The sequence below is a fragment of the Protomyctophum bolini genome (genome assembly GCF_963924005.1).
Source record: "Protomyctophum bolini genome assembly, chromosome: 11".
NCBI classification, from domain to species: domain Eukaryota; kingdom Metazoa; phylum Chordata; class Actinopteri; order Myctophiformes; family Myctophidae; genus Protomyctophum; species Protomyctophum bolini.
Genome location: NC_137872.1, coordinates 32,832,149 through 32,893,096, shown reverse-complemented (window position 1 = coordinate 32,893,096; position 60,948 = coordinate 32,832,149). Strand labels below are relative to the sequence as shown.

At 40.5% G+C, this 60,948-nt stretch overlaps 2 protein-coding genes across 3 annotated transcripts; one reads left to right on the top strand and one right to left on the bottom strand.

The window, feature by feature from the left end:
* The first annotated feature begins 685 nt into the window (after positions 1–685).
* On the top strand, positions 686–17,243 carry eif3d (eukaryotic translation initiation factor 3, subunit D). 2 transcript variants are annotated; one of them, XM_080775742.1, is made up of 16 exons: positions 686–790; positions 1,721–1,849; positions 2,373–2,418; positions 4,593–4,729; positions 4,851–4,936; positions 6,226–6,298; positions 6,560–6,675; positions 9,431–9,563; positions 11,817–11,964; positions 12,056–12,186; positions 12,614–12,699; positions 14,657–14,795; positions 14,882–15,024; positions 15,388–15,580; positions 16,304–16,397; positions 17,127–17,243. In XM_080775742.1, exons 2-16 carry the CDS (start codon positions 1,727–1,729, stop codon positions 17,156–17,158), a joined length of 1,680 nt encoding a protein of 559 aa, XP_080631868.1. In that variant the 5' UTR covers positions 686–790; positions 1,721–1,726; the 3' UTR covers positions 17,159–17,243. The 2 variants fall into 2 exon arrangements, with proteins under 2 accessions (XP_080631868.1, XP_080631867.1); XM_080775741.1 differs by having other exon boundaries at positions 4,839–4,936.
* Positions 17,244–17,489: 246 nt separating this feature from the next.
* On the bottom strand, positions 17,490–20,268 carry sult3st1 (sulfotransferase family 3, cytosolic sulfotransferase 1; the record flags this gene model as incomplete). The annotated part of the gene is made up of 6 exons (XM_080775149.1): positions 17,490–17,617; positions 18,152–18,323; positions 18,491–18,585; positions 19,146–19,272; positions 19,356–19,561; positions 20,127–20,268. 6 exons carry the CDS (start codon positions 20,266–20,268, stop codon positions 17,490–17,492), a joined length of 870 nt encoding a protein of 289 aa, XP_080631275.1.
* Positions 20,269–60,948: the final 40,680 nt, after the last annotated feature.

The window sequence follows — 60,948 nt, the reverse complement described above, 5'->3', positions numbered from 1 at the left end:
TATAGCTCTAGACTGCATAGCACTGGTAGTTAAATCTACTGCAGAAAGTTCAGAAGCCCAGGGCACAAAAAAATAAGAAGAAGACCAAAATACTAAATAAAAAAACCCAAAATACAGAAGGGATAAAGGGCAGTGTACAAAAAAAGTCAACCAAAGAACAATATTCCTTTACAGGATCTCCTCACTGGTCAACAAAAACCCCTTGAAGACCCTAACAGGAGCCCTCGTACAAGGTTTCTTCGACTATGCATGCACCTCTTGGTACCACAGCACCTCAAAGGCTCCTAAACAAGGCTCCAGACTTCCCAAAACCAACTGGTCAAGGCCTATTCATAGTCTGGACTTTCGGTGGTGAGGTGACCACCTTTTGTCCTTTTTATTTTATTTTTTATAAAATAATAATAAACTATTTATACTGATGCATTGTTGTTGTTCTTGTTGTGTTGTTTCCTTGTTTGTACTAATTTCCTTTAGGAATAACATAACCTCGTGTCACCAGGCTTTTATTTTAATACATATACATTTAATACATACAAATTAAATATAAAGTATCATCTAGGGCCTTCCGATCTCCCTATCTTTGTCTGTGTGACTGTGAAACCTACTACTTTGAAACCAGAGTTTATGCTCTCTGCTGTTTAGGGAAATCTCATTGTCGCAAAACAGAAGAAACATTCCGTTTTACGGCACTTAATTTGCACTTCCTTTCTCGTCGGCATCTGGAAGGAAAAACTGTACATCGGACGTGTGGTTGAAATAAACCACTCGGTACGGTGTCATATCTCCTAAGGTAAGAATCGATCGAAATATGTGAACGTGTATGACGAGAAATACTGTAAAGTGTTGTATGTCATAAGACGGAAATTAGTCTAGGTAAAAAAGTATTTGGCTTGCCATCCACGTTAGCTTAGCCTAGCTAACACGGCCACCTGGCAGCCTCATATGTGAGTGAGGCGTTAGCTTAGCTTACGTTTAGCTAATGCTAGCAGAATTAGCTAACGCCCTGGACGAGGGCTAAAGCTGATCCAGCTGGCAATTGTGTTGTCGAATCATTCCCATTCTATCACATAAACTACTGTAATTTCACATGTGTCTTCTATTTAATCTACAATTTGACTGGCAAATTGTCCCATGCTGTGGGTTGTTGTTGAAGCGGGTGAACGTTCAGGGCCGGACAGGTCTGTGATGACTAGCCCACTGCGCAAGCCGAACAGTCGGTGCCTGTTTGTTCAGTGCATTGATGATGAGGGACAACAGTGCTGCTAATAGTCTGAGACTGAGACCTCTCCCTGAATGAATGTCATGATCTAAAGTCACTACTGTTCCAAACTTCCATTGTCACTGGCTTACAGGTGCAAAGAAGTTGGTGAAATTAGTTTTTGCATAAACTACAAATTTCTGTTTTCCAGAAAGGGAGAATACGAAAATTGGTGACAGCAGGGAGAGTTTAAAATTGAACTGCAAGGGTCCTATGTTATTACTAGTTCTCAAAGTGAAGTGAGGAGAGTAGGAGTCATTGAAATGGTCCCACTTAAAGTATTGATAGTTCAAATGGGACAAGAAAGAGTTATGGATGTCCATGGCCTAATAATGCTTTCCTAGTCTGGGACTCCTTGAAATTACAAAAGTTTTCTGTGATTGTGTGTGTGACTGTGTGTTAGCGTCTGCTTTTAAATCAAATGATACTCATACAAGTCTGGTATTTTCTTCTTGACATAAGGTCATCATGGCAAAGTTCCATGCCCCTGTGATCCAGGACAATCCATCGGGATGGGGTCCTTGTGCAGTTCCAGAGAAGTTCAAAGACATGCCATACCAGCCTTTCAGCAAAGGAGACCGTCTGGGAAAGGTTCATAATATATGCCTTATGTTACATACCTTCAGATTACAGCCTGACCGATGCCACATTTTTGTGGTCTGATTTAGGAAAGTCTGGGATCACAGATCATTACCAATGTTTTTGACTGATATTGTATATTAATCCATTCAGACCTGACGTCGAAATAAATAAAAGGTCTTCTGAAAGAATATTATATTCAAAGAGTTGTGCCACATTTTCCAAGATTTTACAAAAACAGCAGTCGGTGGCACGCTATGAGCTTGTAGATCTGCTTTTTTTCAATAGCTAAAGTATAACATAATGCTTAGTTAAAACACAAACGGGTCCCCGTCCAGAATGGGTTAAAAGTTTCTATTTGAGAATATTTTACAAAAAAGTAAAACTAATGATTTTGAATAGATCAAATCTATACCACCGATATATCGGTGTGGCTCTACTCCAGTTTTCCCCACCTGAAATGTTGAGTGGTGTAAGCTTTTTTCCCAATTAGTATCTTTATAGGATGTACTTAACAAACATGGTTTAATTGCAGGTGGCTGATTGGACTGGGGCGACCTATCAAGATAAGAGATACACAAGTAAGTAAAACCATTTAGAAAAATTAGCATCAGAATGTTTTATTAAAATAATATAATATACGGCGTCGGTATGTGTATTGTGGATTATACACACATTCAAACTCATTTTCTACTTGTTTTTAGTTGTTGCCACACATTAACTTTACTCACATTTAGCTGCAGACATGTATTGCCAGTTGCCACCAAAGTCAGATTTTACCCTACACTCAAACTTAACAACATACATATGCGACCAATAATTGGTCACATATGTTAATTGGTTGCATAATGTGAGGTTTTAATTTGGAAGTATCGTTATTTGCTTACAGTCTTGAACCCTTATACACATACTGATAGATAGATAGATAGATAGATAGATAGATAGATACTTTATTTGTCCTTTCGGAAATTTGTTTTGTGCACAGCAGTCATCAGGATATACATAAAACATGCAAACAAACAGATCACAGACAGTACATAGACAATAAAGAAACAGTGCCAACAGAAGGCCACCAGTCATAGTTCCAAGAGGCATCACATCACACTCTATGCACGGAACTAAGATGGGGCCTGCTTGTTCATAAGTCCTATACTTATGGGAACAAACGATCTTGAGGCCCTAGCCTGCAGGGAAGGTACCATATACCGTCGCCCTGATGGTAAAAGATGGTATTGGCTGTGTAACGGGTGTGTGTTGTCCCTAGTAATGGCTTTCCCCTTCCTGAGTACCCGGGTCTCATACATTGAGGTCATACTCTCAAATCGCACCCCAGCTATTTTGCTGGACACGCTGATGATTTTATGGAGTTTGTTCTTATTAACCAATGATAATGAGCCATACCATGAAACAAAACAAAATGTCAATGCACTCTCCACAAAGGATCGATGAAAGAGTACCATGATATTTTTTTCAACGTTGTACTGTCTCAGTCTGCGCATAAAATGCAGCCTCTGCTGACCTTTCTTGTAGATGGAATGAGTGTTGGAATTCCATGTCAGCTTGGAATCAATCGTTGTACCCAAGTACTTATATTCGTCCACCATCACTACCCCATCCCCACCAATGACTATTTCCTGGTGTGCATGGGCACCAGTCCTAAGGTCCAATATGACCTCCTTAGTTTTTTACTGTACCAGTAAGACTCGCTGAGGCGATCTCGCCCTAAAGGGCCGGGCCTGAATTTTCGGCCTGTTGAGAACACTAGTTTTCGCCGGGTGCTGCTGCACTAATAACTTTAGGGCAGGCCCGTCTAGTAGTTTGTAGCCAGTATTGATGACATCAGGGTTCTCCATATATGGGCATACCCATATGACCATATATGGAGGCGTGGGTGATTATTGTGACCTGCAGTCTCAATAATTTACTTAAAGCGCAAATAACATGCATTTTAAAACTGCTTTTAATATTTAATATCATATTGTCGATGTCCCTCAAAGTTATTTCTAATGGTTTGAGCCTCAATCACCACTCTGATATAACCAGGCCTTGTCATTTCTTTCTGGACTTTGAAAGCAGTTTTAGCTGCAGTACCACAATGTCCTGAGGTGGTGGGGGTGCTGATATATGCAGATTATTTCATATTTGAGTCATTATAATACTGATGCTAGATAAAACCAGGCTTGTTTCCATGCCATGCCAGCTTGGAAAATCAACAATGGTGGACATTGTAAACAAAGTGGAAATGCAAATTTGGAACTGAAGACTGAAGAAGAGGAGGAATTATACAAAGTAGGGTGACATTGGTGACATCACGATGAGGCCAAAATCAGTCGAGCTGTTCCTGAGAGCAATTTCCATTAAAACACCCATATGACATGAAGGCCTGATTGTTCAAAATTGGTTATTTGTGGGGATAGAAAACACACATGGGAGCCCCAAAAACACAAAATAAATTGAAAAAGTTGAATTTTATGGTATAGGTCCTTTAATCGATTTCAAACAGCAGGCATTTAGACTAACTTGTCTCCTAAACCAATGGATAAAACATAATCCTTGTGCCTGTAAGGGCACCATAAAGATAGGACCAATGGAAACAAGTCCCCAGGACGTTTTGTTAGCCTTAATAGTCTTGACTGTACCACATGCCGTTTACATTTTTTACTAACAAAGTAATCAATCAATACTTAGATGATATTGTCCATATGCATGCATGCCAGACCTACCATGTAATAATCTTCCGACCTCTCCCTCTCAGATAAATATTCCTCTCAATTTGGGGGTGGTAGTCAGTATGCCTACTTCCATGAGGAGGATGAGACCAGCTTCCAGTTGGTGGACACTGCCAAGACGCAGAAGACTGCGTACCAGAGGAACCGCATGCGCTTTGCCCAGGTACTCAAAACAGATTAAAACATGACTCCAATGAATTCAAAATATTTGTCTTAAATTGTGTCCCACCCACCATGTAATGTAGCCTAACTGGCAGTCTAATTAAATTAAGTCTAATTATCAGAGAAATCTACGGCGCGACAAGGACCGTAGGAACCTGACCCAGTTCAACATGCAAACCCTGCCTAAGAGTGCCAAGCAGAAGGAGCGGTAAGTTGCTGTCAAAACTGTCAAGTACTGCCTCCAGGAAATGTCCCCTTTAGTTTTTCCCATTTATACTCCAGTCCATCTTCAGCTGGGTCAGTATGTACTAGTACGAGCTGTGACCACATTTCCTTTTTTTTTTTTTATATATTTTTTATCCCACGATTTTGTAACCCATTTTTCACCCCTGTGTCAATCATCTAATGTGATCCTGGGCTCTACACTAGGCATGCCACGGTATGAGATTTTACAGTACGGTACGGTGCCGGTATTGATAATCTATACCTCGGTATTCCACGGTATTAAAAAAAAAAAAAAAAAGCCCCCCCCCCCCCACCTATGTCTAGAGACTACCCCACCTCCTTATAAGCCCTTCTTTGTTCCTCAACCTACAGGCCTACATATCTTATTTTTTTATTTTTACCTTTTATTATCATTTGAATTTTAATATTTGTCATGATTATGAATTGATTGAAAGTCCTTGCTGTCTTGTTTCCATTCGGTCCTGGGCCAGGGCTGAATGGAACAAGACAGCAAGGACTTTTTTCAGTGATCCCTTTGTAATGTGTTTGGCTGTACCCTATACTGATTACATTTCTGCCAATAAAGTATTCAATCAATGAATCAATAGATATTCCCCACTGTATTTCACTGTACTATGGCTCCCCCTAATGGCCGTTTTAATGGCGTACCCTGTATGCTGTAGAAGAGGTAGTGCAATCTGCGCATGCTCACAACTGTCACTGTGTGCCGTTGACACTAGTTCACTCTTATAGTACATATTATGGAAATATGGAATATACAATTGGATCTGGGTGTCTTTCAGCAACACTAACTCAAAGGTAGGAAGCAACTTTTCAATCTACTGCAGCTGTGTGGTGAAAATAAATGTTTTGCCTTAGTGTGCGAGTGGAGTTGCTTTGCATATGCGCAGCATGCGCCGCCCACCGACGCTGTATTAAAATACCGTATGCTCGGAAATCTCACGGTATCAACACCGTGGCTGTTCCTGTCGCGGTATTACCGAAATTCGGTAAACCGCGGCATGCCTACTCTACACACCCTCCGCCAACCTGGGGAGAGCAACGGACTTAACTCATGCTTCCTTCATGCTTGAGTGTCCAAGTTGCTCCTTTACACCTGACAGGGGGGAGTTTCCCTGGTTGGACGTAGCGCGTGGAAGGAACACGTTATTCCAACCAGTTCCTTTCACCTCCATCAGCCCATTTAGGCCATTTAGAGACCAGGATTTCCACATTTCCATTAGACTTTTAATACGACATTTCTGTATCCAGGGATCGCATGCGTCTGCAGAAGAAGTTCCAGAAGCAATTCGGAGTCCGTCAGAAGTGGGACCAGAAATCTCAGGTATAGCATGAAAATATTTACAGACAATATTGTAGTTATTACGTAAACATGGATACTCTGCCTATTGTGTATATTATTGTGCTATATTCCTCACCCACTTTAAGCTTGTTTTTCTCATTGATAAGATTTTATATGGAATACACTTTATAATTGAAGTTTTATTATCATGATTGTTTTATTAATACAGAAGCGTTTCTGTCCCCTCCTTTTTCCTCTTTTTACCTCCTTTTTTCTCTATATCTCGCGTTCGTTGAGACCCAGCTGAAGCCCAGGGACTCATCTGTGGAGGTGAGGAGCGACTGGGAGGTGAAGGAAGAGATGGACTTCCCCAGGCTGATGAAGATGAGATACATGGAGGTAGCTGATCCTACTGACATGTAAGTTTGACGCGCGCACACACACACACACACACGCACACGCACACACATTTTAACAATTTATGTCCACACAGAGGAAATTGCATACATACCCCCCAGGACATAAATAGTTCAGGTGCAGCAACAAACAAGAACGTCATTCCATTCCATTCCATGGGCACAAGTAGTGTAGGCATGCATCCTAAGTTTGCGGGTATGTCTCAGGCTGGAGCACCAGAGGAATCAATTTCCCAGTCCACTCCTGCATTGCTTTTTATATATACTTTATTGAAAAATTATTCAGGGTTTACTCCTGCATTGCCACCGGTGTGTGGCTAATCCCATGGGCCCAAAATCCACCCACTGTTGTTTCCGACAGCGGACGGACACACCGCTAGAAGGCCCTTGTTGTATGCAAGCTTGCGATGGTGTTGTAGCACACAGTCCACAGAGGTTGCAAATGCATCTTAAATCTGTACCCACTACATTAACGATGGTAGTTACAACAGAGCAGTTTAACGTCATGCTCAGGACCACACACACACACACACACACACACACACACACACACTACTTCTGAGCCAGACCTGCACTCAGGGGCGTCATGTTTCAATAATGATTGTTAGTGCTCAAAGTCCCGCCCCCAGCCACGCCCCCTGCTCCAGCCGTGGAAATAAAACAAGTTTTTTTTCTTTCGGTTGGTACTTTATTTACAGTTTGCTGATGAACACAGTGTTTCAGTTCACAACGAACACATTAAATTGTTTCAGCATCTTGTTTCAACATTTCAGCATGATCAATGATAAACAGTAAAGCATTAAATTGTGGCGGTCGCTTATTGACGTACCATTTAACGTACGAGGAAAGTGTTTCTCCTTACAGCTGCACGGCTGATGAACTCGTTGGCTATAACATCCATGTCCAATGCCATCACCATATCGCTGTGACAGTTTATCAGAACAAGGTGATTGAGTCTTGCTTGTCCCATTGTGGCTCGCAAATATGTCTTTAGTCTGTTTAGCCCTGAAAATGACCTTTCTGCGCTGCATGATGTGACGGGGACAGTCAGCACTTGTTTCACCAGTCTTACTGCCTCTGGTAAAGTAGATCTGGCGGTCCCCCCGTTCTCACTTTTGAGGAACTCCACGACATCATGAAAGGTAGACAGTGGAACTCTATGCCGCTTTGCCATGGCAAGCAACATGTCACGATGCAGTGTCAGCAGCTCACTGTCAAAATCACTCCCATAGAACTGCACTATGCTTTTGCAGTCGCCCTTCCCGACAAGAAAGTCCTCTACATCTCCCAAATGGAAATAAAGCTGTACTGTACTGTATGCAACATTTATACTCTACCTGGCAGCAGAACAAAAGCCACCTTATTAGCATTTGAATGCCCAAGTTGGGCGTCCCAACACCTCTTGCCCAAGCGCCCCCCCACCCCCGTAAAGGTTTGTGACTACGTGACATTTTAAGCAGGGGGAGGGGAAAGGGAGGGGAAATTCAGTCTTCATAATACGTGGGTTCATATTGGCTTATTATTTTAACTGTGGGTGTTTCAGCTACCAGGCACCCCCGAAGTCTCCGCGCCTGCCTGCACTTAATAAGCCTCCAACCAGCTAACTCTTTGATGACTGTTGTTCAGCTGCTAATGGTGCTACAGAGCAGTGGTTTATAAACCACTGGATTTGATGGGTTTATTGCGAATGAAGTGAGAACTAACTATAGAAGATGGCCAAAACTGTCTGTGTGTACCACATGGGAGTTAATGCAATTCACGCCAGACATTTTCAAGGCAGTCGAGCGATAATCATGGAGGCATTGGTATTGAAAGAACAGCCTTGGACGTCAGATGCTCTGCAACACACTACAGTGCTACCGGGTGCATCAACAACAAGCGAGGATGCACGCGAATCAATGGCCGATCATGTGTGCGTATTGTGTAATCATAATTTGGTTAGAACTTAAGGGAAAATACCACCCCCCAAAAATGTCATTAATGTATGGAAAAACAAACATTGGAATAAATGACATTATGGGGGTTTCCCGCATCAGATATTGGGTCATGGTCTGAAAATCATTTTCCATCTTCCATCTTTTTCTTTGCTTTAATTCCTGTGAATCCGCAAAACGTGTGACGACATGGCTCACGTCGCTTATGTTTATTACATGGTGCACTGGAGCCGTCTAGGCGATATTTGAGTTCCTAGGATGAGCAAGCACTCCCTTGTCCCGGTCATCATAGGAATACACATTTAGCGTGCTACTGCATTGGTGAATGTAAAAAAAACACATGTGATATGAAGTAGAACGAAAGTGGTTCTATGCATGTGTGCCTGGTCTATCTGGCAGTTGAGTGTGTCACCGCCACCTGGCCTGCACACTGCTGGATATTCTGATCAGTGTTGCGCCTCCGTCAAATGCAGAATAACAAAATGAAAACGCAACGGGAATTTGCCGTTTTCTCTACAGAACGTTGCCGTGTAAAGGTGGCCATAGTCATGATCCTATAGCCCAACAGACAGGCCATGGTCATGCTGTAGTTATTAGGTTGTCAGCAAACTAAGCAGCAATGGCATCAGGCAACTGAATGCTAGAGCTTCCACACTTGTTATTTAAACGAGTGCAAAAGAATAGGGCCAACTCCAGTCCAGTATGTACTGAGTATAAAGGTTTCAATTGGTTAAGAAACGAGTAGCATTCAAAGATTGTGGAAGAGTTGAGAGGCTAGAATACAAATTAATGATGACTTATGTCTTGTATTATGTCATCTTCAGCGAATGCTGTGGCGCATTGGAGTACTATGACAAGGCTTTCGACCGCGTCACCACTCGCAATGAGAGGTCACTCAAGAGCATCAAGAGGATCTTCCACACGGTCACCACCACAGATGATCCTGTCATACGCAAGGTACAAGCACAAATATACCCACAAGTCATGTTGGAAACTATAGCACATTTTCAGCAGATTAATCACAGTTAATAAAGCAATAAGCCACAAGAGGTCTCAGGTTACCATGGATTTTACAATGGGTGAGAGGCGTGGTGAGACACGAGCACAGCGAGTTGCTTTTCTAAAATGGTTAGCAATATTAACCTAATAAAACTATTAAATTCACAAAAGTAGCTACGCTTTGCGCCCACCAGAGCGAGCCACATCACTTCCTTGGCCCAATCCCAAATGGCTCCCTTGCTGACTCAATGAGCCCTCACTGACTTAGCTGCGCGTTCACGTGAAGTCTGTGAGGGCTTGAGGGGTGTCCCATTTGAAATCGGTAAGTCAGTGAGGGCTCAGCCCCGCCCCTTTATGTGCCCTTTGCCAAAGTCAGCATCGATGCTGACTTTGGGCTGACTTTAGCAAAGAAATTACCCACAGTTCATAGCGTTACCAGGGGAATGAGGGGGATCCTCCAAACGTCAATCATTTAAATATGCAAATTAGTTATGTATCGCGATTAGAATGTCAACAAACACAATAGTGCTTTCTCACTGTTCTTAAAAGGAGACGGAATGGAAGGATATAGGCTATATATTTAATAACAATAATAATAATAAGGGAAACATGATGAGAAATTACTAATGAGCAAAGTTAAATAATATGGAAATGAAATGTATAATGAATATTATTATATATGAATATTACAACCCATATCACACAGGAAAGTGTATTTATGAAACTAATAATAATAAAACGATCAGCTTAAATACTAAAATAGACATGATAGACATGTATAAATAGGCCAAGCATGTAGGTAGGCACTGGCTGTGAATATGGAGATTTTTTATAAAGTGTCATGGACTCATGAATGGCGGACTCATCTTCAAAGTGCTGTCCCATTTCTTTCACAACAATGTGGAGCCCTTGCAGCCTCTCACCCTCAAGCCCTTACAGCTGACGTCACTAAAGTCAATGAGGGTCCAGGGCTCAGGGCTTGAGGGAGGCATTTGGGATTGGGCCCTTGTTTTGCTCGGCAAGTAGGCTGTGACGGGAGAATAGCACTTGATGTCTTTACGGGGCCGCCTGGAGCCTCACAGTCATATGAGCCCGGCGGTGCTTAGACGCCCGCACGGCATGGGCTTGTAAGGCAATCAAGTGCTCCCCTTCCCCAGTACAGCTACAAGGCTGCAGGATCAGCTGGGAATGTTATGAAGTGATTGAAGTTGTGGATTATCTGTGAAATTTACAACGGTCACGTGACGGTAACCAGCCAATCAGAGTATTGGGACTAACCGTTTTAGAAGCTGTGAATAATTATGATTAATCACCATTCATTAATTATTATTAATGACCAGTGCAGTGACCTTGTGGTTGGAGTGTCTGCCCTCAGACACTCAATCCGCAGCCGGGTCTTACCAACGACAATAAAAATGGTACCCAATGCCTCCATGTTTGGCCCCCCCGGATTAAGGGTTGGATTGGGGTAAATACCTGTGACAGCATCGTGTCCAATGTGTGTACTTCAAGCTAACTCAGGCTATGGAAACGGGAGACAAATATGACACGTGCAAGTGAAGGAAGGAGGGATAATAGTGAGGTTTATTAACTAGCTTACTTCCTTACAGTTTGTGCAGAAAGTGTTCTGTCTGCAATCAGTAACGGAGACATTCTATGATAAATTATCGCTGCTAGAAGAACCGTACCTGACATGACGGGTTGATTAAAATAAATTAGAAAGGTAAAGTTTTATTATAGTTTTGTCTGTATGTCTACATTATAAAATCCTGGCTGTTCATTTAACTCCGATAGTGTAGGAAAACTGGCAGAACTATATACTAAGGCTCTTAGACAGACTTAAAAATATATAATTTATTTTATTTTTAAATGCTCATCAAGTGCTCTGCTCAAATTTAGGTCAAAATGTGCAAACGTTTCGGTCTTGGGACCTTCGTCAGTGCTACAGTATGTGTGTAAATCACAGTCAAACCAGGTGCTCTTATAAGGCTCTATATCCACTCAGATGCTGACGATCACCACTCAAGGACATCACCATAGTTACACAATATGTTTCTGATAGTGTACAAATTGTCCAACCAAATCAATTTGTATTCCCTCAGTTACAAAAGGATAAATTAACAACATACATTTTTATTTTGTAACTTTATAACATAAAATGTATTGGCTATTCTCTGAAATTCTGTGTTTTTTTTTGTTTGTTTTTTTCAGCTTGCTAAAACCCAGGGGAATGTGTTTGCCACCGATGCCATCTTGGCCACGCTGATGTGCTGCACACGCTCTGTGAACAGTTGGGATATCATTGTGCAGAGAGTGGGCAACAAGCTCTTCTTTGACAAAAGAGACAACTCTGACTTTGGTAAGCCTTTTTGCCGTGTGACCGTGGAACATTAGAACCTTGGATGTGTGCCTTACTAGCTGTGGCCCTAACTTCAACCGCTCTGCCTCAGATCTGTTGACCGTGAGCGAGACTGCCAACGAGCCACCGCAGGATGAGGGCAACTCCTTCAACTCCCCCCGTAACCTGGCCATGGAGGCCACCTACATCAACCACAACTTCAGCCAGCAGTGTCTGCGCATGGTACGCCTCACTCACCCAGCCACGTCCACACTGTGCTGACAAAAGACCGTCCATTCCAAAGGATGCCGTCGCTCTTGCGTAGAAACCTTATATTTAACAATGTCCTTTTTTTATGTTCATCCAAAGTAATGCCCTTTCTTATACTTATTTGTGTGACAGTATCATGCAAATGTAGTGGAAATATCAGATCCGCAAGTACACGAGCTTGTAGATCTTTGACAAATATTGCCTACTATAATGAATTAACCAAAATGGTTGAAAGTGCTTAAGTCTGTGGTTTTAACAATAAATATGTAATCAAAAGTAAAGTATCAATTAGAGCTTGTAATTAAATAACTATGGGACCATTATGGTTTTGGACATGCAAGGTTTCTGCCCAGCAACAGTGATGGTATGACCTTGACATGAAACTATTGTCTTTCTACAGGGAGGAGAGCGGCACAAGTTTCCCAACCCCAATCCATTTGTGGAGGAAGACATGGATAAGAGCGAGGTGGCATCTGTTGCTTACAGGTGTGTACTGACCCCTGCTGGTTAGATTCAGTAATTTGTGTAGCTATGATCAGAGATCTCTGCCTACTGATTCGTCTGGTGGCATCTAAATTCATGGCAGTTTGTCCAAACGGCACGCACATCGGTACACATTATCTCTGTAGTCGTGCGATCAAGGCGGATCTGTCCGATTTTTCATATTCCCACAACAATTGCGATGGCCTATTCACAGCGCTCGGTTCACTAGGCAGGGTTCAGGGCATGTACTGTATATGTATGGCAGGGACATACAGAAAAAATATAATCAATAATAAATGCATTCATACAATTTCAACTTACTAGACGTATATATATTGCAAAGAGCAACAGTACTGAGTACTGTAAAAGGAACTCAAATGTGTTATAGTTCCAGCTGAATGAACAAATTTGACTAGGAATTTTCAAATGATTGTCCAGCACAGCCTATTTAGCTCTTATTACTGATGGATGGAGTATGTCCATTTAATGTATATTAGTACGTTTTTGTTCTCTTTCCCCCGAATAGGTCTACATAATATTGGTAGAATTATGGTAAATGCTTCTGACACGTCAACAAGTGCAACACTGTTAAAACATCCTTAGTTTTACAGGTTTCTTTTCTTCTTTTTTTAACCTTTATTCAGCCAGTAAAAACACATTGAGACTGCGTCAGTGGGAACTGGCCAAGCGGCAGAAATAAAATTACACAATACCACATCGTCAATGTTACATATGTTAATACACCTCAAAGTACCTATGAATAAATACAACACATCACCCAAGTCCTACTTTTTTATTAGCTTTTTTCCCCCTTTTTTTTCTTTATACGGTATAAAAGACATGGACAGCTTACCAAACTATAGTGTGACTAAGTCTTAAATGAAATGACATCTCTGTAGTTCCTCTTTGCATTAGCTCGTGTATTGAAACGATGACGCCCATTATATCAAAAACAAAGAGCATGACAAATGGGTGAGAAGGTTTAGGTTATTAGATACGGATTCTGAACTCGATGAGCAGCAAGGCACACAAAGAGTGGCCTTGCTTTTATTCAGTTATAATGATGTCTGGGATTTGTATAAGTAAGGGGAGAGAATATAGAAAATGACAATGACAACTTTAGAAAATAACTGAATAAGTTATAATAAAATAAATAAATAAAAGTTAGTTATATAACCCTTTCATTGTAAAGAGAGAGAGAGAAACTAATACTCCAGTCACCCATTTTTACGTCAGCACCTCCTACCTGAACAATACTGTCACTGCATGCATGTGTGTCAGTGTATACAGTATATAGAAAGATTGTGCCTGGGCCTTGCTGCTAAAAGTTTCCTTCTATTCAGTTATATAACCATTTTAAAGCGAGAGAGAGTATCTAATAACCTAAACCGTCTCACCCATTTGTCATGTGCTCTTTGTTTTTATGATCTGAGGGTCCATCTGATCTTTCAGAGAACATAATATACAGTATTTACTAAGTAAGTTAGTAGGTTGGAGAGGCTTATTGTTGGTATCAGCCAGAGCGCGGGAGTCTCCGAGTCTGACAGTCCATACATAGGCTGTCACGATGAAGACGTACTTTTTATTTAAAAAAATAAAGATTTAGAGATTAGGACAGTAGACTGACGGGGAAATAAGGAGAGAGGTGGAGTCGTGGAGAGTGACACGCAGCAAAGGTCGTCGGGATTCGAACCCGCAACATGCTGTCAGGCTGACATTGCAGCCTAGGGTGCCCGGACCACCACTCCGATGGCCCGGGCCAAGACATTTTACTTATTAATTGTCAAATTATTGTGATTAACGATTTAATTGTTTAATGTTTAAAAAAAGTTGGCATTGAACATATAAATAAAAATCGCATTTCTGATTCTGCTTCGTAAACAATAATTGGCCCTCAAGTACTCCGGGGGCCACTTTGGGAAACGCTAGTCTCATAATAAATCTACTTCATGCGTTTAAGGTACCGTCGCTGGAAGCTGGGAGAGGACATCGACTTGATTGTTCGCTGTGAGCATGATGGTGTGATGACCGGAGCCAATGGGGAGGTTTCTTTCATTAACGTCAAGACCCTGAACGAGTGGGACTCCAGGGTAAAAGAAGTAAGGTGGCGCACACAGTTAATTAAAACATGAAAATGTTTGAGAATGAGGACTGCTGCTGTTAATAGGCTAATCTTCCATTGCAGCACTGTAATGGAATAGACTGGCGACAGAAGTTGGACTCCCAGAGAGGAGCTGTCCTGGCCACAGAGCTGAAGAACAACAGCTACAAACTGGCCCGTTGGACATGCTGTGCCATGCTGGCTGGATCGGAGTACCTGAAGCTTGGGTGAGGAGGAACACGCATCTCCACCTCTTTGGAAGGTGTCTTTTAGAGCCCAAGCATTCGGGGAGTTTTAGACTGCTGTACTGATGTTTTTACCAATTTTTTAAAATGCTTTCCTATAATCATGCCCAAAATAGGGACGTTAGATTGAAAGTTCTCTCTCTCTCTCGCTCTCTCTCTTTTTTTTTGGGGGGGGGGGGATGTTTTTTGAAATAATTCAACAAAATGACGGAAACAAAAAAATAAAGGCAACCATAAAAATGTGTCTGCGACCCACAAAAGCGCCCCGACCCAGCATTGTTTGGGGGAAACGGTGGGTCTAGATCAACTCGATTGCATTCTCATCGTCCGTCCCTCTCTCTCTAGATACGTGTCTCGTTACCACGTGAAGGACTCTGCCCGCCACGTCATCCTGGGCACCCAGCAGTTCAAGCCCAACGAGTTTGCCAGCCAGATCAACCTGAGCATGGAGAACGCCTGGGGCATCCTCCGCTGTGTCATCGACATCTGCCGCAAGCTGGACGAGGGCAAGTACCTCATCCTCAAGGACCCCAACAAGGTGAGCTACACGTACCATCCAGGGGGGGGGGGGGGCAGTGGATCAGGGGTAGAGTGCCCGGTAGAACAGCCGTTCTAGTTCTAGGTTCCCAGTTCGATCCCGGGCTCCCCCAGAGTTGGTGTCGAAGTGTCCTTGAGCAAGACTCTGAACCCCTAAATGCTCCCGATGTGCAGGTTGATGCCTTGCATGGTTTCCTCCACCATCAGTGTACGAATGAGTGAATGTAATGCACAATCTATGTAAAGCGGTATATAAATGTATCCAGCGCTGCTGTTGGGTCGGAACCATTGTACGTCCAAAATCGTTGAGTTCCAAAGGATCCAGTATAGTTATCGAGTCCCTGTTAATGCTTTTCATTGGTTAAATATTCATGAAATCCACACACACACTTAAAAATGGTCAGAAAATAGCCTTCGAGCTTGAGCTACGAACTCTACAAGCTCACAACATGTTGCAGGCACGTATTGTGAGCTTGTAGATTGTGAGTTGTGACATTCTGAATCTGAAGTAAGGCATTCATTTTCGGAGATACAAGATTTCTGCACAACAGCAACGACTGGCTTCTTGGTCACAATTTGTGTCAGCGATTTCAGTGACTTCATTTTGTGTACATTGTACTGCTGGTCAAGAAAGATGGCTTGATGGTGGTTCATTTTGTGTAAATTGTACTGCTGGTCAAGAAAGGTGGCTTGATGGCGGTTGCATTTGTTCCGTTTCCAACAGCAAGTGATCCGCGTGTACAGCCTGCCTGATGGGACCTTCAGCTCTGATGAAGATGAGGAAGAAGAGGAGGATGAAGACGATGACGAGGAGGAAGGTGAGAATAGGAAGTCGAGTGATGTCGTAGTGACGTATTCAGTGGTTCTCAAACATTTACGTATGTACTGTATCAAGGACTTGTTGGTCCATTGATAGATATTTGGCCCCATCTGACAAGATCTTTTACCAGCGACCTCCATTTGTCAATATGAAAAATGATTTAAACTAGCATCTCAGCAACAAGCTCACACCGCATCACCCTCACCCTCACCCCAGGCTGATTATTATGTTTGTTTTCCGGTTCAGATTGAAAACTACAGCAGATTATAAAGATGGTAGCCTAGTAAGCAGCACAGCTGCACCAAAGAAATAAATGAACAAGTCTTAGATTGTGTCCAGAAACCGAGGGCATGACAATGTGAAAGCATGGATAGTACTGACAAAAACAAATCTAACGCAACCATTATTAATTTGATTAGCTGCAGCTGTGTTGCTTACGTCACTGTGTGTACTAAAGTGATTATGCAGCCTACCATGTTTTTACCCTGCTGTAGTCTTTAATTCGGCGTTCTTAACGCTGCTGAAGTGGGAAACGAACCCCTTTTTCATTCCCCTTTAACAAGACAATAACACCATTGTAATGTTTTTTTCTTGCTGGGGTGAATTCCTGAATGTCTGTTATTGTCTAAAAATGACTCTACAGTACTGTTCTTTACATTTCTACTTTCTCTCTCTCTCTCTCTCTCTCTCTCTCTCTCTCTCACTCCCCTCCCCTCCCTTCACACAGACGAAGAGAATTATCGCGTGGAGACTGCTTAGTGACCAAAGTGGCCTACCTACACTTGACATACATTACCATAATTAATTCTGATATTCAATAAAAAAAATATGATTGGCCATCTTGTTTTATGTGCATTCACTATTGTTCAATACAACTTTTCCACTCTGAGCCATGTTAGATGACATTAGTTTATTGTTCCCTGTGGGGAATTCAATAATCGTGTCAGCAAGTAAATTATTAAACCATTTTTATCTAGTATACATGAGTAGTTGGCGAACACATAACCATACTTAGCAGCTGTAATGAGACATGTGGAGCAGACTGTAAATATATTTCAGAATTGATGGGAGAGTACTATTTTCCTCCTTTTTATAGTTGCTGTGATTCAGTGTCCCAGATGAATTTCAGGTCCATGTCGCCCATCCGCTCCTGAAGGATCTGATCAAACCTCTCACTCTGGGCCATGGTAAAGGTGTTCTTCCAGTCACCAACCTTACCTGCAAGTACAATAGTATCACAACTGATGATGACGCATCTAAAGTTTACGTATCGGGACAGTCCTGTAATCAAGAGGTCTGATGTCAACAATCATGGGTTCTGACCTTGTGTCTTAGTTAAAATGTTTTGCTATTATCACTATTCCACAGTGAGTCTGTGGAAGGGCATAGCCTTCTTAACCTGACGCTGCCAGATCCAAGAAGCTTGCTACACATGTTTGTTTCACAGCTTATTGGGATCTGGGATTGCGGAAGCAAATTCGATGACGGGGCTGTTCCTTTGACCGTCTGTCTATCACCGTGTGGGCGTGCAAACACAACCAATCATATTGACGTGTCTGTATAGCTTCACATCCGGTTTCGCACATATAGCTCGTACCGAACCGCCCTTAGCTCACGCTGTTTGGTTCGGTATGGAGATTCCAGATGGATGTGGTGTTGGGGAACATGGTTACCCAATACCGCCCCCAGCTGGCAAAGTCAGGTTATAGCCTTCTTGCCAACAGTGGAAAATTGTATGACTTCAATATTTACCTTTGCGCATAAAGTCTCCCTTTAGCCGCTCTGTTGCCACAAACTCATAGTTGGCTTTAGGGTCTTTCTTCATGTTCTTGAAGGTAGATTTTTCCACAATTTGATCGATGGCGTCTTCACTGAGATCTTTTCCTAAGAAATGGCAGATCTTTGTTACTGCCGTCTTCAGATCCTACAAGAAAAATGGGGGGCAGTGGGTAAAATAAATTGAAAGTTTGAACTACATAGTAAAGACAGCGTGCTATTGACCAAGATAGCACTCTATTGTAATTTGTAGGTATGTTGAGTATCCTCAATGGAGACAATGGGTTGTGCGGCTTGTGCCATGTCAAATCTTACCAGAATCATATCCTCATATGTCAGGAACAGTATGTTGTACTGGTCTCTCTTAGCATGCCACTCTCTGATGTGATCAAACCAGGAGCTTGCGCCAACTGGATAATGACATAGATTTTAGTGACAATTATAAATCACTGAAAGCAGTTAAATGGAGTTAAAATAAAACGTCTGGGTTTCCAAGGCTAATTGGCGTAGAACAGTGGTTTTCAACCCGTTTCATATGAAGGCCCATTATCTATTCAACATTTGAGCCACGGACCACCATTTGTGGAGATTTAGACTCAAAACTTATGATTTTGTCCACAATTCCATGCTGTATTGAAGTGGTACCATAGGAGAGATAACGGGCAAACGTTGATCAAAAATAACAATTATTCTACATTCTCTAATTACAGACGTCTTGTAAATTAAGTAATGCAGATGTTTAACTCCTGAGAGTGTAAAATGAAACCAAATCATTTGGTTTCATTTTACGCCATCAAGAGTTAAAGCTCTATAAGGGTTCATTTGGTTATTTACCAACCCATCATTTAGCTGGGGACCACCTGGGACCCCCTCAAGGACCTCTGGTGGTCCCCGAACCACTGGTTGAAAACCACTGGAGTAGAAGACGACATACTTCAAAGTAGCTTTTAGTGACAATTAAAATGCCTACCATTCCCTGACACATATTGCTCCAAAAAGTCCTCGAAGCTTTTGGGAGTTTGCAGGTCAGCCCAGACACAGCTGAAGTGGTAATATGACACAATGTTGTCCTTTGGGTTCCGCATTACATAGATAACCTGCCACGACAATGAAAATGTATTATATACAGTATACACTCACTGCGACACTAATGAGTTATTGAATCCAACAGTCCTCTTACTTTACCCTTCTCCTTCAATCCTGGAGGCATGAGAGCCGGGGTGAGGTGAGAGGCGAATAGCCGAGGAGAGGGTAGTATGGAGTAATCTGAACGGCCTTCCGTGTATTCCAGCCATGGCATTCGCTCCAAGTTGTTTGCATAGGAAACAGAAACACCTCCGTCTAACTCGTATATGGAAGTGATGATTTGCTGAGTCCATATAGTGCCTGTGAGTCCAAATGTTCAAAAAGCTTTTGAGACGTTATTAAAAGCCTATGATGGGTTATTTTTGGTATTTTAGCACTCACCAGTGGTGGAAAAAGTAGCCTATTCAAATGTTTTTCTTAGGTAGAAGTATCAATATGGCACTATAGAAATACTCCGTTACAAGCAAAAGGCTGGAATTCATCATTAAGTAAAAGTACAAAAGTATTTGCTTCCAAATGTACTTAAAGTACCAAAAGATTGATTGATTTGATTGAATGTCCCATTTAAATCTACTAATAATTGCTATTTTCAAATGGCCAAAATGTATATAGGGTAGTATGTCTATGTGCCTACTACTAGTATGAAGTATGTAGGCTGAAGTATGTTTTGTAATAATCAAAGTAACAGTAACTAAAGTTTTCAAATGTAGTGGAGTAAAAGTACAATATTTCCCTCTGAGATGTGATGGAGTAGAAGTAAAAAAGTACAAATACCTTAAATTTGTACTTAAGTACAATACTTAAGTAAAGTTACTAAACACTAAATCACTAGACGGCTACAGTCCAAATAAATTGTCTCACTCACCTGATTTTGGGTAAGTGACGAGAAGGACGTCGTCGTCACGAATTCCAAACGACTGAAGAGAATCGATGTATTCAGCAGTTGTGGAACCAACTGCAAAATGATAGTTTTTATACCTGAAGAGATAATCTGTGATCTGCTCCATGTGGAATGTTTGAATAAAACAAAGACTGTAGAGCTAAATATGTGACATACAGTGACGTCGTGACGACACTCCACATGAATGGAAATAAAAGCCTGCTATGGGTACCGAGGCTAGTCCACATGTAGTTTGGACTTTGGACCTTTGTAGTAATAAATGCTTTATTATCGTCCTCGGGAACCTCCTGAGGTGACAGAAAATTGCTGTCAACGTGCATTTCTGCATTATTACATCACGACGTCTAAAAAGTCATCCAATAATATGGGATTTAAATAAGCCATACTAGGCTATATATCCAACAAGGGTCATACTGTAAAATAAAAAAGGGCACGTGTACTATACGTACCTCTACTGTATAGGCTATACTACGCTACTACCATATCAATTGATTAGGTTCGATTATAGGCTACTGTCCTATTGCATAAAATGTAAAGTTGTAAAAAGAAAACGTGCTAGGCTATGCTGTATGCGGTCTGCTTTGCTTGTCCTTTTCAATATGTCTTGTATGTCTTCTGACTAGCCTTGTTAACCACTCCCCCTTGAAAACATTCCATAGAATGGAGTGAAATGCCAAAAGGGGGAGTGGTTAACCAGGCTATCTTCTGACAGCTATGTAATCTGTACTCATGCATGTCACCTTTCAACACGAGCTGTATAAATATACAGTATCTTACAGTTGCCTTTCAGATATATAGGCCTACTCTCTTGGGAGATGAATGGTTGATAATGTAGATTAGATCAGGTGTATTCTCAAGCTTTGTTGTTACTTGGAATAACGTTCCTCTATTTGTGACAATAGCATAGCCATGTAACAGTATTGGAAACATCTGCTCATCCAGAATGCTTGGTTTTTATTCATCAACACCCATACAAAATATTCATTTTATTTGTCATTATTTCAGTCGGCGCAATATTCTTCAAAAATATGTATTAATTCTTAATTCTTTAGCAATTATTTATGAAGGTGTGTGCTTTGCTGTTTCAATATTGCAAACACAAACATTTTTCAAGTCATGTTCTCTGAATGACAAAATACAATTACATTTTTAAATTGGTACATATTTACAAAATTTTGAAACAATATCAAATACTTTATGCTCAGAGGACAAAATAACATGGTATTTGGCATTGTTCAATTACTGACTGCTTTCTACTGTATAATGCAATGCTCTTTCTTCCCCACTGGATCAGAGGGTATCTGTTCCACAAATAGTTTTATCTCCCCTTTTTTAATATAAAATGGCAGCTCAAGGTTACCGTTCTTCTCTGTTGATGTCAGCATGCCTTCACTCAGAGAGTCATGGATCTTCTTCCATGACTCCAGCTCTGAACGCCACAGTGAAGCTCTGGCTCGGATGAACTGTGAGATTTCGCTCTGGCTCCCTTTAGCCAGACTCATGCTGTCTAGGCAGATGTACATGATGTCCATGCCGATGAAAAGTGCATTTAAAACAATGAGACCTTCCCGGAACAACATCTTGACACCACTTTTGGCACAATCAACTATAGAATCAATGCCTTTTCCAACAACAGCAACCTTTCTAACAAGTGTCCCTTGGCCTACACACAGGCCCACATTGTCCTCTGCCAGTGTGGTTTTTGCTTTGGACACCTCTTCTAGATATTCCTGGATGCTCTTCACATTTTCCATGAAATTGTGGAATAGCTCATTGACTCTCTTCTGTTGTGTATTATTTACGGTGATCTCTGTGCCTGTGGTGACTGCACTGCTGATTCCACTGGTAAGATATAGCCCTGACCCAGTCAGAATTAGAGCTAGGGACACTCCGGCTGTTACGGGGATCAGGGCCAGACCAACAATGGAGAGCACACCTCCAATTACCCCCACTGAGCTGCCTGCTACACTGGAGATCTGAGCACCCGTCTTCATCCTATCTACGCAGACGGCACATTCCTCCAGTTCAGTTAGAAACTGCAACATACTGGGTTCACAGTGGCTGAACTTTCCGATGAAGCCAGAGGGGGACTCATCCTGGAACAAGAATCCAACTCTAAAGTGCTGGTCCATCCTGAAAGAGAAAAAAAAGAAAGCAGTTAAAAGTAGAAACTCATCAACTTGAAATTGTATGTGCATTTTTCATCCTATAAGACTATTGGTGTTGGACATGTCCAACATTTCACATCAGAGGATGGAGGCTCGATCAGCTCCAAGCTCAGTTTATAGATTCTGTCTTCCAATCAAGTAGCTTATGCCAATGGAGGATGGAAGAACCACGAACAAAGATAGTTAGTTACCTTATGTCAGTGAGAAGTTTGATATGATTAAGCATATCCAGTATGTCAACGTCAGACAAATCCGCAGGCAGTTGGATCACAGCATTTGTGCTGTTCATCTTTCCAAATTCTCTGACAGCGCTATGAATGAGAAGATCATCATTCATTTAATCATTTCTGAACATTTTGTCCTTGTGCACAAACAGTTTTGCAATGAATGATGAATATGTTTTAGTTTGATTATGATGAGTTCTAAATTTACCTTTTGTCCATTATATCACAGATGTCCTGGGTAATACATATGTATTTGTCCAGGTACACCGCATGCACTTCCACATTATGAAGGCTGGGAGAGAAGAAGCTACCAGCTTCTCTCTTAAACTGCAGGAGGAGTGGGCAGACCTGGATTGCAGCAGTGATGACAGCCTGAACACTCTTAAAGCTTGTCCCCTCTGGCAACTGTAAAACCTGGTTCTTCTCCACAAACACATGCAGAGAGGTGACCGCCAGGGTTTCCACAGCATCCGCAAACCTGTTCAGCGTCTCCAAGCCTTCTATAGTGTCCTTAAGAACCAAATCAAGCTCCTTCTCCAGCTCATCACGTCTTCTATCCTTCTTCAGGGTCATCTTGTTCTTCAAGTATTCTCTCAACGCCTTGCCTCTCTCCTGGGATTTGGTGACATGGTCAAAGCTTAGATCAATTCCATCTGCCCTCTCTTTGATGTCCTTCATCATGGTTTTCTCTTTTGTCCTCTTGCACTTCCATTTTGAAAGAGACAGACAGAATTCTCTCACTGTGGCAATGTGATCGAGGGTGTCTGAGGTGTACTGGCACAAAGACTCCTGCAGTTCCTCTCTGTAACATCCAATGACAACATGACATTTTTCTTTATTAAATCATTTTGACAGGACATAGGAATTGGGAAAATGTCATTTTACCATGTCTAAACACAATGCTATGGCACATCATTTTGTTGACAAACAAATCCTACATGACGAAGTTACAGTTACTTTTCTATCCCCCTAGCGGTGGGGTGCCACAGAACAGAAGGCTGTGTCATCTGACAGCTAACGGGGACAACACCCAGGCTCTTGCACTTGCAATCTAAAATAGGCAGCTTCAGAAACCCTGCTGATTTGGGTGATCCCATTTTGATTGATCCCCGTTATCTTGTATTTAAGATGGTGCCCTTATGTTGCAACATAACATGTATATTGTGCTCTAATAATTAGGGGTCAAGCCCGAAAGGGGCAGGAGTATAGTGTTAACAGACAACCTCTTCAGCCAATCAGTGTAACAAAAATGTGACGTCATCTCCAGTCTCCAAATAGCTATTTAAGGTGCTCATTTGTTTTAAAAAAACAGTTTTTATAATTAATTGTGTGGTCTTCTTTCTCGCAGGTTCAGTCATCAGTGTTCCTATGGCTTATTGTGCATTTTGCCTATAGCTTTTTCCTTTATTGCTTTAATGGCTTGGCCCCGTCAAATATGCCCGATTATCGGCTAGTGTAAGGCCACCTTAAATCAAAATATTTTCAAGACAGGCACAGAATAGTTTGCTAGGCCTATATACTCACTGCACTGGATCCTGTCATACTATACAGTATAGTAGCCTCGCGCTGACGAAATGAAAGCCTGGGTATCGATAAGCTTTACCTCAATGTTACACTGAATGTTAGCTTGCCCTGAAGACTTACCGTTGCAGAGATTGCTTGCTTTTCTTGTCTCCATGTTGTTCGCCTTTATCACATGTACCCATTTCATCAGTAGAGTGGATACATTTGATTTGAACAACAATATTTTAGTTTGAATGACAAATCTATTGCAGACTCAGAGATCAGAACCCAGGTTAATGCTGGAAGCTTTCTTTGAGCACCAGTAGGATACCGTCAGTCCTTTAATACCCCTTCCTTCACAGGTGTCAGCAGTCATACTGACTGTAAGCCTGTAATGTGCTATCCTATATCTCTTATCAGTCCTTCCTAAGGTTTCGTTTTCCTTTCATCTCCTGTTGAACAATTTGTTTGCTTTGAACCATACCTTTGAACCCTTTCAATGTCCATTGCCAGTTAGATCTATCCATATATGGTTCTACCACATCTATCTGATATCAGCACTAGGTCGGCTCGGGCCAAATAGGCTATAGGGATTGTCATACTAGACATGTCATATGTCATATAGCCCAACGTCCTAGTCGGATATCCCCATATATGGGGACTAAATATCCAATGAGCAACTACTCAGATCCAACAACAAGACTGGAAGCGAGAGTCTTTGTTACACATACATGTTATGTATACTCACCTTTGAGGAGAATTCTAGGAAATAATGTTAATACTTTGTGGAATCTGAGCAATGACATCCATGGTGGGTGTATGGTAAATTATTTATTTATTTAGTTAATTGTTACAGGGAAAGATTACATCGACATTCTGGTACGTGTGCATTCCCACGCTTTTTTTCCCCCAAGGTTCAAGGTTGTGCTTTATTGTTACATCTTGTGTACAGTACAGGTAACTTATGTAAAACTTATTTTAGTTTGGCTTCCTTCAGACAATGCAGCAGCAAATATATAATATTACACCAAACAGCAAACACAGCAGACAAAAGGATAGAATATAAGACTAGTGCATGTGCATGTTTTCCTTGTAGTAGCAAAGTTAGGTGAACTTCACAATAGGCTACTGTCGTACCATCTGGCGGAGTCAGGTTATGATTTACAGTATGACAAGGAATAACATTGTGTCACATGGCCTAAGATACACAGAGATTCATGTTCACAAAATGTTAATTTAATTCATATATATTTCATCAAATGGCAGTTTATAATTATACATGATTAAGATTACATGGCAAGTTGACAACATACTATTATGATAGTTTGATCACTAGTGTACTTTGTTGTTTGGTTACAGATCATTTTCAGTATTTGTGCAAATATTCTACGTGAGGAGTCTAAATCGGATTTTAGTGCTCAGACTCATAACTGACTGTTTGCTATTGTTTAATTAGCTCGGGACATGCAGCTAGTATAAGCCAGAAATGTCTGTCTGTCTGTCTGTGTTTAAATGCAAGCAATAACTGGTTGCAGCTGATCACACATGTGCTTGTTCAGTGTATATATCCACTGAATTGGAGATTATATCAGTTATCTTTATGAATAAAACGGCAGTTCAAGGATAATTTTATTCTTTGCTGATGTCAGCCTGCCAGCACACAGAGAGTCATGGATCTTCTCCCATGACTCCAGCTCTGAACGCCACAGTGAAGCTCTGGCTCGGATGAACTGTGAGATTTCACTCTTGCTGCCTTTAGCCAAATTCATGCCGTCTTTGTAGAGCAACATGATGTCAAGGAAAATAAAAAAGACATTGACGCCGATGAAACCAGTTCGAGTTGTACTTGAAGTGAGGTCAAGAAATGCTGGAAATGCATTTCCAGCATTTGGAAACTCTGAGGCCACCCTTGGTCTCAGAGCAGAGGCGCCACCAACTACAAAATCAACGGTTTTTCCAATAGCAGTAGCAGTTGTTGTAGCTGTAATGATCTTCCCTAACAAGACCCCATTCACCTGATCGTCTCCCAGTGTCGTGGTTGCTTTATTGGACACCATTGCTAGATACTGCTGGAGGCTCTCTAGATCTTCCATGAATTTGTGAAATATCTTATTGGCTTTCTTTTTTCGTTTAAAAGTTACTGCGGCCTCTGTGCCACCGGTGACTGCACTGGCGATTCCACTGCTAAATCCTATCCCCACCCCAGCCAGCGCTAGAGCCGTGGACACTCCGAACGATACAGGCAACAAGGCCAGACCAACAAGGGAGAGCATGCCTCCAAGTAACCCCACTGAGCTACCTGTTACACTGGAGATCTGAGCACCCTTCTTCATCCTATCTAGCTTCACAGCACTTTCCTCCAGTTCAGTTAGAAACTGCATCATTCCTGTTTGACGCTCACTGAACTCACTGATAAAGCCAGAGGAGGAATCATCCTGGAACAAGAACGCAACTCTAAAGTGCTGGTCCATCCTGTAGGAAAATGGGGGGAAAAAGATTTAAAAGACAATCATGAGATTGAACTTGAAAGTTGAAACTATTGGCGGTGTGTTCACTGAAGCATTTGTCCCCAGCTGGAGTCACAAGGTGCTCTCCTAAAAACACTTCCAAATTCCCAGAGAGGCAGAGATATGAACGGTGGCGCCTGTTTGCTGTTTAACCACTTAAACGCCATATTATACTTCAATGAGCGGGGTGTAATTTAGCAAAGGTTTGCCTATTATGACACTCCCAGAATATGGATGCAAGGGTTCATGTCGTTAATCTCTGCCCTAGCTTTCCAAGATGGAAATAGGGAGTTTTTCATCATCAGTAATGTCAGCTGAAAATATCTACAAGCTCACAATGCATTTTGATGGACCATATTTAAACCCCATTTAGGACTGAGGCAGATTCTAAAAACGCCTCCTAAAGTTTTCTGAAAAATAATAATAAAATAAAATAACGTAATGTATTCAAAGATTACAAAAATGTTATGTTGCTACATAATGTACACACATAGCAACAAGAACCCCAAAAGGGGTTCCCTTCCAGAAGGGTTAAAACACCAAAATGGGTTCCCCTCCTGAATGAGTGAATAATATTTACCTGATATCAGCGAGCCATGTGATACGATCGAGCATATCCAGTATGTCACCTTCAGACAAATCTGCAGGTAGTTGGACCTTGACTTTTGTGTTCCTCATCTTATAGAATTCTCTGATGGAGCTATGAATGAAAGACCTGCTCAGTTTTTGTATATTTCGTACTGGCTTGTGCATACATTTTGCCAATGCAATGAAGAAGAAAACGTATAATTTGAAAAACAAATGCAGTATCATACCTTCTCTCCATTATATCACAGATGTCCTGGGTAATACATGTGTATTTGTCCAGGTACACCGAATGCACTTCCACATTATGAAGGCTGGGAGAGAAGAAGCTACCAGCTTCTCTCTTAAACTGCAGGAGGAGTGGGCAGATCTGGATTGCAGCAGTGATGACAGCCTGAACACACTTAAAGTTTGTCCCCTCTGGCAACTGTAAAACCTGGTTCTTCTCCACAAACGCATGCAGAGAGGTGACCGCCAGGGATTCCACAGCATCCACAAACTTGTTGAGCTTCCCTAAGCCTTCTACAGTGTCCTTAAGAACCACATCAAGCTCCTTCTCCAGCTCTTCACGCTTTCTATCTGAGGTCTTCTTCAGGGTCGTCTTGTACTTCAAGTATTCTCCCAAGGCCTTGCCTCTCTCCTTGGACTTGATGACGTGGCCAATGGCCAGATGAATTCTATCTGCCCTCTCTTTGATGTCATTAATCATGTCCTTCTCTGCTGCCCTGTCACTCTTCCATTCTAATAGTGACAGACAGAATGCTCTCACTGTGGCAATGTGACTGAGGGTGTCAGAGGCGTACTGGCACAAAGTCTCCTGAAGTTCCACTCTGTAACATCAAATTACAATATGACAATTAATCACTGTGGAAACTGTACCTCTAGCACCACTATTAGGTCAAATTTACACTTGCACACATTTTAATCCCAAACAATATATCTCAAATACAACTGACTGGTTTGGCGTGGAATGCACCTTCATGTTCTCCATATGATGGCACCTATACTCAATTTGGTTCCCCAATGCCATCCTTCCACTTGCACACATTGTATCTCTGCTAGGCCAGAAGGCTAGTAGTAGGCTGATATTACGTTTTTGTGCCTCTCTGTGTCGATATCCCCGTCAGTCCGGCTTCCGTTGTGTGTGTGCATGTGTGTGTGTGTGTGTGGGGGGCTAACACATATGACGTTGCACTTGAGGCGCAAGGTAAGGTACGTGGGCCAAAAGGTGCATATTATTTTGTGATGTTAAAATGGATATCAGCTCGAAAACATACCGGATTTGCGGAGATGGCTTGGCCTTTTTATCCTCATGTTGTATCCTGTTGTCATGTCTATCCGTTCTATCAGCTGTGTGGATAAAATAAAATATGAGAATAACATTTTTTGAAGATAGATAGAATACTTGTATTGGCAGTTTAACTTTTTTCCAAAAGTGTCATCAATTTAGAAAACGCCAACATGGACTATAGTCTGCCGTGGCAGCAGTTCACCATCTTTCTCAGACTCAAATGGTCCCTCCCTTCCCTGCAACACTCTCGCTAATGCAAGTGTCCTAGACTCTTTTCCCTCATTGTTATCAAGCTGTGGAACGAGTTCTGACGAGCTCTATTAGCTCTGACATGTGACAGCATCTATAGAAATAGAAAGATGGGTGACACATTCATGGAAAAACATAGAGTCTCTCTAAGTAAGGAGCCGGCCACCAGAACTGCTACAAATTCCTCTCTGGTAGATTAAACAAAAATATGAAACACATTAAACAAAATATATATCTATATCCATAACTTGCACCATAATCATATTATTCCATATTCATTTAATCTCTTTTATTTGCTCACCCTTCTTGACATATTTCAGTTCAATCTGTGTCACGTCACTGGGCTCAGCTTGTCTGAAAGGATCACAGACGGAAATTCAGTTACCAATTAAATATATTTCGAACTTTTTGAAAATCACATGTCCTTTACTCCCTGGAACAATCATGATACTGTATTTCATATTTTTGAATTCTTCATATCTTCTCTCGATTACTTTGTGATATTAAAATAAATGTAATCCTGAAAACGTACCGCTGCAGAGATTGGTCTTTGTCCTCATGTTGTAGCCCATTGTTATATCTATCCATTGTATCAGCTGTGTGGATGAACTGAAGTCAAATTATAAGAATGAGAAATATTTTGAAGAGATAAGATGACACCTGAACACTGTATAAAATATACATTTTTCACTAGTAACATTTCAATACCTAACCATATACACTACAACCCCTTTACGAAAGAAAATAATGTCTGAGACGCAAATGTTTGAAACTATGATTACATTGTTCACAAAATTAAGCGCTTGCTGTGATACATTGTCCATTTTGTAACTTTAGATTTTTCTTTGAATGGCTTGTGTAGGTAGGATTCTTTTCCAGTAACGGCCCTGTGCAATTCTGTCAGTGATTTTGTACCCTAATAATAATTTAACAATATTATCCCTTAAATATTAGACATTATGATAATATAATGTTGTGCATGCATTTTTTTGCATTCAGCTATTCAAAAGGACTGTTTGCGTACGTAAATCACAGATTTATTTTGCATACCTCCTAGAATCCCAGGGGTACTACCCCACTTTGACAATAGCTGCACTACACAATCCTAAATTCAAATAAAAAATACTTATCAAACCAATAACAAGTGTATGCTATGAAATACTCTTAATAATAATAATACGTTTTGTTTCATCTCTTTGTCAATAAGGCTCCTTAGCTTAGAGTCTACTCCAGCCAGCAAACTGCTTACTTGCCTTGGTATTGCCTGTGCCTGTACTTATTGCCAAAATAATTCAGTTTTCACTCACTGAGAGAAACAGCTAAAACATATTCATTACAAACTGTAAATGTAAGACGGCTGAACATACTTACTTTCTATCCTCTCGGTTTAGATAGTCTTCTTGTCATTGTTGATGTACCTCAACTCACTCCCCAGTTATATAGAGGACGCCTAGCTGTTCCATTCTGAAGGAATGAGGGAGGTTCCAAGGAATGGTGAAACTGACATGAATCTCCTGATATATCAGTGTCAGATCAGGGAAGTGAGGAATGATTTGGATTGGTGAATTGGAGCCAAGTTTGGATATGAAGCAGGCGATAGCTTAAACTCATGACTTCTAGGAAGCCATGTCATCTCATGGAAAAACAAAAGACTGTGACAAACGTAATTTGGATGTTTGGTAAAGGAGTGGTCGAAAGCAAAATGACAGCTCACATCAAGTCAATGTGATTTGTATAGCACATTTCCTGCAGGTGCAAACTCAACAATCTAATGTCCCCTACATAACCTGTGGTCCGTGGAGCCATTTCCGCACGGAAAGGAGTTTTATTTTATTTGATATATAAAGGGATGATCATCTCAAGATTGGCCAGCAGTTTTGAAGACGCATAAGAAATCATAACCATCGAAAAGGACAGTGTGGAGACTGGAGAGCCTTGTTGATTAAGAATTGAGTGATAAAAAAACAGGAAAGCGTTTGTCATTTTTTATTTTAGTGTTGGCGTTTCAAAAATAGCAGATCTAAAATCTCACAGCGTGGCATGAAGTGACACGCTGTGAGCTTGTACATCAGCTACTTTTTATTTATTGATGTGCAAACTACTGATTTAAGGTATTTGTAGAATCGGCCTCAGGTCTTAACAGGTTAAGAAGACATCAGGATAGTGCTCCATGTCATCCATCTCTCCAAGAAATACAAAAAAGTAATCAGGTGCATGTGATGATGACACTGAGTACATTGTGTATCGCAGCAAGGCATATCTTCCTAAGTTCCTCCCTGATACACAAAGGTCATACTGTGCAGGCAAACAGAGCTTTGTGCCAAACAATACAATCAGCTAAGCCCAGTTGTGCACATGTGCCTTCCTTTTTGTTTTTGTTTTATTTAGAAAGGGTGCATGTGTTTGGTCCGACTAACAGTCCTACCTACCGTCATGAGTCCGACACCCTACTCAAAACCCAAAACCTATAACCTCACAGGTTAGTTTTAACCTGCCGTGCAAGCCGGGACCCATCCACTGGTTAGTTACAATTTACAAACGTATGGACCCCATGCAGGAAGACTGCTTTCACAAAAAAGCATTGAGGAACTAAAAGGCCTAACTCACTTGGTTTTATAATAAATCTTGAGGAGGATTATATATGGACACAACACGAATGAGGCCAGGGCATTCCGCGGTGCCAAAAGCGCACTGTTGCCCCGATCCACATAAAAATTGGCACAACCACTGTTCAGGGGTCTGCCATTAGAATAGCCACAACAGGACCCTGGCTGCCACAATTAAGTGCACCGGTGCTCTGTCTCAGATCCGCACCAAACTAGGCACACTAGGCACTAGTGTGTGTGTGTGTGTGTGTGTGTGTGTGTGTGTGTGTGTGTGTGTGTGTGTGTGTGTGTGTGTGTGTGTGTGTGTGTGTGTGTGTGTGTGTGTGCGTGCGTGTGCGTGCGTGCGCACGTCATTGTTGTGTTTCATTGTTAACTAAGGGACTGCAATGGAAATAAGCCGTCGGCTTTCTTGCATTTATCCTTTTGATAGTGATGTATAACTATGTGCATTTTTCTGTACATGTAAACATTGTCAATAAACATATAAAAAAAACGTGTTTACATACGGGTCCTCCATTTTCAATTCATCAGAACATTTAAAGATATACAGATATACAGTACACTTGAAATGAAAACGTGTACAGTATAGAAATAAGGGGGGGGTTACTTTTTAACAGGGGCCAGTTTGGAATTGCCAAAAAAAAATAAAAAGTTATCCTCGTTTCTCATCATTTTGGACCATGGGCTATAGCCCATATCGTACGGGGTTATAGCCCATCGTTTTTTGAATTTTTGAAAAAAAAAGTTAGCCTCGTTTCTCATCATTTTGGACCGTGGGCTATAGCCCATATCGTACGGCATACTATAGCGCGCCGTTTTTCATCATTTTTGAGGATTTGAAAAAAATGACGAAATGACAAAAACGATGGGTTATAGCCCATGTTTTTTGAAATTTTGAAAAAAAAAGTTAGCCTCGTTTCTCATCATTTTGGACCGTGGGCTAGAGCCCATATCGTACGGCATACTATAGCGCGCCGTTTTTCATCATTTTTGAAGATTTGAAAAAAATGACGAAATGACAAAAACGATGGGTTATAGCCCATGTTTTTTGAAATTTTGAAAAAAAAAGTTAGCCTCGTTTCTCATCATTTTGGACCGTGGGCTATAGCCCATATCGTACGGCATACTATAGCGCGCCGTTTTTCATCATTTTTGAGGATTTGAAAAAAATGACGAAATGACAAAAACGATGGGTTATAGCCCATGTTTTTTGAAATTTTGAAAAAAAAAGTTAGCCTCGTTTCTCATCATTTTGGACCGTGGGCTATAGCCCATATCGTACGGCATACTATAGCGCGCCGTTTTTCATTCTTTTTGAGGATTTGAAAAAAATGACGAAATGACAAAAACGATGGGTTATAGCCCATGTTTTTTGAAATTTTGAAAAAAAAGGTTAGCCTCGTTTCTCATCATTTTGGACCGTGGGCTATAGCCCATATCGTACGGCATACTATAGCGCGCCGTTTTTCATCATTTTTGAGGATTTGAAAAAAATGACGAAATGACAAAAACGATGGGTTATAGCCCATGTTTTTTTAAATTTTGAAAAAAAAAGTTTGCCTCGTTTCTCATCATTTTGGACCGTGGGCTATAGCCCATATCGTACGGCATACTATAGCGCGCCGTTTTTCATCATTTTTGAGGATTTGAAAAAAATGACGAAATGACAAAAACGATGGGTTATAGCCCATGTTTTTTGAAATTTTGAAAAAAAAGGTTAGCCTCGTTTCTCATCATTTTGGACCGTGGGCTATAGCCCATATCGTACGGCATACTATAGCGCGCCGTTTTTCATCATTTTTGAGGATTTGAAAAAAATGACGAAATGACAAAAACGATGGGTTATAGCCCATGTTTTTTGAAATTTTGAAAAAAAAAGTTAGCCTCGTTTCTCATCATTTTGGACCGTGGGCTATAGCCCATATCGTACGGCATACTATAGCGCGCCGTTTTTCATCATATTTGAAGATTTGAAAAAAATGACGAAATGACAAAAACGATGGGTTATAGCCCATGTTTTTTGAAATTTTGAAAAAAAAAATTAGCCTCGTTTCTCATCATTTTGGACCGTGGGCTATAGCCCATATCGTACGGCATACTATAGCGCGCCGTTTTTCATTATTTTTGAGGATTTGAAAAAAATGACGAAATGACAAAAACGATGGGTTATAGCCCATGTTTTTTGAAATTTTGAAAAAAAAGGTTAGCCTCGTTTCTCATCAGTTTGGACCGTGGGCTATAGCCCATATCGTACGGCATACTATAGCGCACCGTTTTTCATCATTTTTGAGGATTTGAAAAAAATGACGAAATGACAAAAACGATGGGTTATAGCCCATGTTTTTTGAAATTTTGAAAAAAAAAGTTAGCCTCGTTTCTCATCATTTTGGACCGTGGGCTATAGCCCATATCGTACGGCATACTATAGCGCGCCGTTTTTCATCATATTTGAAGATTTGAAAAAAATGACGAAATGACAAAAACGATGGGTTATAGCCCATGTTTTTTGAAATTTTGAAAAAAAAAGTTAGCCTCGTTTCTCATCAGTTTGGACCGTGGGCTATAGCCCATATCGTACGGCATACTATAGCGCACCGTTTTTCATCATTTTTGAGGATTTGAAAAAAATGACGAAATGACAAAAACGATGGGTTATAGCCCATGTTTTTTGAAATTTTGAAAAAAAAAGTTAGCCTCGTTTCTCATCATTTTGGACCGTGGGCTATAGCCCATATCGTACGGCATACTATAGCGCGCCGTTTTTCATCATTTTTGAGGATTTGAAAAAAATGACGAAATGACAAAAACGATGGGTTATAGCCCATGTTTTTTGAAATTTTGAAAAAAAAAGTTAGCCTCGTTTCTCATCATTTTGGACCGTGGGCTATAGCCCATATCGTACGGCATACTATAGCGCGCCGTTTTTCATTCTTTTTGAGGATTTGAAAAAAATGACGAAATGACAAAAACGATGGGTTATAGCCCATGTTTTTTGAAATTTTGAAAAAAAAAGTTAGCCTCGTTTCTCATCATTTTTGACCGTGGGCTATAGCCCATATCGTACGGCATACTATAGCGCGCCGTTTTTCATCATTTTTGAGGATTTGAAAAAAATGACGAAATGACAAAAACGATGGGTTATAGCCCATGTTTTTTTAAATTTTGAAAAAAAAAGTTTGCCTCGTTTCTCATCATTTTGGACCGTGGGCTATAGCCCATATCGTACGGCATACTATAGCGCGCCGTTTTTCATCATTTTTGAGGATTTGAAAAAAATGACGAAATGACAAAAACGATGGGTTATAGCCCATGTTTTTTGAAATTTTGAAAAAAAAGGTTAGCCTCGTTTCTCATCATTTTGGACCGTGGGCTATAGCCCATATCGTACGGCATACTATAGCGCGCCGTTTTTCATCATTTTTGAGGATTTGAAAAAAATGACGAAATGACAAAAACGATGGGTTATAGCCCATGTTTTTTGAAATTTTGAAAAAAAAAGTTAGCCTCGTTTCTCATCATTTTGGACCGTGGGCTATAGCCCATATCGTACGGCATACTATAGCGCGCCGTTTTTCATCATATTTGAAGATTTGAAAAAAATGACGAAATGACAAAAACGATGGGTTATAGCCCATGTTTTTTGAAATTTTGAAAAAAAAAATTAGCCTCGTTTCTCATCATTTTGGACCGTGGGCTATAGCCCATATCGTACGGCATACTATAGCGCGCCGTTTTTCATTATTTTTGAGGATTTGAAAAAAATGACGAAATGACAAAAACGATGGGTTATAGCCCATGTTTTTTGAAATTTTGAAAAAAAAAGTTAGCCTCGTTTCTCATCAGTTTGGACCGTGGGCTATAGCCCATATCGTACGGCATACTATAGCGCACCGTTTTTCATCATTTTTGAGGATTTGAAAAAAATGACGAAATGACAAAAACGATGGGTTATAGCCCATGTTTTTTGAAATTTTGAAAAAAAAAGTTAGCCTCGTTTCTCATCATTTTGGACCGTGGGCTATAGCCCATATCGTACGGCATACTATAGCGCGCCGTTTTTCATCATTTTTGAGGATTTGAAAAAAATGACGAAATGACAAAAACGATGGGTTATAGCCCATGTTTTTTGAAATTTTGAAAAAAAAAGTTAGCCTCGTTTCTCATCATTTTGGACCGTGGGCTATAGCCCATATCGTACGGCATACTATAGCGCGCCGTTTTTCATCATTTTTGAGGATTTGAAAAAAATGACGAAATGACAAAAACGATGGGTTATAGCCCATGTTTTTTGAAATTTTGAAAAAAAAAGTTAGCCTCGTTTCTCATAATTTTGGACCGTGGGCTATAGCCCATATCGTACGGCATACTATAGCGCGCCGTTTTTCATCATTTTTGAGGATGTGAAAAAAATGACGAAATGACAAAAACGATGGGTTATAGCCCATGTTTTTTGAAATTTTGGAAAAAAAAGTTAGCCTCGTTTCTCATCATTTTGGACCGTGGGCTATAGCCCATATCGTACGGCATACTATAGCGCGCCGTTTTTCATCATTTTTGAGGATTTTAAAAAAATGACGAAATGACAAAAACGATGGGTTATAGCCCTTGTTTTTTGAAATTTTGAAAAAAAAAGTTAGCCTCATTTCTCATCATTTTGGACCGTGGGCTATAGCCCATATCGTACGGCATACTATAGCGCGCCGTTTTTCATCATTTTTGAGGATTTGAAAAAAATGACGAAATGACAAAAACGATGGGTTATAGCCCATGTTTTTTGAAATTTTGAAAAAAAAAGTTTGCCTCGTTTCTCATCATTTTGGACCGTGGGCTATAGCCCATATCGTACGGCATACTATAGCGCGCCGTTTTTCATCATTTTTGAGGATTTGAAAAAAATGACGAAATGACAAAAACGATGGGTTATAGCCCATGTTTTTTGAAATTTTGAAAAAAAAAGTTAGCCTCGTTTCTCATAATTTTGGACCGTGGGCTATAGCCCATATCGTACGGCATACTATAGCGCGCCGTTTTTCATCATTTTTGAGGATTTGAAAAAAATGACGAAATGACAAAAACGATGGGTTATAGCCCATGTTTTTTGAAATTTTGGAAAAAAAAGTTAGCCTCGTTTCTCATCATTTTGGACCGTGGGCTATAGCCCATATCGTACGGCATACTATAGCGCGCCGTTTTTCATCATTTTTGAGGATTTAAAAAAAATGACGAAATGACAAAAACGATGGGTTATAGCCCATGTTTTTTGAAATTTTGAAAAAAAAAGTTAGCCTCGTTTCTCATCATTTTGGACCGTGGGCTATAGCCCATATCGTACGGCATACTATAGCGCGCCGTTTTTCATAATTTTTGAGGATTTGAAAAAAATGACGAAATGACAAAAACGATGGGTTATAGCCCATGTTTTTTGAAATTTTGAAAAAAAAAGTTAGCCTCGTTTCTCATCATTTTGGACCGTGGGCTATAGCCCATATCGTACGGCATACTATAGCGCGCCGTTTTTCATCATTTTTGAGGATTTGAAAAAAATGACGAAATGACAAAAACGATGGGTTATAGCCCATGTTTTTTGAAATTTTGAAAAAAAAAGTTAGCCTCGTTTCTCATCAGTTTGGACCGTGGGCTATAGCCCATATCGTACGGCATACTATAGCGCGCCGTTTTTCATCATTTTTGAGGATTTGAAAAAAATGACGAAATGACAAAAACGATGGGTTATAGCCCATGTTTTTTTAAATTTTGAAAAAAAAAACTTATCCTCGTTTCTCATCATTTTGGACCATGGGCTATAGCCCATATCGTTCTAGTCAGGGTTCTAGTCTCCTGAAGAACATTTTCACTGTCCATCTAAATTCTAAAAGGCTGGTTAATTGAGACATGGGCTATAACCCATCGTTTTTTTCATATTTTCATTATTTTCAAATCCTCAAAAACGATGAAAAGCGGCGTGCTATAGTATGCCGTACGATATGGGCTATAGCCCATGGTCCAAAATGATGAGAAATGAGGATAACTGAAATTGTCGTAGTGGTTAAGATGTTGGCTTTCCACGTGGGAGACCAGGGTTCGATTCCCGGCTGTTACACTATCATACAAAAGAAGACCTCAACAGCGCTAAGAAAGATCTGATTAATATGATGCTGTGTTATTTAAACTTTACTAACTGAAGGCTAACGAACAAAAGATCACTTCAAAATTACCAGGAGACTTTGCCTGAGAGTGTCTGACTGATGGTGCAGTGGTCTAATCATCAGGGTTTCAGTACAGACATTCCATGTTCAAGGCCTGTTCCTCCTACAGCTCAATGCTGCAGTAATTTGAACCTTTCAAGGCTAGAATACAAAATAAAAACTCAAAAGCACCCGGAGACATCTGCTGAATGCCCAAAGGTGCCGTGGTGTAATGGTGTGGAGCGCTTGGCCCGATGCCTCTGCTACAGTCAGTTGGCCGGTTCAAGTCCCATGTCATGACATCAAGGTGCTGGAGGACCATCGGGAGTTCCTCCTACAGCTCAATGCTGCAGTAATTTGAACTTTTCAAGGCTAGAATAAAAAATAAAAACTCAAAAGCACCCGGAGACATCTGCTGAATGCCCAAAGGTGCTGTGGTGTAATGGTGTGGAGCGCTTGGCCCGATGCCTCTGCTACAGTCAGTTGGCCGGTTCAAGTCCCATGTCATGACATCAAGGTGCTGGAGGACCATCGGGAGTTCCTCCTACAGCTCAATGCTGCAGTAATTTGAACTTTTCAAGGCTAGAATAAAAAATAAAAACTCAAAAGCACCCGGAGACATCTGCTGAATGCCCAAAGGTGCCGTGGCGTAATGGTGTGGAGCGATTGGCCCGATGCCTCTGCTACAGTCAGATGGCCGGTTCAAGTCCCATGTCATGACATCAAGGTGCTGGAGGACCATCGGGAGACGGTGCTCTCTCCCCCTGTTTCCTGAGATGTAACGGTTGGGGCTTATGTCTGAAAGAACCCTGTCCAGCTAATCTTTTACCATGAAAATGTCCAATTTAACATACTCTTACCACCTCTCAGTGTGCCATTTTCCAACTGGCCTGGAAGCCAGACATAAAAGAGGGACTTTCCAACCAAGTTTTGGGCCACCTCAATTTCCCAAATTTGCAATTTCCGCAATTTGCAATTTCCAATTTCCGCAATTTGCAATTTCCTCAATTTCCGCAATTTCCAATTTCCCAAATTTGCAATTTCCGCAATTTGCAATTTCCGCAATTTCCGCAATTTGCAATTTCCGCAATTTTCAATTTCCGCAATTTGCAGTTTTTCATTGTCAAATTCATATAGTCACAGACTATTCTGTCAGATGATGGGCCAAAATGCATTGCTATTTCTTTTTAAAAGTTTGACCTAATTCTTATCTGTAAAACTTTAGGTGGACAGGGTTCTTTCAAACATAACCCCCAAATGCTACTTTTCAGGAAACAGGGGGAGAGAGCACCGTCTCCCGATGGTCCTCCAGCACCTTGATGTCATGACATGGGACTTGAACCGGCCAACTGACTGTAGCAGAGGCAACGGGCCAAGCGCTCCACACCATTACGCCACGGCACCTTTGGGCATTCAGCAGATGTCTCCGGGTGCTTTTGAGTTTTTATTTTTTATTCTAGCCTTGAAAAGTACAAATTACTGCAGGATTGAGCTGTAGGAGGAACTCCCGATGGTCCTCCAGCACCTTGATGTCATGACATGGGACTTGAACCGGCCAACTGACTGTAGCAGAGGCATCGGGCCAAGCGCTCCACACCATTACGCCACGGCACCTTTGGGCATTCAGCAGATGTCTCCGGGTGCTTTTGAGTTTCTATTTTATATTCTAGCCTTGAAAAGTTCAAATTACTGCAGCATTGAGCTGTAGGAGGAACAGGCTTTGAACATGGAATGTCTGTACTGAAACCCTGATGATTAGACCACTGCACCATCAGTCAGACACTCTCAGGCAAAGTCTCCTGGTAATTTTGAAGTGATCTTTTGTTCGTTAGCCTTCAGTTAGTAAAGTTTAAATAACACAGCATCATATTAATCAGATCTTTCTTAGCGCTGTTGAGGTCTTCTTTTGTATGATAGTGTAACAGCCGGGAATCGAACCCTGGTCTCCCACGTGGAAAGCCAACATCTTAACCACTACGACAATTAGAGTTATCCTCATTTCTCATCATTTTGGACCATGGGCTATAGCCCATATCGTACGGCATACTATAGCGCGCCGTTTTTCATCATTTTTGAGGATTTGAAAAAAATGACGAAATGACAAAAACGATGGGTTATAGCCCATGTTTTTTGAAATTTCGAAAAAAAAAGTTAGCCTCGTTTCTCATCATTTTGGACCGTGGGCTATAGCCCATATCGTACGGCATACTATAGCGCGCCGTTTTTCATCATTTTTGAAGATTTGAAAAAAATGACGAAATGACAAAAACGATGGGTTATAGCCCATGTTTTTTGAAATTTTGAAAAAAAAAGTTAGCCTCGTTTCTCATCATTTTGGACCGTGGGCTATAGCCCATATCGTACGGCATACTATAGCGCGCCGTTTTTCATCATTTTTGAGGATTTGAAAAAAAATGACGAAATGACAAAAACGATGGGTTATAGCCCATGTTTTTTGAAATTTTGAAAAAAAAAGTTAGCCTCGTTTCTCATCATTTTGGACCGTGGGCTATAGCCCATATCGTACGGCATACTATAGCGCGCCGTTTTTTATCATTTTTGAGGATTTGAAAAAAATGACGAAATGACAAAAACGATGGGTTATAGTCCATGTTTTTTGAAATTTTGAAAAAAAAAGTTAGCCTCGTTTCTCATCATTTTGGACCGTGGGCTATAGCCCATATCGTACGGCATACTATAGCGCGCCGTTTTTCATCATTTTTGAAGATTTGAAAAAAATGACGAAATGACAAAAACGATGGGTTATAGCCCATGTTTTTTGAAATTTTGGAAAAAAAAGTTAGCCTCGTTCCTCATCATTTTGGACCGTGGGCTATAGCCCATATCGTACGGCATACTATAGCGCGCCGTTTTTCATCATTTTTGAAGATTTGAAAAAAATGACGAAATGACAAAAACGATGGGTTATAGCCCATGTTTTTTTTAATTTTGGAAAAAAAAGTTAGCCTCGTTCCTCATCATTTTGGACCGTGGGCTATAGCCCATATCGTACGGCATACTATAGCGCGCCGTTTTTCATCATTTTTGAGGATTTGAAAAAAATGACGAAATGACAAAAACGATGGGTTATAGCCCATGTTTTTTGAAATTTTGGAAAAAAAAGTTAGCCTCGTTTCTCATCATTTTGGACCGTGGGCTATAGCCCATATCGTACGGCATACTATAGCGCGCCGTTTTTCATCATTTTTGAGGATTTGAAAAAAATGACGAAATGACAAAAACGATGGGTTATAGCCCATGTTTTTTGAAATTTTGAAAAAAAAAGTTAGCCTCGTTTCTCATCATTTTGGACCGTGGGCTATAGCCCATATCGTACGGCATACTATAGCGCGCCGTTTTTCATCATATTTGAAGATTTGAAAAAAATGACGAAATGACAAAAACGATGGGTTATAGCCCATGTTTTTTGAAATTTTGAAAAAAAAAATTAGCCTCGTTTCTCATCATTTTGGACCGTGGGCTATAGCCCATATCGTACGGCATACTATAGCGCGCCGTTTTTCATTATTTTTGAGGATTTGAAAAAAATGACGAAATGACAAAAACGATGGGTTATAGCCCATGTTTTTTGAAATTTTGAAAAAAAAAGTTAGCCTCGTTTCTCATCAGTTTGGACCGTGGGCTATAGCCCATATCGTACGGCATACTATAGCGCACCGTTTTTCATCATTTTTGAGGATTTGAAAAAAATGACGAAATGACAAAAACGATGGGTTATAGCCCATGTTTTTTGAAATTTTGAAAAAAAAAGTTAGCCTCGTTTCTCATCATTTTGGACCGTGGGCTATAGCCCATATCGTACGGCATACTATAGCGCGCCGTTTTTCATCATTTTTGAGGATTTGAAAAAAATGACGAAATGACAAAAACGATGGGTTATAGCCCATGTTTTTTGAAATTTTGAAAAAAAAAGTTAGCCTCGTTTCTCATAATTTTGGACCGTGGGCTATAGCCCATATCGTACGGCATACTATAGCGCGCCGTTTTTCATCATTTTTGAGGATTTGAAAAAAATGACGAAATGACAAAAACGATGGGTTATAGCCCATGTTTTTTGAAATTTTGGAAAAAAAAGTTAGCCTCGTTTCTCATCATTTTGGACCGTGGGCTATAGCCCATATCGTACGGCATACTATAGCGCGCCGTTTTTCATCATTTTTGAGGATTTAAAAAAAATGACGAAATGACAAAAACGATGGGTTATAGCCCTTGTTTTTTGAAATTTTGAAAAAAAAAGTTAGCCTCATTTCTCATCATTTTGGACCGTGGGCTATAGCCCATATCGTACGGCATACTATAGCGCGCCGTTTTTCATCATTTTTGAGGATTTGAAAAAAATGACGAAATGACAAAAACGATGGGTTATAGCCCATGTTTTTTGAAATTTTGAAAAAAAAAGTTTGCCTCGTTTCTCATCATTTTGGACCGTGGGCTATAGCCCATATCGTACGGCATACTATAGCGCGCCGTTTTTCATCATTTTTGAGGATTTGAAAAAAATGACGAAATGACAAAAACGATGGGTTATAGCCCATGTTTTTTGAAATTTTGAAAAAAAAAGTTAGCCTCGTTTCTCATAATTTTGGACCGTGGGCTATAGCCCATATCGTACGGCATACTATAGCGCGCCGTTTTTCATCATTTTTGAGGATTTGAAAAAAATGACAAAATGACAAAAACGATGGGTTATAGCCCATGTTTTTTGAAATTTTGGAAAAAAAAGTTAGCCTCGTTTCTCATCATTTTGGACCGTGGGCTATAGCCCATATCGTACGGCATACTATAGCGCGCCGTTTTTCATCATTTTTGAGGATTTAAAAAAAATGACGAAATGACAAAAACGATGGGTTATAGCCCATGTTTTTTGAAATTTTGAAAAAAAAAGTTAGCCTCGTTTCTCATCATTTTGGACCGTGGGCTATAGCCCATATCGTACGGCATACTATAGCGCGCCGTTTTTCATCATTTTTGAGGATTTGAAAAAAATGACGAAATGACAAAAACGATGGGTTATAGCCCATGTTTTTTGAAATTTTGAAAAAAAAAGTTAGCCTCGTTTCTCATCATTTTGGACCGTGGGCTATAGCCCATATCGTACGGCATACTATAGCGCGCCGTTTTTCATCATTTTTGAGGATTTGAAAAAAATGACGAAATGACAAAAACGATGGGTTATAGCCCATGTTTTTTTAAATTTTGAAAAAAAAAACTTATCCTCGTTTCTCATCATTTTGGACCATGGGCTATAGCCCATATCGTTAAAGTCAGGGTTCTAGTCTCCTGAAGAACATTTTCACTGTCCATCTAAATTCTAAAAGGCTGGTTAAATGAGACATGGGCTATAACCCATCGTTTTTTTCATATTTTCATTATTTTCAAATCCTCAAAAACGATGAAAAGCGGCGTGCTATAGTATGCCGTACGATATGGGCTATAGCCCATGGTCCAAAATGATGAGAAATGAGGATAACTGAAATTGTCGTAGTGGTTAAGATGTTGGCTTTCCACGTGGGAGACCAGGGTTCGATTCCCGGCTGTTACACTATCATACAAAAGAAGACCTCAACAGCGCTAAGAAAGATCTGATTAATATGATGCTGTGTTATTTAAACTTTACTAACTGAAGGCTAACGAACAAAAGATCACTTCAAAATTACCAGGAGACTTTGCCTGAGAGTGTCTGACTGATGGTGCAGTGGTCTAATCATCAGGGTTTCAGTACAGACATTCCATGTTCAAGGCCTGTTCCTCCTACAGCTCAATGCTGCAGTAATTTGAACCTTTCAAGGCTAGAATACAAAATAAAAACTCAAAAGCACCCGGAGACATCTGCTGAATGCCCAAAGGTGCCGTGGTGTAATGGTGTGGAGCGCTTGGCCCGATGCCTCTGCTACAGTCAGTTGGCCGGTTCAAGTCCCATGTCATGACATCAAGGTGCTGGAGGACCATCGGGAGTTCCTCCTACAGCTCAATGCTGCAGTAATTTGAACTTTTCAAGGCTAGAATAAAAAATAAAAACTCAAAAGCACCCGGAGACATCTGCTGAATGCCCAAAGGTGCCGTGGTGTAATGGTGTGGAGCGCTTGGCCCGATGCCTCTGCTACAGTCAGTTGGCCGGTTCAAGTCCCATGTCATGACATCAAGGTGCTGGAGGACCATCGGGAGTTCCTCCTACAGCTCAATGCTGCAGTAATTTGAACTTTTCAAGGCTAGAATAAAAAATAAAAACTCAAAAGCACCCGGAGACATCTGCTGAATGCCCAAAGGTGCCGTGGCGTAATGGTGTGGAGCGCTTGTCCCGATGCCTCTGCTACAGTCAGATGGCCGGTTCAAGTCCCATGTCATGACATCAAGGTGCTGGAGGACCATCGGGAGACGGTGCTCTCTCCCCCTGTTTCCTGAGATGTAACGGTTGGGGCTTATGTCTGAAAGAACCCTGTCCAGCTAATCTTTTACCATGAAAATGTCCAATTTAACATACTCTTACCACCTCTCAGTGTGCCATTTTCCAACTGGCCTGGAAGCCAGACATAAAAGAGGGACTTTCCAACCAAGTTTTGGGCCACCTCAATTTCCCAAATTTGCAATTTCCGCAATTTGCAATTTCCAATTTCCGCAATTTGCAATTTCCTCAATTTCCGCAATTTCCAATTTCCCAAATTTGCAATTTCCGCAATTTGCAATTTCCGCAATTTCCGCAATTTGCAATTTCCGCAATTTTCAATTTCCGCAATTTGCAGTTTTTCATTGTCAAATTCATATAGTCACAGACTATTCTGTCAGATGATGGGCCAAAATGCATTGCTATTTCTTTTTAAAAGTTTGACCTAATTCTTATCTGTAAAACTTTAGGTGGACAGGGTTCTTTCAAACATAACCCCCAAATGCTACTTTTCAGGAAACAGGGGGAGAGAGCACCGTCTCCCGATGGTCCTCCAGCACCTTGATGTCATGACATGGGACTTGAACCGGCCAACTGACTGTAGCAGAGGCAACGGGCCAAGCGCTCCACACCATTACGCCACGGCACCTTTGGGCATTCAGCAGATGTCTCCGGGTGCTTTTGAGTTTTTATTTTTTATTCTAGCCTTGAAAAGTACAAATTACTGCAGGATTGAGCTGTAGGAGGAACTCCCGATGGTCCTCCAGCACCTTGATGTCATGACATGGGACTTGAACCGGCCAACTGACTGTAGCAGAGGCATCGGGCCAAGCGCTCCACACCATTACGCCACGGCACCTTTGGGCATTCAGCAGATGTCTCCGGGTGCTTTTGAGTTTCTATTTTATATTCTAGCCTTGAAAAGTTCAAATTACTGCAGCATTGAGCTGTAGGAGGAACAGGCTTTGAACATGGAATGTCTGTACTGAAACCCTGATGATTAGACCACTGCACCATCAGTCAGACACTCTCAGGCAAAGTCTCCTGGTAATTTTGAAGTGATCTTTTGTTCGTTAGCCTTCAGTTAGTAAAGTTTAAATAACACAGCATCATATTAATCAGATCTTTCTTAGCGCTGTTGAGGTCTTCTTTTGTATGATAGTGTAACAGCCGGGAATCGAACCCTGGTCTCCCACGTGGAAAGCCAACATCTTAACCACTACGACAATTAGAGTTATCCTCATTTCTCATCATTTTGGACCATGGGCTATAGCCCATATCGTACGGCATACTATAGCGCGCCGTTTTTCATCATTTTTGAGGATTTGAAAAAAATGACGAAATGACAAAAACGATGGGTTATAGCCCATGTTTTTTGAAATTTCGAAAAAAAAAGTTAGCCTCGTTTCTCATCATTTTGGACCGTGGGCTATAGCCCATATCGTACGGCATACTATAGCGCGCCGTTTTTCATCATTTTTGAAGATTTGAAAAAAATGACGAAATGACAAAAACGATGGGTTATAGCCCATGTTTTTTGAAATTTTGAAAAAAAAAGTTAGCCTCGTTTCTCATCATTTTGGACCGTGGGCTATAGCCCATATCGTACGGCATACTATAGCGCGCCGTTTTTCATCATTTTTGAGGATTTGAAAAAAAATGACGAAATGACAAAAACGATGGGTTATAGCCCATGTTTTTTGAAATTTTGAAAAAAAAAGTTAGCCTCGTTTCTCATCATTTTGGACCGTGGGCTATAGCCCATATCGTACGGCATACTATAGCGCGCCGTTTTTTATCATTTTTGAGGATTTGAAAAAAATGACGAAATGACAAAAACGATGGGTTATAGTCCATGTTTTTTGAAATTTTGAAAAAAAAAGTTAGCCTCGTTTCTCATCATTTTGGACCGTGGGCTATAGCCCATATCGTACGGCATACTATAGCGCGCCGTTTTTCATCATTTTTGAAGATTTGAAAAAAATGACGAAATGACAAAAACGATGGGTTATAGCCCATGTTTTTTGAAATTTTGAAAAAAAAAGTTAGCCTCGTTCCTCATCATTTTGGACCGTGGGCTATAGCCCATATCGTACGGCATACTATAGCGCGCCGTTTTTCATCATTTTTGAGGATTTGAAAAAAATGACGAAATGACAAAAACGATGGGTTATAGCCCATGTTTTTTTTAATTTTGGAAAAAAAAGTTAGCCTCGTTCCTCATCATTTTGGACCGTGGGCTATAGCCCATATCGTACGGCATACTATAGCGCGCCGTTTTTCATCATTTTTGAGGATTTGAAAAAAATGACGAAATGACAAAAACGATGGGTTATAGCCCATGTTTTTTGAAATTTTGGAAAAAAAAGTTAGCCTCGTTTCTCATCATTTTGGACCGTGGGCTATAGCCCATATCGTACGGCATACTATAGCGCGCCGTTTTTCATCATTTTTGAGGATTTGAAAAAAATGACGAAATGACAAAAACGATGGGTTATAGCCCATGTTTTTTGAAATTTTGAAAAAAAAAGTTAGCCTCGTTTCTCATCATTTTGGACCGTGGGCTATAGCCCATATCGTACGGCATACTATAGCGCGCCGTTTTTCATCATATTTGAAGATTTGAAAAAAATGACGAAATGACAAAAACGATGGGTTATAGCCCATGTTTTTTGAAATTTTGAAAAAAAAAATTAGCCTCGTTTCTCATCATTTTGGACCGTGGGCTATAGCCCATATCGTACGGCATACTATAGCGCGCCGTTTTTCATTATTTTTGAGGATTTGAAAAAAATGACGAAATGACAAAAACGATGGGTTATAGCCCATGTTTTTTGAAATTTTGAAAAAAAAAGTTAGCCTCGTTTCTCATCAGTTTGGACCGTGGGCTATAGCCCATATCGTACGGCATACTATAGCGCACCGTTTTTCATCATTTTTGAGGATTTGAAAAAAATGACGAAATGACAAAAACGATGGGTTATAGCCCATGTTTTTTGAAATTTTGAAAAAAAAAGTTTGCCTCGTTTCTCATCATTTTGGACCGTGGGCTATAGCCCATATCGTACGGCATACTATAGCGCGCCGTTTTTCATCATTTTTGAGGATTTGAAAAAAATGACGAAATGACAAAAACGATGGGTTATAGCCCATGTTTTTTGAAATTTTGAAAAAAAAAGTTAGCCTCGTTTCTCATAATTTTGGACCGTGGGCTATAGCCCATATCGTACGGCATACTATAGCGCGCCGTTTTTCATCATTTTTGAGGATTTGAAAAAAATGACGAAATGACAAAAACGATGGGTTATAGCCCATGTTTTTTGAAATTTTGGAAAAAAAAGTTAGCCTCGTTTCTCATCATTTTGGACCGTGGGCTATAGCCCATATCGTACGGCATACTATAGCGCGCCGTTTTTCATCATTTTTGAGGATTTAAAAAAAATGACGAAATGACAAAAACGATGGGTTATAGCCCTTGTTTTTTGAAATTTTGAAAAAAAAAGTTAGCCTCATTTCTCATCATTTTGGACCGTGGGCTATAGCCCATATCGTACGGCATACTATAGCGCGCCGTTTTTCATCATTTTTGAGGATTTGAAAAAAATGACGAAATGACAAAAACGATGGGTTATAGCCCATGTTTTTTGAAATTTTGAAAAAAAAAGTTTGCCTCGTTTCTCATCATTTTGGACCGTGGGCTATAGCCCATATCGTACGGCATACTATAGCGCGCCGTTTTTCATCATTTTTGAGGATTTGAAAAAAATTACGAAATGACAAAAACGATGGGTTATAGCCCATGTTTTTTGAAATTTTGAAAAAAAAAGTTAGCCTCGTTTCTCATAATTTTGGACCGTGGGCTATAGCCCATATCGTACGGCATACTATAGCGCGCCGTTTTTCATCATTTTTGAGGATTTGAAAAAAATGACGAAATGACAAAAACGATGGGTTATAGCCCATGTTTTTTGAAATTTTGGAAAAAAAAGTTAGCCTCGTTTCTCATCATTTTGGACCGTGGGCTATAGCCCATATCGTACGGCATACTATAGCGCGCCGTTTTTCATCATTTTTGAGGATTTAAAAAAAATGACGAAATGACAAAAACGATGGGTTATAGCCCATGTTTTTTGAAATTTTGAAAAAAAAAGTTAGCCTCGTTTCTCATCATTTTGGACCGTGGGCTATAGCCCATATCGTACGGCATACTATAGCGCGCCGTTTTTCATCATTTTTGAGGATTTGAAAAAAATGACGAAATGACAAAAACGATGGGTTATAGCCCATGTTTTTTGAAATTTTGAAAAAAAAAGTTAGCCTCGTTTCTCATCATTTTGGACCGTGGGCTATAGCCCATATCGTACGGCATACTATAGCGCGCCGTTTTGCATCATTTTTGAGGATTTGAAAAAAATGACGAAATGACAAAAACGATGGGTTATAGCCCATGTTTTTTGAAATTTTGAAAAAAAAAGTTAGCCTCGTTTCTCATCAGTTTGGACCGTGGGCTATAGCCCATATCGTACGGCATACTATAGCGCGCCGTTTTTCATCATTTTTGAGGATTTGAAAAAAATGACGAAATGACAAAAACGATGGGTTATAGCCCATGTTTTTTTAAATTTTGAAAAAAAAAAACTTATCCTCGTTTCTCATCATTTTGGACCATGGGCTATAGCCCATATCGTTCTAGTCAGGGTTCTAGTCTCCTGAAGAACATTTTCACTGTCCATCTAAATTCTAAAAGGCTGGTTAAATGAGACATGGGCTATAACCCATCGTTTTTTTCATATTTTCATTATTTTCAAATCCTCAAAAACGATGAAAAGCGGCGTGCTATAGTATGCCGTACGATATGGGCTATAGCCCATGGTCCAAAATGATGAGAAATGAGGATAACTGAAATTGTCGTAGTGGTTAAGATGTTGGCTTTCCACGTGGGAGACCAGGGTTCGATTCCCGGCTGTTACACTATCATACAAAAGAAGACCTCAACAGCGCTAAGAAAGATCTGATTAATATGATGCTGTGTTATTTAAACTTTACTAACTGAAGGCTAACGAACAAAAGATCACTTCAAAATTACCAGGAGACTTTGCCTGAGAGTGTCTGACTGATGGTGCAGTGGTCTAATCATCAGGGTTTCAGTACAGACATTCCATGTTCAAGGCCTGTTCCTCCTACAGCTCAATGCTGCAGTAATTTGAACCTTTCAAGGCTAGAATACAAAATAAAAACTCAAAAGCACCCGGAGACATCTGCTGAATGCCCAAAGGTGCCGTGGTGTAATGGTGTGGAGCGCTTGGCCCGATGCCTCTGCTACAGTCAGTTGGCCGGTTCAAGTCCCATGTCATGACATCAAGGTGCTGGAGGACCATCGGGAGTTCCTCCTACAGCTCAATGCTGCAGTAATTTGAACTTTTCAAGGCTAGAAAAAAAATAAAAACTCAAAAGCACCCGGAGACATCTGCTGAATGCCCAAAGGTGCCGTGGTGTAATGGTGTGGAGCGCTTGGCCCGATGCCTCTGCTACAGTCAGTTGGCCGGTTCAAGTCCCATGTCATGACATCAAGGTGCTGGAGGACCATCGGGAGTTCCTCCTACAGCTCAATGCTGCAGTAATTTGAACTTTTCAAGGCTAGAATAAAAAATAAAAACTCAAAAGCACCCGGAGACATCTGCTGAATGCCCAAAGGTGCCGTGGCGTAATGGTGTGGAGCGCTTGGCCCGATGCCTCTGCTACAGTCAGATGGCCGGTTCAAGTCCCATGTCATGACATCAAGGTGCTGGAGGACCATCGGGAGACGGTGCTCTCTCCCCCTGTTTCCTGAGATGTAACGGTTGGGGCTTATGTCTGAAAGAACCCTGTCCAGCTAATCTTTTACCATGAAAATGTCCAATTTAACATACTCTTACCACCTCTCAGTGTGCCATTTTCCAACTGGCCTGGAAGCCAGACATAAAAGAGGGACTTTCCAACCAAGTTTTGGGCCACCTCAATTTCCCAAATTTGCAATTTCCGCAATTTGCAATTTCCAATTTCCGCAATTTGCAATTTCCTCAATTTCCGCAATTTCCAATTTCCCAAATTTGCAATTTCCGCAATTTGCAATTTCCGCAATTTCCGCAATTTGCAATTTCCGCAATTTGCAATTTCCGCAATTTGCAGTTTTTCATTGTCAAATTCATATAGTCACAGACTATTCTGTCAGATGATGGGCCAAAATGCATTGCTATTTCTTTTTAAGGTGAGACACCCCAGGTGAAATCATGATTTTTCTTTTTTTTTTTTTTTTGCTATTTTGCTTCCTAAACATGTTTTCTTTCAAACTAAAGCAAAATACACATTAAAAATACAGATTTAGATGTTTAGTTGGATAGTTTATTTTAGCCAATGACAGCTCGTTTTTCGGGGTGAAAAGCCACCATCTCTATTTTCATGATTGGTTGTTGGTACAAAGGAAGTGACCATATTTGGATCAGACCACAGTCAGCTTGAGGTCCAGACCTTTCCAATGATATATGCCATTATATGTTGTTGCCAAGGTTTGGATGAGATATTTTGTCTCAAAATAGTGGCTTCAAATAAAACGTTTTGGAATTTTACAATACAAATCTTTAAAGGCCGTTTTCTCAAAATGAGTTTTCCTCATACTTGGGACAAAGAATCTCCACTTCAGTTGAACTCACATACACCAAACTTTCCAGTCTTATTCCTAACTATATTCCGCAGACATTTACACATGGATTTGTTGATATATCATTCACAGCCTGATTTACATCACATTTTATACCAAAAAAATGCCGAAAATTGGGTTTTTTATGCCTGTTGACACTATTTTCTGATTTGTGGAGTGATAATTAGAGATATCAAAAATCCCATGTGTAATTTTCTTTGTCTCTAATGTGTCAACAAAATGAAATGATAATTTTGAACCTGGCTTTATCCGATCTTCAGATTTATCGTCCCGAAATGTATGCAAATTAGCGCATATAATGCCTAATTTGCATATTTAAACATATAATTTCAGAAAACTTGTAATACAAAAAATCTTAGTTTTAATATAAGTAATCAACTGGAGAAGTTTCATTGTGATAGCTATTATTTAACTTTTTTTCCCTATTCACCTGGGGTGTCTCGCCTTAAAAGTTTGACCTAATTCTTATCTGTAAAACTTTAGGTGGACAGGGTTCTTTCAAACATAACCCCCAAATGCTACTTTTCAGGAAACAGGGGGAGAGAGCACCGTCTCCCGATGGTCCTCCAGCACCTTGATGTCATGACATGGGACTTGAACCGGCCAACTGACTGTAGCAGAGGCAACGGGCCAAGCGCTCCACACCATTACACCACGGCACCTTTCAGCATTCAGCAGATGTCTCCGGGTGCTTTTGAGTTTTTATTTTTTATTCTAGCCTTGAAAAGTTCAAATTACTGCAGGATTGAGCTGTAGGAGGAACTCCCGATGGTCCTCCAGCACCTTGATGTCATGACATGGGACTTGAACCGGCCAACTGACTGTAGCAGAGGCATCGGGCCAAGCGCTCCACACCATTACGCCACGGCACCTTTGGGCATTCAGCAGATGTCTCCGGGTGCTTTTGAGTTTCTATTTTATATTCTAGCCTTGAAAAGTTCAAATTACTGCAGCATTGAGCTGTAGGAGGAACAGGCCTTGAACATGGAATGTCTGTACTGAAACCCTGATGATTAGACCACTGCACCATCAGTCAGACACTCTCAGGCAAAGTCTCCTGGTAATTTTGAAGTGATCTTTTGTTCGTTAGCCTTCAGTTAGTAAAGTTTAAATAACACAGCATCATATTAATCAGATCTTTCTTAGCGCTGTTGAGGTCTTCTTTTGTATGATAGTGTAACAGCCGGGAATCGAACCCTGGTCTCCCACGTGGAAAGCCAACATCTTAACCACTACGACAATTAGAGTTATCCTCGTTTCTCATCATTTTGGACCATGGGCTATAGCCCATATCGTACGGCATACTATAGCGCGCCGTTTTTCATCATTTTTGAGGATTTGAAAAAAATGACGAAATGACAAAAACGATGGGTTATAGCCCATGTTTTTTGAAATTTCGAAAAAAAAAGTTAGCCTCGTTTCTCATCATTTTGGACCGTGGGCTATAGCCCATATCGTACGGCATACTATAGCGCGCCGTTTTTCATCATTTTTGAAGATTTGAAAAAAATGACGAAATGACAAAAACGATGGGTTATAGCCCATGTTTTTTGAAATTTTGAAAAAAAAAGTTAGCCTCATTTCTCATCATTTTGGACCGTGGGCTATAGCCCATATCGTACGGCATACTATAGCGCACCGTTTTTCATTCTTTTTGAGGATTTGAAAAAAATTACGAAATGACAAAAACGATGGGTTATAGCCCATGTTTTTTGAAATTTTGGAAAAAAAGTTAGCCTCGTTTCTCATCATTTTGGACCGTGGGCTATAGCCCATATCGTACGGCATACTATAGCGCGCCGTTTTTCATCATTTTTGAGGATTTGAAAAAAATGACGAAATGACAAAAACGATGGGTTATAGCCCATGTTTTTTGAAATTTTGAAAAGAAAAGTTAGCCTCGTTTCTCATCATTTTGGACCGTGGGCTATAGCCCATATCGTACGGCATACTATAGCGCGCCGTTTTTCATCATTTTTGAGGATTTGAAAAAATGACGAAATGACAAAAACGATGGGTTATAGTCCATGTTTTTTGAAATTTTGAAAAAAAAAGTTAGCCTCGTTTCTCATCATTTTGGACCGTGGGCTATAGCCCATATCGTACGGCATACTATAGCGCGCCGTTTTTCATCATTTTTGAGGATTTTAAAAAAATGACGAAATGACAAAAACGATGGGTTATAGCCCATGTTTTTTGAAATTTTGAAAAAAAAAGTTAGCCTCATTTCTCATCATTTTGGACCGTGGGCTATAGCCCATATCGTACGGCATACTATAGCGCGCCGTTTTTCATTCTTTTTGAGGATTTGAAAAAAATGACGAAATGACAAAAACGATGGGTTATAGCCCATGTTTTTTGAAATTTTGAAAAAAAAAGTTAGCCTCGTTTCTCATCATTTTGGACCGTGGGCTATAGCCCATATCGTACGGCATACTATAGCGCGCCGTTTTTCATCATTTTTGAGGATTTGAAAAAAATGACGAAATGACAAAAACGATGGGTTATAGCCCATGTTTTTTGAAATTTTGAAAAAAAAAATTAGCCTCATTTCTCATCATTTTGGACCGTGGGCTATAGCCCATATCGTACGGCATACTATAGCGCGCCGTTTTTCATTCTTTTTGAGGATTTGAAAAAAATGACGAAATGACAAAAACGATGGGTTATAGCCCATGTTTTTTGATATTTTGAAAAAAAAAGTTAGCCTCGTTTCTCATCATTTTGGACCGTGGGCTATAGCCCATATCGTACGGCATACTATAGCGTGCCGTTTTTCATCATTTTTGAGGATTTGAAAAAAATGACGAAATGACAAAAACGATGGGTTATAGCCCATGTTTTTTGAAATTTTGAAAAAAAAAGTTAGCCTCATTTCTCATCATTTTGGACCGTGGGCTATAGCCCATATCGTACGGCATACTATAGCGCGCCGTTTTTCATTCTTTTTGAGGATTTGAAAAAAATGACGAAATGACAAAAACGATGGGTTATAGCCCATGTTTTTTGAAATTTTGAAAAAAAAAGTTAGCCTCATTTCTCATCATTTTGGACCGTGGGCTATAGCCCATATCGTACGGCATACTATAGCGCGCCGTTTTTCATTCTTTTTGAGGATTTGAAAAAAATGACGAAATGACAAAAACGATGGGTTATAGCCCATGTTTTTTGAAATTTTGAAAAAAAAAGTTAGCCTCGTTTCTCATCATTTTGGACCGTGGGCTATAGCCCATATCGTACGGCATACTATAGCGCGCCGTTTTTCATCATTTTTGAGGATTTGAAAAAAATGACGAAATGACAAAAACGATGGGTTATAGCCCATGTTTTTTGAAATTTTGAAAAAAAAAGTTAGCCTCATTTCTCATCATTTTGGACCGTGGGCTATAGCCCATATCGTACGGCATACTATAGCGCGCCGTTTTTCATTCTTTTTGAGGATTTGAAAAAAATGACGAAATGACAAAAACGATGGGTTATAGCCCATGTTTTTTGATATTTTGAAAAAAAAAGTTAGCCTCGTTTCTCATCATTTTGGACCGTGGGCTATAGCCCATATCGTACGGCATACTATAGCGCGCCGTTTTTCATCATTTTTGAGGATTTGAAAAAAATGACGAAATGACAAAAACGATGGGTTATAGCCCATGTTTTTTGAAATTTTGAAAAAAAAAGTTAGCCTCGTTTCTCATCATTTTGGACCGTGGGCTATAGCCCATATCGTACGGCATACTATAGCGCGCCGTTTTTCATCATTTTTGAGGATTTGAAAAAAATGACGAAATGACAAAAACGATGGGTTATAGCCCATGTTTTTTGAAATTTTGAAAAAAAAAGTTAGCCTCGTTTCTCATCATTTTGGACCGTGGGCTATAGCCCATATCGTACGGCATACTATAGCGCGCTGTTTTTCATCATTTTTGAGGATTTGAAAAAAATGACGAAATGACAAAAACGATGGGTTATAGCCCATGTTTTTTGAAATTTTGAAAAAAAAAGTTAGCCTCGTTCCTCATCATTTTGGACCGTGGGCTATAGCCCATATCGTACGGCATACTATAGCGCGCCGTTTTTCATCATTTTTGAGGATTTGAAAAAAATGACGAAATGACAAAAACGATGGGTTATAGCCCATGTTTTTTGAAATTTTGAAAAAAAAAACGTATCCTCGTTTCTCATCATTTTGGACCATGGGCTATAGCCCATATCGTTCTAGTCAGGGTTCTAGTCTCCTGAAGAACATTTTCACTGTCCATCTAAATTCTAAAAGGCTGGTTAAATGAGACATGGGCTATAACCCATCGTTTTTTTCATATTTTCATTATTTTCAAATCCTCAAAAACGATGAAAAGCGGCGTGCTATAGTATGCCGTACGATATGGGCTATAGCCCATGGTCCAAAATGATGAGAAATGAGGATAACTGAAATTGTCGTAGTGGTTAAGATGTTGGCTTTCCACGTGGGAGACCAGGGTTCGATTCCCGGCTGTTACACTCTCATACAAAAGAAGACCTCAACAGCGCTAAGAAAGATCTGATTAATATGATGCTGTGTTATTTAAACTTTACTAACTGAAGGCTAACGAACAAAAGATCACTTCAAAATTACCAGGAGACTTTGCCTGAGAGTGTCTGACTGATGGTGCAGTGGTCTAATCATCAGGGTTTCAGTACAGACATTCCATGTTCAAGGCCTGTTCCTCCTACAGCTCAATGCTGCAGTAATTTGAACTTTTCAAGGCTAGAATAAAAAATAAAAACTCAAAAGCACCCGGAGACATCTGCTGAATGCCCAAAGGTGCCGTGGTGTAATGGTGTGGAGCGCTTGGCCCGATGCCTCTGCTACAGTCAGTTGGCCGGTTCAAGTCCCATGTCATGACATCAAGGTGCTGGAGGACCATCGGGAGTTCCTCCTACAGCTCAATGCTGCAGTAATTTGAACTTTTCAAGGCTAGAAAAAAAATAAAAACTCAAAAGCACCCGGAGACATCTGCTGAATGCCCAAAGGTGCCGTGGTGTAATGGTGTGGAGCGCTTGGCCCGATGCCTCTGCTACAGTCAGTTGGCCGGTTCAAGTCCCATGTCATGACATCAAGGTGCTGGAGGACCATCGGGAGTTCCTCCTACAGCTCAATGCTGCAGTAATTTGAACTTTTCAAGGCTAGAATAAAAAATAAAAACTCAAAAGCACCCGGAGACATCTGCTGAATGCCCAAAGGTGCCGTGGCGTAATGGTGTGGAGCGCTTGGCCCGATGCCTCTGCTACAGTCAGATGGCCGGTTCAAGTCCCATGTCATGACATCAAGGTGCTGGAGGACCATCGGGAGACGGTGCTCTCTCCCCCTGTTTCCTGAGATGTAACGGTTGGGGCTTATGTCTGAAAGAACCCTGTCCAGCTAATCTTTTACCATGAAAATGTCCAATTTAACATACTCTTACCACCTCTCAGTGTGCCATTTTCCAACTGGCCTGGAAGCCAGACATAAAAGAGGGACTTTCCAACCAAGTTTTGGGCCACCTCAATTTCCCAAATTTGCAATTTCCGCAATTTGCAATTTCCAATTTCCGCAATTTGCAATTTCCTCAATTTCCGCAATTTCCAATTTCCCAAATTTGCAATTTCCGCAATTTGCAATTTCCGCAATTTCCGCAATTTGCAATTTCCGCAATTTGCAATTTCCGCAATTTGCAGTTTTTCATTGTCAAATTCATATAGTCACAGACTATTCTGTCAGATGATGGGCCAAAATGCATTGCTATTTCTTTTTAAAAGTTTGACCTAATTCTTATCTGTAAAACTTTAGGTGGACAGGGTTCTTTCAAACATAACCCCCAAATGCTACTTTTCAGGAAACAGGGGGAGAGAGCACCGTCTCCCGATGGTCCTCCAGCACCTTGATGTCATGACATGGGACTTGAACCGGCCAACTGACTGTAGCAGAGGCAACGGGCCAAGCGCTCCACACCATTACACCACGGCACCTTTCAGCATTCAGCAGATGTCTCCGGGTGCTTTTGAGTTTTTATTTTTTATTCTAGCCTTGAAAAGTTCAAATTACTGCAGGATTGAGCTGTAGGAGGAACTCCCGATGGTCCTCCAGCACCTTGATGTCATGACATGGGACTTGAACCGGCCAACTGACTGTAGCAGAGGCATCGGGCCAAGCGCTCCACACCATTACGCCACGGCACCTTTGGGCATTCAGCAGATGTCTCCGGGTGCTTTTGAGTTTCTATTTTATATTCTAGCCTTGAAAAGTTCAAATTACTGCAGCATTGAGCTGTAGGAGGAACAGGCCTTGAACATGGAATGTCTGTACTGAAACCCTGATGATTAGACCACTGCACCATCAGTCAGACACTCTCAGGCAAAGTCTCCTGGTAATTTTGAAGTGATCTTTTGTTCGTTAGCCTTCAGTTAGTAAAGTTTAAATAACACAGCATCATATTAATCAGATCTTTCTTAGCGCTGTTGAGGTCTTCTTTTGTATGATAGTGTAACAGCCGGGAATCGAACCCTGGTCTCCCACGTGGAAAGCCAACATCTTAACCACTACGACAATTAGAGTTATCCTCGTTTCTCATCATTTTGGACCATGGGCTATAGCCCATATCGTACGGCATACTATAGCGCGCCGTTTTTCATCATTTTTGAGGATTTGAAAAAAATGACGAAATGACAAAAACGATGGGTTATAGCCCATGTTTTTTGAAATTTCGAAAAAAAAAGTTAGCCTCGTTTCTCATCATTTTGGACCGTGGGCTATAGCCCATATCGTACGGCATACTATAGCGCGCCGTTTTTCATCATTTTTGAAGATTTGAAAAAAATGACGAAATGACAAAAACGATGGGTTATAGCCCATGTTTTTTGAAATTTTGAAAAAAAAAGTTAGCCTCATTTCTCATCATTTTGGACCGTGGGCTATAGCCCATATCGTACGGCATACTATAGCGCACCGTTTTTCATTCTTTTTGAGGATTTGAAAAAAAATACGAAATGACAAAAACGATGGGTTATAGCCCATGTTTTTTGAAATTTTGGAAAAAAAGTTAGCCTCGTTTCTCATCATTTTGGACCGTGGGCTATAGCCCATATCGTACGGCATACTATAGCGCGCCGTTTTTCATCATTTTTGAGGATTTGAAAAAAATGACGAAATGACAAAAACGATGGGTTATAGCCCATGTTTTTTGAAATTTTGAAAAGAAAAGTTAGCCTCGTTTCTCATCATTTTGGACCGTGGGCTATAGCCCATATCGTACGGCATACTATAGCGCGCCGTTTTTCATCATTTTTGAGGATTTGAAAAAAATGACGAAATGACAAAAACGATGGGTTATAGTCCATGTTTTTTGAAATTTTGAAAAAAAAAGTTAGCCTCGTTTCTCATCATTTTGGACCGTGGGCTATAGCCCATATCGTACGGCATACTATAGCGCGCCGTTTTTCATCATTTTTGAGGATTTTAAAAAAATGACGAAATGACAAAAACGATGGGTTATAGCCCATGTTTTTTGAAATTTTGAAAAAAAAAGTTAGCCTCATTTCTCATCATTTTGGACCGTGGGCTATAGCCCATATCGTACGGCATACTATAGCGCGCCGTTTTTCATTCTTTTTGAGGATTTGAAAAAAATGACGAAATGACAAAAACGATGGGTTATAGCCCATGTTTTTTGATATTTTGAAAAAAAAAGTTAGCCTCGTTTCTCATCATTTTGGACCGTGGGCTATAGCCCATATCGTACGGCATACTATAGCGTGCCGTTTTTCATCATTTTTGAGGATTTGAAAAAAATGACGAAATGACAAAAACGATGGGTTATAGCCCATGTTTTTTGAAATTTTGAAAAAAAAAGTTAGCCTCATTTCTCATCATTTTGGACCGTGGGCTATAGCCCATATCGTACGGCATACTATAGCGCGCCGTTTTTCATTCTTTTTGAGGATTTGAAAAAAATGACGAAATGACAAAAACGATGGGTTATAGCCCATGTTTTTTGAAATTTTGAAAAAAAAAGTTAGCCTCATTTCTCATCATTTTGGACCGTGGGCTATAGCCCATATCGTACGGCATACTATAGCGCGCCGTTTTTCATTCTTTTTGAGGATTTGAAAAAAATGACGAAATGACAAAAACGATGGGTTATAGCCCATGTTTTTTGAAATTTTGAAAAAAAAAGTTAGCCTCGTTTCTCATCATTTTGGACCGTGGGCTATAGCCCATATCGTACGGCATACTATAGCGCGCCGTTTTTCATCATTTTTGAGGATTTGAAAAAAATGACGAAATGACAAAAACGATGGGTTATAGCCCATGTTTTTTGAAATTTTGAAAAAAAAAGTTAGCCTCATTTCTCATCATTTTGGACCGTGGGCTATAGCCCATATCGTACGGCATACTATAGCGCGCCGTTTTTCATTCTTTTTGAGGATTTGAAAAAAATGACGAAATGACAAAAACGATGGGTTATAGCCCATGTTTTTTGATATTTTGAAAAAAAAAGTTAGCCTCGTTTCTCATCATTTTGGACCGTGGGCTATAGCCCATATCGTACGGCATACTATAGCGCGCCGTTTTTCATCATTTTTGAGGATTTGAAAAAAATGACGAAATGACAAAAACGATGGGTTATAGCCCATGTTTTTTGAAATTTTGAAAAAAAAAGTTAGCCTCGTTTCTCATCATTTTGGACCGTGGGCTATAGCCCATATCGTACGGCATACTATAGCGCGCCGTTTTTCATCATTTTTGAGGATTTGAAAAAAATGACGAAATGACAAAAACGATGGGTTATAGCCCATGTTTTTTGAAATTTTGAAAAAAAAAGTTAGCCTCGTTTCTCATCATTTTGGACCGTGGGCTATAGCCCATATCGTACGGCATACTATAGCGCGCTGTTTTTCATCATTTTTGAGGATTTGAAAAAAATGACGAAATGACAAAAACGATGGGTTATAGCCCATGTTTTTTGAAATTTTGAAAAAAAAAGTTAGCCTCGTTCCTCATCATTTTGGACCGTGGGCTATAGCCCATATCGTACGGCATACTATAGCGCGCCGTTTTTCATCATTTTTGAGGATTTGAAAAAAATGACGAAATGACAAAAACGATGGGTTATAGCCCATGTTTTTTGAAATTTTGAAAAAAAAAACGTATCCTCGTTTCTCATCATTTTGGACCATGGGCTATAGCCCATATCGTTCTAGTCAGGGTTCTAGTCTCCTGAAGAACATTTTCACTGTCCATCTAAATTCTAAAAGGCTGGTTAAATGAGACATGGGCTATAACCCATCGTTTTTTTCATATTTTCATTATTTTCAAATCCTCAAAAACGATGAAAAGCGGCGTGCTATAGTATGCCGTACGATATGGGCTATAGCCCATGGTCCAAAATGATGAGAAATGAGGATAACTGAAATTGTCGTAGTGGTTAAGATGTTGGCTTTCCACGTGGGAGACCAGGGTTCGATTCCCGGCTGTTACACTCTCATACAAAAGAAGACCTCAACAGCGCTAAGAAAGATCTGATTAATATGATGCTGTGTTATTTAAACTTTACTAACTGAAGGCTAACGAACAAAAGATCACTTCAAAATTACCAGGAGACTTTGCCTGAGAGTGTCTGACTGATGGTGCAGTGGTCTAATCATCAGGGTTTCAGTACAGACATTCCATGTTCAAGGCCTGTTCCTCCTACAGCTCAATGCTGCAGTAATTTGAACTTTTCAAGGCTAGAATAAAAAATAAAAACTCAAAAGCACCCGGAGACATCTGCTGAATGCCCAAAGGTGCCGTGGTGTAATGGTGTGGAGCGCTTGGCCCGATGCCTCTGCTACAGTCAGTTGGCCGGTTCAAGTCCCATGTCATGACATCAAGGTGCTGGAGGACCATCGGGAGACGGTGCTCTCTCCCCCTGTTTCCTGAGATGTAACGGTTGGGGCTTATGTCTGAAAGAACCCTGTCCAGCTAATCTTTTACCATGAAAATGTCCAATTTAACATACTCTTACCACCTCTCAGTGTGCCATTTTCCAACTGGCCTGGAAGCCAGACATAAAAGAGGGACTTTCCAACCAAGTTTTGGGCCACCTCAATTTCCCAAATTTGCAATTTCCGCAATTTGCAATTTCCAATTTCCGCAATTTGCAATTTCCTCAATTTCCGCAATTTCCAATTTCCCAAATTTGCAATTTCCGCAATTTGCAATTTCCGCAATTTCCGCAATTTGCAATTTCCGCAATTTTCAATTTCCGCAATTTGCAGTTTTTCATTGTCAAATTCATATAGTCACAGACTATTCTGTCAGATGATGGGCCAAAATGCATTGCTATTTCTTTTTAAAAGTTTGACCTAATTCTTATC

Excerpts from the sequence above, each read along its gene's own strand:
- eif3d (XM_080775741.1), top strand. The coding sequence starts at position 1,727 with ATGGCAAAGTTCCATGCCCCTGTGATCCAGGACAATCCATCGGGATGG. Across the intron at positions 1,850-2,372 it reads AAGGAGACCGTCTGGGAAAG|GTGGCTGATTGGACTGGGGC; the intron begins GTTCATAATATA and ends GTTTAATTGCAG. Across the intron at positions 2,419-4,592 it reads TCAAGATAAGAGATACACAA|ATAAATATTCCTCTCAATTT; the intron begins GTAAGTAAAACC and ends TCTCCCTCTCAG.